At 41.3% G+C, this 72089-nt stretch overlaps 2 protein-coding genes and 1 long non-coding RNA gene across 3 annotated transcripts in view; all 3 read right to left on the reverse strand.

Annotated features, from left to right (window-relative positions):
- Positions 1–206, reverse strand: part of LOC139758524 (glutamate receptor ionotropic, delta-2-like) — a 20478-nt gene extending 20272 nt beyond the window's left edge. The window contains exon 1 of the mRNA XM_071680044.1: positions 171–206. Within this exon, the coding sequence (XP_071536145.1) occupies positions 171–206 (36 nt within the window). The remainder of the gene's footprint in view (positions 1–170) is intronic.
- Positions 207–9667: 9461 nt separating this feature from the next.
- Positions 9668–33071, reverse strand: LOC139758525 (glutamate receptor ionotropic, delta-2-like). Its single transcript, XM_071680045.1, has 8 exons — positions 33024–33071; positions 32639–32809; positions 27485–27657; positions 21631–21758; positions 15808–15929; positions 11055–11286; positions 10550–10695; positions 9668–9703 (listed from the first exon to the last, which is right to left on the reverse strand). Exons 1-8 carry the CDS (start codon positions 33069–33071, stop codon positions 9668–9670), a joined length of 1056 nt encoding a protein of 351 aa, XP_071536146.1.
- A 2324-nt stretch (positions 33072–35395) lies between these two features.
- LOC139758587 (uncharacterized) lies at positions 35396–40421 on the reverse strand. Its single transcript, XR_011714872.1, has 3 exons — positions 40254–40421; positions 39964–40065; positions 35396–36227 (listed from the first exon to the last, which is right to left on the reverse strand). It is a non-coding gene; the product is annotated as an uncharacterized lncRNA (long non-coding RNA).
- Between the last annotated feature and the right edge of the window lie 31668 nt (positions 40422–72089).

The following is a 72089-nucleotide window of genomic DNA, read 5'->3' on the forward strand; positions in this document are numbered from 1 at the left end:
GTTCAGCACACTCTCTTCAGCTCTCTCAGCCAAACTCTTCTTACATTTTCATCCCTTTGTCTCTCTATCCTTTTATTACTCTATCAAACCGCCTCACTCCACATGTTGTTCTCAAACATTTAATTCACAACACATTTACCCTCTGCATATTCTGAACTATAGCCTCGCACCATTGTTGGAACTATCATGTCCTCGAACATAACCATTTCTCACCCTCTTAGATAATGACCCGTCTTTCCACACATTCTTCAATGCCTCCAGAACCTTCTCCCCTCACCTATCTTATGACTTACTTCCACTGTGATGGTTCCACTTGCTTCTATATCCACTACCAGGTATCAAACGCATTTCACTTCCAAAGTTTCTCCATTCAGATACACCTCATTTTACCTGACCTTCTCCCTTGCTTAACCTAATAGTCTTGCTTTTAGTCACATTTACTCTAAACTTCTTTTCGTAGTCTTTCATACTCAGTCAACAACACCTGCAGTTCCTCACTCGAATCTGCTACGGTGATGTGTCATCAGCAAACAACAACTGACTCACTTCCCCTACAGACTGCAAACTCATTTCTCTCAACAAGGCCTCTGCATTTGCCTCCGCCACAGGCCCACTCATAAACAAATTAAACAATCATAGTGACATGACACACCCATGCCTCACATCAACCTTCACGTAAAACTATTCAGTCTCCTCGCTTCCTACTCTTACACATGTCTTACACACTTCATTAAAACTTGACACTGTTTTTCACGGCTACTTTTCCACGCCATATATTCTTAAGACCTTCCACAATCCATTTTTATCAGCCGTATCAAATCATTTCTCTAGATCCATAAATACCACATACAAATCCATCTGTTTCTCTAATCATTTCTCACACATTCTTTAAAGCAAACACCTGACCCACACACCCTCTACAACTCGTAAAACCCCACTGTTCCTCTTCAGTCTGATGCTCTATACGTTTCTTCACAATCTCCATCACCACTCTCCCATACAACTCAATATGTACACTCAACAAACTTATACATCTGTAGTCTGAACACTCACCTGTGTTCCCCTATCCTTTATCAAAAAGGTTCTATATATCCATTCTGCTAATCACCAGGCACCTTACCATGGTCCATACACACAGTGAAATTCCTAACTAACCAATCAACAACACAGTCATCTCCCTTAAAGCATTCAACTGCAATACCATCGACTCCAGCTACCTTGCCACATTACATCTTACGCAAGGCATTTTTCGCCTTTTCTCTCTTCACAAACCCTTCTCCATGACTATAATTTCTCATACCACCCAGACGAAAACACCCCACATCTGCCACCCTATCACCAAACACATTCAGTCGTCTTACAAAACACACATTCAGTCTCCTCCTCACTTCGCCACTATCTGTTACCATATCCCCATTTGTCCCTTTTCACCGATGTTCCCATCTTTTCTCTTGTTTTTCTCAGACTGAGGCGCTAAACAAGGCCATTCCATTAACGATATATATATATATATATATATATATATATATATATATATATATATATATATATATATATATATATATACATATATATATATATATTCATTTATTTATTATACTTTGTCGCTGCCTCGGGCGTTAGCGACGTAGCGCAAGGAAACAGACGAAAGAATGGCCCAACCCACCAACATACGCATGTATATACATATACGTCCACACACACACATATACATAACTATACATCTCAACGTATACAAATATATATACACACACAGACATATACATATACACACATGTACATAATTCATACTGTCTGCCCTTCCTCATTCTCGTCGCCACCTCGCCACACATGAAATGACAACTCCCTCCCTCCGCAAGTGCGAGAGGTAGCACTAGGAAAAGACAGCAAAGGCCACATTCGTTCACACGCAGTCTCTAGCTGTCATATATAATGCACCGAAACCACAACTACCTTTCCACATCCAGGTCCTACAGAACTTTCTATGGTTTACCCCAGACGCTTCACACGCCGTGGTTCAATTCATTGGCAGCAAGTCGACCCCGGTATACCACATCGTTCCAATTCATTTTATTCCTTGCACGCCTTTCACCCTCCTGCATGTTCAGGCCCAGATCACTCAAAATCTTTTTCACTCCTTCTTTCCACTTCCAATTTGGTCTCCCACTTCTCGTTCCCTCCACCTCTGACACATATATCCTCTTTGTCAATTTTTCCTCAATCATTCTCTCCATGTAACCAAACCATTTCAAAACACCCTTTTCTGCTCTCTCAACCACACTCGTTATTACCACACATCTCTCTTACCCTTACATTACTTACTCGATCAAACCACCTCACACCACATATTGTCCTCAAACATCTTATTTCCAGCACATCCACCTTCCTCCGCACAACTCTATCTATAGCCCACGGCTCGCAACCTTTTATCATCGTTGGAACCACTATTCCTTGAAACATACCCATGTTTGCTTTCCAAGATAATGTTCTCGACTTCCACACATTTTTCAACGCTCCCAGAACTTTTGCCCCCTCCCCCACCTTATGATTCACTTCCGCTTCCATGGTTCCATCCGCTGCCAAATCCACTCCCAGATATCTAAAACACTTCACTTTCTCCAGTTTTTCTCCATTCAAACTTACCTCCAAATTGACTTGACCCTCAACCCTACTGTACCTAATAACCTTGCTCTTATTCACATTTACTCTCAGCTTTCTTCCTTCACACACTTTACCAAACTCAGTCACCAGCTTCTGCAGTTTCTCACCCGAATGAGCCACCAGCGTTGTATCATCAGCGAAAAACAACTGATTCACTTCCCAAGATCTCTCATCCACAACAGACTACATACTTGCACCTCTTTCCAAAACTCTTACATTCACCTCCCTAACAACCCCATCCATAAACAAATTAAACAACCATGGAGACATCACACACCCCTGCCCCAAACCTATATTCAATGAGAACCAATGACTTTCCTCTTCCTACACGTACACATGCTTTACATCCTCGATAAAAACTTCACTGCTTCTAACAACTTGCCTCCCACACCATATATTCTTAATACCTTCCACAGAGCATCTCTATCAACGCTATCATATGCCTTCAAAAGATCCATAAATGCTATAAACAAATCCATTTGCTTTTCTAAGTATTTCTCACATACATTCTTCAAAGCAAACACCTGATCCACATATCCTCTACCACTTCTTAAACCAAACTGCTCTTCCCCAATCTGATGCTCTGTACATGCCTTCACCCTCTCAATCAATACCCTCCCATATAATTTCCCAGGACTACTCAACAAACATATACCTTTGTAATTTGAGCACTCACTTTTATCCCCTTTGCCTGTGTACAATGGCACTATGCAAGCATTCCGCTAAGCCTCAGGCACCTCACCATGAGTCATACATACATTAGATAACCTTACCAACCGGTCAACATTATAGTCACCCCCTTTTTTTTTTTTAATAAATTCCACTGCAGTACCATCCAAACCCGCTGCCTTGCCGGCTTTCATCTTCCGCAAAGCTTTAACTACCTCTTCTCTGTTTACCAAATCATTCTCCCTAACCCTCTCACTTTGAACACCGCCTCGACCAAAACACCCTATATCTGCCACTGTATCATCAACCACATTCAACAAACCTTCAAAATACTCACTCCATCTCCTCACATCACCACTATTTGTTATCACCTTTCCATTGGCCCCCTTCACTGATGTTCCCATTTGTTTCCTTGTCTTACGCACTTTATTTACTTCCTTCCAAAACATCTTTTTATTCTCCCTAAAATTTAATGATACTCTCTCACTCCAACTCTCATTTGCTCTCTTTTTCACCTCTTGCACCTTTCTCTTGAACTCCTGCCTCTAACTTTTATACATCTCCCAGTCATTTGCATTATTTTCCTGCAAAAATCGTCCAAATGCCTCTCTCTTCTCTTTCACTAATAATCTTACTTCTTCATCCCAACACTCACTATCATTAAATTTTAGGGAGAAGAAAAAGATGTTCTGGAAGGAGGTAAATAAAGTGTGTAAGACAAGGGAAAAAATGCGAACATCAGTGAAGGGGACTAATGGGGAGGTGATAACAAGTAATGGTGATGTGAGAAGGAGATGGAGTGAGTATTTCGAAGGTTTGTTGAATGTGCTTGACGATAGAGTGGCAGATATAGGGTGTTTTGGCCGAGGTGGTGTGCAAAGTGAGAGGGTTAGGGAGAATGATTTGGTAAACAGAGAAGAGGTAGTAAAAGCTTTGCGAAAAACGAAAGCCGGCAAGGTACCGGGTTTGGATGGTATTGCAGTGGAATTTATTAAAAAAAAGGGGGTGACTGTACTGTTGACTGGTTGGTAAGGTTATTAAATGTATGAATGACTCATGGTGACGTGCCTGAGGACTGGCGAAATGTTTGCATAGTGCCATTGTACAAAGGCAAAGGAGATAAGAGTGGGTGCTCAAATTACAGAGGTATAAGTTTGCTATGTATTCTTGGGAAATTATATGGGAGGGTATTGATTGAGAGGGTGAAGGCATGTACAGAGCAGCAGACTGGGGAAAAGCAGTGTGGTTTCAGAAGTGGTAGAGGATATGTGGATCAGATCTTTGCATCGAAAAATGTATGCGAGAAATACTTAGAAAAGGAAATGGATTTGTATGTAGCATTTATGGATCTGGTGAAGGTCATATGATAGAGATGATAGAGATGCTCTGTGGAAGGTATTAAGAGTATATGGTGTGGGAGGTAAGTTGTTAGAAGGAGTGAAAAGTTTTTATCGAGGATGTAAGGCATGTGTTCGTGTAGGAAGGGAGGAAAGTGATTTTTTTCAGTGAATGTTGGTTTGCGGCAGGGGTGTGTGATGTCTCCATGGTTGTTTGATTTGTTTATGAATGGGTGGTTGTTAGGGAGGTGAATGCAAGAGTCTTGGAAAGAGGGGCAAGTATGAAGTCTGTTGTGGATGAGAGATCTTGGGAAGTTAATCAGTTGTCGTTAGCTGATGATATAACGCTGGTGGCTCATTCGGGTGAAAAACTGCAGAAGCTTGAGACTGAGTTTGGTAAAGTGTATGAAAGAAGAAAGCTGAGAGTAAATGTGAATAAGAGCAAGGTTATTAGGTACAGTAGGGTTGAGGGTCAAGTCAATTGGGAGGTAAGTTTGAATGGAGAAAAACGAGGAAGTGAAGTGTTTTAGATATCTGGGAGTGGATTTGGCAGCGGATGGAACCATGGAAGCGTAAGTGAATCATAGGGTATGCATATTTCATACTCTTCGCCATTTCCCGCTTTAGCGAGATAGCGTTAAGAACAGAAGACTGAACCTTTGAGGGAGTATCCTCACTTAGCACCTTTCTCTGTTCCTTCTTTTAGAAAATTAAGAATGAGATGGGAGGATCTCCAGCCCCCCGCTCCCATATATACACATTTCTAAAAGGTTACACTCTACTTAAACAATAATGTTGAAGTAAAACTTAACTTTGATATCAAGATACATGTTGATTTTCCCGAACAAAATATCTAATTTGCAAACTTTACTGTAAAAATACTAATATCTTAGCAAATCTGAATTATATTCAAACATATATCAATTTAGCTCAAGATACACTATCAAATGATATGCAGCAAAACTCTTCTTCAAAAACAAATGTAAAGCATTTGCTTGAATACAAGACATTAATTCTATTTCCTACCAGAATTCCATCAAATGTACACTTCTCCACATGCTCATGGCCAAATCATTTATTCTCTGCACCTGCAGCTTCTGATCAAAGAATCTTAGATTGCACTTTAATCGAGTTCAGCTTAAGTTGTGCTATGATTAAGATCAAGTTTGGTGAGCATTATTCACAAAACTCATGATGAAAATAATTCTACATCATTACAGCATATGTTTGATATTTCATCATTAGAACAGCTTTGGTCACCTAATATCTGTAGACAGTTTACTTCACTTTATTACCATTATTTTCATTTCATACAAGTTATAATCTACTTGGCTCATCTAATTGCTATAGTCTGCTTAAGATACATAAGAAATAAGTTTCAAACTCTGTTATCTTACTTGTTTATCCAATCATTATAATCACAATGATTCATGCAAATACTACAGTCTGCTTATTTCACCTTGTAACTGTAATTAGCTTAAATAACTGGAACATGTGTATGGGGTGGGTTGGGCCATTTCTTTCGTCTGTTTCCTTGCGCTACCTCGCAAACGCGGGAGACAGCGACAAAGCAAAATAAATAAATAAATAAATAAATAAATATATATATATATATATATATATATATATATATATATATATATATATATATTTATATATATACATATATATATATGAACGTATGTGGATGTAACCAAGTTGATAAAAAAGGAGAGATAGGTAGCATGTTCGAGGAAGATCAGGGGTGAAGGGGAGGAGTGGTTTGGAAAAGTCTTTGGAGTAAAGTCAGGGATTGGTAAGAGGAAAAAAGCTTAGGAAGGAGTAGCAAAACTCCTAAAGAAGGAATTTTGGGAGTGTGTGATAGAGTGTAGGGAAGTGAATTCTAGATTGATGGAGAGGAATGGATAATCATTGCTGCTTATTTGCCTGGTCATTAGTGGAAAGATCTTAACAGGAAAGTGTTTTGGGAGCAGCTGAGTGAGTGTGTCAGCAGTTTTGGTGCACGAGACCGGGTACTAGTGATGGGTCATTTTAATGCGAAGGTGAGCATTGTTTCAGCTGGGCGTATAATTGGTGTACATGGGGTATTCAGTGTTGTGAATGGAAATGGTGAAGAACTTGTTGATCTTTATGCTGAAAAGAAATTTGATTAAAGGAGAGATATACACTAGTATAAGTATGTGAATCAGCGCTGGTGGCTGATACTTGTGAGAAACTGTAGAAGCTGGTGACTGAGTTTGGTAAAGTGTGTGAAAGAAGAAAGCTGAGAGTAAGATAAATGTGAATAAAAACAAGGTTATTAGGTACAGTAGGGTTGAGGTACAAGTCAATTGAGAGCTAAGTTTGAATGTAGAAAAACTGGAGGAAGTAAAGTGTTTTAGATATCTGGGAGTGAATTTGGCAGCGGATGGAACCATGGAAGCGGAAGTGAATCATAGGATGAGGGAGGGGGCGAAAGTTCTGGGAGCCTTGAAGAATGTGTGGAAGTCGAGAACATTATCTCGGAAAGCAAAAATGGGCATCTTTGAAGGAATAGTGGTTCCAACAATGTTATATGGTTGAGAGGCGTGGGCTACAGATAGAGTTGTGCAGAGGAGGGTGGATGTGCTGGAAGTGAGATGTTTGAGGACAATATATGGTGTGAGGTGGTTTGATCGAGTAAGTAATAATCGGGTAAGAGAGATGTGTGGTGATAAAAAGAGTGTGGTTGAGAGAGCAGAAGATGGTGTTTTGAAATGGTTTGGTCACCTGGAGAGAATGAGTGAGGAATGATTAACCAAAAGGATATATGTGTCATAGGTTGAGGGAACGAGAAGTGGGAGATCAAATTGGAGGTGGAAAGATGGAGTGAAAAAGATTTTGAGGAATCGGGGCCTGAACATGCAGAAGGGTGAAAGGTGTGCAAGGAATATAGTGAATTGGAACGATGTGGTATACCGGGGTCGACGTGTTGTGAATGGATTGAACCAGCGCATGTGAAGCGTCTGGGGTAAACCATGGAAAGTTCTGTAGAGCCTGGACGTGGAAAGGGAGCTGTGGTTTCGGTGCATTATTACATGTCAGCTAGAGACTGAGTGTGGCCTTTGTTGTCTTTTCTTAGCGCTACCTCGCGCACATGAGGGGGAGGGGGTTTGTTATTTCATGTGTGGCGGGGTGGCGATGGTAATGAATAAAGGCAGACAGTGTGAATTTTGTACATGTGTATGCATGTATATGTCTGTGTGTGTATATATATGTATACGTTGAGATGTATAGGTATGTATATTTGCGTGTGTGGACGTGTATGTATATACATGTGTATGTGGGTGGGTTGGGCCATTCTTTCGTCTGTTTCCTTGCGACACCGACAAAGTGAGGCTGTTTCCTGTGGGACGGGATGGCGACGGAAATGGATGAAGGTAAGCGAGTATGAATATGTACATGTGTATATATGTATATGGTAAGCGTATGTATACGTGTATATGTTGAAGTATGAATATGTACATGTGTATATATGTATATGGTAAGCGTATGTATACGTGTATATGTTGAAGTATGAATATGTACATGTGTATATATGTATATGGTATGTGCATGTATATGTGTATATGTTGAAGTATGAATATGTACATGTGTATATATGTATATGGTATATGTATGTTTATTTGTATATCATGATTTCCATATGTATAAGTATCATATATGAGTGGATGGGCCTCGCTGATGCGGGAAACGGCGATCAAGTTTAGTAAATAATTCAATATGTAAACAAATGAAGAGACGTAGCTGTTTACCAACTGACGTCCTAGTTACGTCTCTTCGTTGTATATCAACTGACTGTTATATTTCTCTCTTGTGTCTCTCCTGATGATGTGATTATTACACGAAAGTGCACTTGGGAACTTATCGTGATATGCAACGAAGAGACGTAGCTAGGACGCCATTCGGTAAACATGCGATTGTCCAAGACAGACAACGAGCGTTCATAAACTCATCATTTTACAAATTTTATCAGCAATAAAGTTGTCTAATTTGTATAGACCATCACTTATATCAAGATCATAATTCTTTGTGTATTCAATGATAGAAGATTCGATGATATTTCTCGTGATAATAGAGTTAGAGTTAATAACTGAGATGGCATTACTCCAGTCAATACAATGATCATAGTTTTTAACGTGATTAAACAAAGCATTTGATTCTTGTCCTGTTCTTATACTATATTTATGTTGCTTAAGTCTAACAGAAAGATCCTTACCAGTCTGCCCAACATAAAACTTATCACAATTTCTACATGGCACTTTATAGATGCAACCAGGAGAATTTTCTGGTGAATTTCTGATTAAGATATTGTTGCTGAAGGCAACACTAACATTATAGGATTTAAGCAACGTGGGAAGTAAAATAGAATTATCATTAAAAGGGAGAATTATAATGGGAGGTTTGGACTCTATAAAATGATTTCTTTGCTAACTCAAGGGATTTATCAATGAAAGATCTAAGGTACTTTAACTTAGATCTAATAGAATGTATCTTCTCAAACTCAACAACATACTCTGGACTGCAAATACTTAATGCTCTAAGGAATATAGATTGAAACAATGATGATTTAACTCTGTCATGTTGAGATGAGTAATAAAGGATACATGAGCATACATTGGTAGGTTTTCTGTATATGCTAAACTTAAACTTGTTTCCTTGCCTATGGATAATGCAATCTAAAAATGGTAACATACCATTATTTTGATTTTCTACAGTAAATTTGATGGAAGGTACTAAATTGTTAAGGGGAGAAATATTTGTAAATTTTCATTTGTTGGCCAAACACAGTAATTCAACTGATGATGAAATTAATTTCTGTAAGGAATTAGTGTATGCCACTTTGTCACACTTTCCTATCTGGGGCGATCATTCATTTTACAAGTAAGTGAGATTATGTATTTTCGTAAGTACGGGCATACGGAATTTGCCCAGATCATTGGCTCTCAGCCTATTTGAAGTCGTTGTCCATCACAGATGATTCAGAGACCTATGGTTCCAGCCATCATTTCCCCAAGCTGGTATTATACCATATTTGCACTGACTTAATAAGCAAATTGTCTTTAATGATATCTTTACAGATTCCGTTATACAAAATTGCAGTAAGCTTGCTTTTAGAAGTTGCTTTTAGAAAATGATTTATCAGGGTACTGAAAATCTTAATGACTTATCCTATAGGTTTGATGACAAATTGCAAAAAGCAGCAGTTATCGTTTAGGCGTTCAAAGGCTACCGTATAGCCCATCTAGAGTACAGTGTACAAATCATGATGAATAAGGATACGTTATCTTGTATTACCCTGCTTTATGCATTGGAATGAAGCTTCGATGTCATTTTGTCCTATCGTTGATAACATCCAATCAATCCATCGTATCAAGACGATTATAGAACTAAACACCCATGGCAGGTTGATTCAGGGTAACATGAATGCTAAAATTGCTTAAGAGAGTCAGGCAACATTGTGTAAATGAGCATTTAGTTCGTAGCTTCGTGACTGACCTGACTCAAGGATATTTGAAAAAGAAGTTACCGAGAGAGACCAGACGAGGTCATTGGTTTAGGATGTGTTACTAACTCACTCTGGCTACGCTACTATCACCCATCAATCTTTACTAGATTCAGCTCATTACCACACATGCTTGTTCATAACTCTCACACACACACATGTAAAATGCATTCTTGTATTTTGACTACGATGTGAATTACTTTGACAGAATCTGCTCTTAGATCTTCGTATGAATAAATGGCTCATTTTCATATGGCAATCATATGAGGATAACCACTTTTAGGATAGCTTAGCCTTAAAATTGCTGTACATAACGGTCTATATATCTATATATCTATATCTATATATCAAAAATCACCTTGAAAGCCTCCACATAGTTGCTGTCCTTGTAGGTGCCGATTGTGAAGCCATCCCTGTAGGCCTGAGCAAGTTCATGTATTGAGTCTATAGGTTTCTCGTAGGCGGTGATGGCAAACGCTGCCGTCAGTGTTCCCGAGTACAATGCTGAAAACAAAGTCCGAAGATTGAAAAGGAATGCCTTCAAAGAGTTAAAACATAGAAAAACCGCACAGACAGAAAATGTGAGGTAAGGGTAAGAAATATTCTCAAACATTTGTTTATTGAATAAAGAGCATGTAAATGAAAACATTACATTAAAATTCCTATCTTGTATAACGCGAAATTAGGAAACAGAGAGAGAGAGAGAGAGAGAGAGAGAGAGAGAGAGAGAGAGAGAGAGAGAGAGAGAGAGAGAGAGAGAGAGAGAGAGAGAGAGAGAGCATATCTCAAATGTCATATAGAAAACTGAATTGTGTTACTGATATAAACCTTGTACTTCTCTAGTTTTCTCTTCCTACACTTACCATAGAGATAGAATGAAAAGAGGTACCACGAGATCAAGATGCACCGAAGGGACAAGCGTTCGGTGGCGATGAGGTTGCCCTGAACCATCAAGTTCCTGTACATGTTAAAGCTGAAGCTTTGTAGAGAATAATGGGGACTGTCTTCCTCGTCCAGGTACACCACCAGCAGGCGGGTCACCATGTAAAGAAGTGGACCCACCAGCAGTGTCGCCAGACAGATACACAGCCACACCTGCCAGGTAAAGAATACACCATTATTCCTACAGAGCAGTGTCATAGGAAAGCAGGGAGAACAGTGTACATACTAACATCTTTACTGGGAAGATAATGGGTCACGCTTGGTAAGGAAAGTTGGGGTAAGTTCAGCACTCATAACAATGACTACTAGCGCATGCGTCAGCAAGAACCCTCGTCAAATCACCCTTCATGGGTATACGATACGAAGGGTCAGCAGGTAAAGTATTACACTGTGCAGTAGTGTCATTAGGGAAATGATGTCACAACATTTGAAATAAGTATCAATTATGAAATTAATGAGAGGATCACTGACCACCTACCATTATCCCTAGGATGATAATACTAAGGCACACCTCTTGCAACACTTGTATCAATAATATGGGTTTTCAGCTGGACCCCAATACTGGTTTCAGTGACTTTAAATCTCATATGGTAATGCTTCATTGACTAAGTGCAACACTCTTCGACTACACATGTTGTTATCAGGTTAAAAAAAAAGACGAGAAGGAAAAAAGTTGAACATCTATCTATCTCTCTATTACGTTATCTATTCTATCATACTTAATCCCTGTTTCCCGCGCCAGCAAGGTAGCGCAAGGAAACAGACAAAGAATGGCCCAACCACTCACACACACACACACACACACACACACACACACACACACACACACATACACACACACACACACACACACAAACACACACACATATATATATATATATATATATATATATATATATATATATATATATATATATATATATATATATATATATATATATATTGTTCTCACCTTTTTCCATTCTGTACTCAGTCTCTCCTGGTACTTCCTCACACAGGTCTCCTTCTCAAGCTCACTTACTCTCACCACCCTCTTCACCCCAACATTCACTCTTCTTTTCTGAAAACCCATACAAATCTTCACCTTAGCCTCCACAAGATAATGATCAGACATCCCTCCAGTTGCACCTCTCAGCACATTAACATCCAAAAGTCTCTCTTTCGCACGCCTGTCAATTAACACGTAATCCAATAACGCTCTCTGGCCATCTCTCCCACTTACATAAGTATACTTATGTATATCTCGCTTTTTAAACCAGGTATTCCCAATCATCAGTCCTTTTTCAGCACATAAATCTACAAGCTCTTCACCATTTCCATTTACAACACTGAACACCCCATGTATACCAATTATTCCCTCAACTGCCACATTACTCACCTTTGCATTCAAATCACCCATCACTATAACCCGGTCTCGTGCATCAAAACCACTAACACACTCATTCAGCTGCTCCCAAAACACTTGCCTCTCTTGATCTTTCTTCTCATGCCCAGGTGCATATGCACCAATAATCACCCACCTCTCTCCATCAACTTTCAGTTTTACCCATATTAATCGAGAATTTACTTTCTTACACTCTATCACATACTCCCACAACTCCTGTTTCAGGAGTATTGCTACTCCTTCCCTTGCTCTTGTCCTCTCACTAACCCCTGACTTTACTCCCCAGACATTCCCAAACCACTCTTCCCCTTTACCCTTGAGCTTCGTTTCACTCAGAGCCAAAACATCCAGGTTCCTTTCCTCAAACATACTACCTATCTCTCCTTTTTTCACATCTTGGTTACATCCACACACATTTAGGCACCCCACTCTGAGCCTTCGAGGAGGATGAGCACTCCCAGCGTGACTCCTTCTTCTGTTTCCCATTTTAGAAAGTTAATACAAGGAGGGGAGGATTTCTGGCCCCCCGCTCCCGTCCCCTCTAGTCGCTTTCTACGACACGCGAGGAATACGTGGGAAGTATTCTTTCACCCCTATCCCCAGGGATAATATACATATATATATACATATACACATACACACACATACACATACATACGCACATATACACACACACACACATACATATATATACATATGAAAAATGTAAGAAACAATTTAGAAAACTGAAACTTCTAGCTTGAAATGAATGAAAAAAAATGAATGTCACATAATGGTTCAACCTCTGGCTATGGAAAAAAGGAAATGTATAATCTATTTACACAAACGTCAATAGCAGTTCTCATCAATTTAACCACTGTATCAATAAGCTTCAATGTCTAAGCTACATTTTTCTCCAATTTCACTATTTTCCTTCACATTTTCAATTGTGTCTGAAGGTTCTACTTCAAGAGTGATTGTTTTTCCAGTAAGGGTCTTCACATCTTGGTTACATCCACACACATTTAGGCACCCCACTCTGAGCCTTCGAGGAGGATGCTTTACTTGTGGTGCTGACTTCCCGTAAACGGTGGCAGCTCCTCTGAAGTGGGAGGATGCTGACAAAATCATCATCATCACTCATGATGCAAGTCTACCTCAGATTAACGACAAAATCTCACAAGACTGTGTGCTGCGTCAGTGCTGAAATAAGTTTTGGGACTGGGTTTCCCTTAGAGATGTTGCTGTCTCCTTCTGCCTCAAGTGGACGCGAACGAACTGAGAATTGGGGATCTTCAACTGGACGGCTGTACACTCGAGGGCACGTTCCATAAAGCTGCCAAAGGCTTGTACACCATTGAAGAGCTTAACACAAATGAAATAAGACCTCACACAGCACGAAGAAAATGCCTAAGTCGTCAGGTGTATGGCCGTCAGGGGAATGGGGGAGGAATGGGGTGTATTTAGGGAATCAGTGATGGATTGCGCAAAAGATGCTTGTGGCATGAGAAGAGTGGGAGGTGGGTTGATTAGAAAGGGTAGTGAGTTGTGGGATGAAGAAGTAAGAGTATTAGTGAAAGAGAAGAGAGAGGCATTTGGACGATTTTTGCAGGGAAAAAATGCAATTGAGTGGGAGATGTATAAAAGAAAGAGACAGGAGGTCAAGAGAAAGGTGCAAGAGGTGAAAAAAAGGGCAAATGAGAGTTGGGGTGAGAGAGTATCATTAAATTTTAGGGAGAATAAAAAGATGTTCTGGAAGGAGGTAAATAAAGTGCGTAAGACAAGGGAGCAAATGGGAACTTCAGTGAAGGGCGCAAATGGGGAGGTGATAACAAGTAGCGGTGATGTGAGAAGGAGATGGAGTGAGTATTTTGAAGGTTTGTTGAATGTGTTTGATGATAGAGTGGCAGATATAAGGTGTTTTGGTCGAGGTGGTGTGCAAAGTGAGAGGGTTAGGGAAAATGATAACGTTCTCGACTTCCACACATTCTTCAAGGCTCCCAGAACTTTCACCCCCACCCCCACCCTACGATTCTCTTCTGCTTCCATGGTTCCATCCACTGCCAAATCCACTCCCAGATATCTAAAGCACTTCACTTCCTGCAGTCTTCCTCCATCCAAACTTACCTCCCACTTGACTTGTCCCTCAAGCCTACTGTACCTAATAACCTTGCTCTTATTCACATTTACTCTCAGCTTTCATCTTTCACACACTTTACCAAACTCAGTCACCAGCTTCTGCAGTTTCTCACACGAATCAGCCACCAGCGCTGTATCATCAACGAACAACAATTGACTCACTTCCCAAGCTCTCTCATCCACAACAGACTGCATACTTACCCCTCTTTCCAATTCACCTCCCTAACAACCCCATTCATAAATAAATTAAACAACCATGGAGACATCACGCACCCCTGCCGCAAACCAACATTCACTGAGAACCAATCACTTTCCGCTCTTCCTACACGTACACATACATCCTCGATAAAAACTTTTCACTGCTTCTAACAACTTACCTCCCACACCATATATTCATAATACCTTCCATAGAGCATCTCTATCAACTCTATCATATGCCTTCTCCAGATCCATAAATGCTACATACAAATCCATTTGCTTTTCTAAGTATTTCTCACATACATTCTTCAAAGCAAACACCTGATCCACACATCCTCTAGTACCACTTCTGAAACTACACTGCTCTTCCCCAATCTGATGCTCTGTACATGCCTTCACCCTCTCAATCAATACCCTCCCATATAATTTCCTAGGAATCCTCAACAAACTTTTACCTCTATAATTTAAGCACTCACTTTTATCCGCTTTGCCTTTGTACAATTGCACTATGCAAGCATTCCGTCAATCCTCAGGCACCTCACCATGAGTCATACATACACTGAATAATCTTACCAACCAGTCAGCAATACAGTCATCCCCTTTTTTAATAGATTCCCTTGCAACACCATCCAAACTCGCTGCCTTGCCTCCCTGCCTTGTCTGTGTGTGTGTATGTGTGTGTGTGTGTATGTGTGTGTGTGTGTCTGTATGTGTGTGTGTATGTGCATGTGTGTGTGTATGTGTGTTTATGTGTGTGTGTGTGTGTGTGTGTGTGTGTGTGTGTGTGTGTGTGTGTGTGTGTGTGTGTGTGTGTGTGTGTGTATGTGTTTGTGTGTTTGTGTGTGTGTTTGTGTACTCTCGATCAAACGTTTTAGAACTTTTTTTCATATGTTGACAATCGTTGAAATTCTTCATGAAATTGCTATTTGAACGACGACAACTAATACACAAGCAAATGTTTCAGAGCTACACACCCCGAGTGTGAAGGGAGACAAGATAGCGAAGGCTCGGTTCCTCTCTTTGGGTGCTGGTGACATCAGCGTTCCAGTTTCCAGGTAATATGGCATTGTAAAGTCCACTATAACCTCACGGATGGCTGTCATGAGTAGAAGCAGACCCAGTGTTAGTAAGCGTATTAAAGAATTTGTTATTTATGCATATTGATCGTCCACCCTACTCCAGGCAAGCTTTTATTATATCAATGAAACTGAGCGAATGTTTAATTACTTTTGCTTCTGTGTCACAAATATTATCCTTAATGAGGTGATACATACGTTTCTATGCATGTCCCTATTGTGATGCTGTGCATGTCCCTATTGTGATACTGTGCATGTCCCTATTGTGATACTGTGCATGTCCCTATTGTGATACTGTGCATGTCCCTATTGTGATACTGTGCATGTCCCTATTGTGATACTGTGCATGTCCCTATTGTGATACTGTGCATGTCCCTATTGTGATACTGTGCATGTCCCTATTGTGGTACTGTGCATGTCCCTATTGTGATACTGTGCATGTCCCTATTGTGATACTGTGCATGTCCCTATTGTGATACTGTGCATGTCCCTATTGTGATACTGTGCATGTCCCTATTGTGATACTGTGCATGTCCCTATTGTGATACTGTGCATGTCCCTATTGTGATACTGTGCATGTCCCTATTGTGATACTGTGCATGTCCCTATTGTGGTACTGTGCATGTCCCTATTGTGATACAATGACATTAGAATACTTTCCGGTACAGAGAATGGGAGAAGTAAAGATAATGGGTAGAGAAAGAAAACATTAGAACTATCTTTACGTGTACAATATAATGCATTTATCTAACATTCAAGAAAAACGGGAGTAAAAACAACACGATAAAGAATCAACCCATGTAGAAAGAAGGAATTATGTAAAAAGGTATATTAGAAAAAAATAAAAGAATTGCCTTAACATTAAGCTTTTTTGTCATGATTATCATTATCATTATTATCATTATCATTATCATTATCATTATTTGTAGTAGTAGTAGCAGTATGAGTAGTAGTAGTAGTAGTAGTAGCAGTAGTATTCTTGTTATATCTTGTTATCATTATTATCATTATCATTATTATCATCATCATTATCATTATTATCATTATTATCATTATCATTATTATCATTATTATCATTATCATTATTATTATCATTATCATCATCATTATCATTATTAATATTGATATTTTTTTTTTTTTTTTTTTATACTTTGTCGCTGTCTCCCGCGTTTGCGAGGTAGCGCAAGGAAACAGACGAAAGAAATGGCCCAACCCCCCCCCCCCCATACACATGTACATACACACGTCCACACACGCAAATATACATACCTACACAGCTTTCCATGGTTTACCCCAGACGCTTCACATGCCCCGACTCAATCCACTGACAGCACGTCAACCCCTGTATACCACATCGCTCCAATTCACTCTATTCCTTGCCCTCCTTTCACCCTCCTGCATGTTCAGGCCCCGATCACACAAAATCTTTTTCACTCCATCTTTCCACCTCCAATTTGGTCTCCCTCTTCTCCTCGTTCCCTCCACCTCCGACACATATATCCTCTTGGTCAATCTTTCCTCACTCATTCTCTCCATGTGCCCAAACCATTTCAAAACACCCTCTTCTGCTCTCTCAACCACGCTCTTTTTATTTCCACACATCTCTCTTACTCTTACGTTACTTACTCGATCAAACCACCTCACACCACACATTTTCCTCAAACATCTCATTTCCAGCACGTCCATCCTCCTGCGCACAACTCTATCCATAGCCCACGCCTCGCAACCATACAACATTGTTGGAACCACTATTCCTTCAAACATACCCATTTTTGCTTTCCGAGATAATGTTCTCGACTTCCACACATTTTTCAAGGCTCCCAAAATTTTCGCCCCCTCCCCCACCCTATGATCCACTTCCGCTTCCATGGTTCCATCCGCTGACAGATCCACTCCCAGATATCTAAAACACTTCACTTCCTCCAGTTTTTCTCCATTCAAACTCACCTCCCAATTGACTTGACCCTCAACCCTACTGTACCTAATAACCTTGCTCTTATTCACATTTACTCTTAACTTTCTTCTTCCACACACTTTACCAAACTCAGTCACCAGCTTCTGCAGTTTCTCACATGAATCAGCCACCAGCGCTGTATCATCAGCGAACAACAACTGACTCACTTCCCAAGCTCTCTCATCCCCAACAGACTTCATACTTGCCCCTCTTTCCAGGACTCTTGCATTTACCTCCCTAACAACCCCATCCATAAACAAATTAAACAACCATGGAGACATCACACACCCCTGCCGCAAACCTACATTCACTGAGAACCAATCACTTTCCTCTCTTCCTACACGACACATGCCTTACATCCTCGATAAAAACTTTTCACTGCTTCTAACAACTTGCCTCCCACACCATATATTCTTAATACCTTCCACAGAGCATCTCTATCAACTCTATCATATGCCTTCTCCAGATCCATAAATGCTACATACAAATCCATTTGCTTTTCTAAGTATTTCTCACATACATTCTTCAAAGCAAACACCTGATCCACACATCCTCTACCACTTCTGAAACCGCACTGCTCTTCCCCAATCATTGTTATTATTATCATCATTATTATAATTATCATTATTATTATTATCATTATCATCATCATTGTTATTGTCATTATCATCATCATTACAATCACTATCATGATGAGCATCAGATATCCTAGAACTTATAAAACTTGAATCAGAGCTGCGCTACACTCACTTGCAAGAGATTGGATGTGTAACTTCAAACAGATAATTTCTGATAAAACATACCCATTTTTGCTTTCCGAGATAATGTTCTCGACTTCCACACATTCTTCAACACTCCCAGAACTTTCGCCCCCCTTCCCCACCCTATGATTCTCTTCCTCTTCCATGGTTCCATCCACTGCCAAATCCACTCTCAGATATCTAAAACACTTCACTTCCTCCAGTTTATCTCATTTCAAACTTACCTCCCAATTGATTTGTCCCTCAACCCTACTGTACCTAATAACCTTGCTCTTATTCACATTTACTCTCAGCTTTCTTCTTTCACACACTTTGCCAGACTCAGTCACCTGCTTTTGCAGTTTCTCACACGAATCAGCCACCAGCACTGTATCATCAGCGAACAACAACTGACTCACTTCCCAAGCTCTCTCATCCACAATAGACTGCATACTCGCCCCTCTTTTCAAAACTTTTGCATTCACCTCCCTAACAACCCCATCCATAAACAAATTAAACAACCATGGACACATAACACACCCCTGCCGCAAGCCAACATTCACTGAGAACCAATCACTTTCCTCTCTTCCTACACGTACACATGCCTTACATCCTCGATAAAAACTTTTCACTGCTTCTAACAACTTACCTCCCACACCATATATTCTTAATACCTTCTACAGAGCATCTCTATCAACTCTATCATATGCCTTCTCCAGATCCATAAATGCTACATACAAATCCATTTGCTTTTCTAAGTATTTCTCAGATACATTCTTCAAAGCAAACACCTGATCCACACATCATCTACCACTTCTGAAACCACACTGCTCTTCCCCAGTCTGATGCTCCATACATGCCTTCACCCTCTCAATCAATACCCTCCAATATAATTTCCCAGGAATACTCAACAAACTTATACCTCTGTAATTTGGGCACTCACTCTTATCCCCTTTGCCTTTGTACAATGGCACTATGCAAGCATTCCGCCAATCCTCAGGCACCTCACCATGAGTCATACATACATTAAATAACCTTAACAACCAGTCAACAATACAGTCCCCCCCCTTTTTTTTCAATAAATTCCACTGAAATACCACCCAAACCCGCTGCCTTGCCGGCTTTCATCTTCCGCAAAGTTTTTACTACCTCTTCTCTGTTTACCAAATTATTCTCCCTAACCTTCTCACTTTGCACACCACCTCGACCAAAACACTCTATATCTGCCATTCTATCATCAAACACATTCAACAAACCTTCAAAATACTCACTCCATCTCACATCACCACTACTACCTCCCCATTAGCCCCCTCCACTGAAGTTCCCATATATATATATATTTTTTTTTTCTTTTTTTTTTTTTGCTTTGTCGCTGTCTCCCGCGTTTGCGAGGTAGCGCAAGGAAACAGACGAAAGACATGGCCCAACCCACCCCCATACACATGCATGTACATACGTCCACACACACGCAAATATACATACCTACACAGCTTTCCATGGTTTACCCCAGACGCTTCACATGCCCTGATTCAATCCACTGACAGCACGTCAACCCCGGTATACCACATCGATCCAATTAACTCTATTCCTTGCCCTCCTTTCACCCTCCTGCATGTTCAGGCCCCGATCACACAAAATCTTTTTCACTCCATCTTTCCACCTCCAATTTGGTCTCCCACTTCGCCTCGTTCCCTCCACCTCCGACACATATATCCTCTTGGTCAATCTTTCCTCACTCATTCTCTCCATGTGCCCAAACCATTTCAAAACACCCTCTTCTGCTCTCTCAACCACGCTCTTTTTATTTCCACACATCTCTCTTACCCTTACATTACTTACTCGATCAAACCACCTCACACCACACATTGACCTCAAACATCTCATTTCCAGCACATCCATCCTCCTGCGCACAACTCTATCCATAGCCCACGCCTCGCAACCATACAACATTGTTGGAACCACTATTCCTTCAAACATATCCATTTTTGCTTTCAGAGATAATGTTCTCGACTTCCACACATTCTTCAAGGCTCCCAGGATTTTCGCCCCCTCCCCCACCCTATGATCCACTTCCGCTCCCATGGTTCCATCCGCTGCCAGATCCACTCCCAGATATCTAAAACACTTTACTTCCTCCAGTTTTTCTCCATTCAAACTTACCTCCCAATTGACTTGACCCTCAACCCTACTGTACCTAATAACCTTGCTCTTATTCACATTTACTCTTAACTTTCTTCTTTCACACACTTTACCAAACTCAGTCACCAGCTTCTGCAGTTTCTCACATGAATCAGCCACCAGCGCTGTATCATCAGCAAACAACAACTGACTCACTTCCCAAGCTCTCTCATCCCCAACAGACTTCATACTTGACCCTCTTTCCAAAACTCTTACGTTCACCTCCCTAACAACCCCATCCATAAACAAATTAAACAACCATGGAGACATCACACACCCCTGCCGCAAACCTACATTCACATATATATATATATATATATATATATATATATATATATATATATATATATATATATATATATATACATATATATATTATCTCTTATCTATTATTTCTGCATTATTTATAAATTTCAATCACGTTTTTTGTGAAAATGGATACGTTTGTCATACAGAGAGAACAAACTGAAAAAAATTTATGATTATATTAGCGTGGAATCCCATACTCATTGTAACGCGACCTTCATTTGTTGGGAATATGTGCTGGTGTAGTGAAAACTTACAATATATGCACTGAATTCACCCATGTAAGAAGAGGCACAGTTAAAGATGATTGATTCTGAGGGCAAATATACGACTACATTTGAATATCTTTTGTTGAATATGGTTTAACGTAGTATACCATCAAGCAATATAGAAAATATGATTTTTTCCCCCCTCCTGGCATATGAATCTAAATAACATCAATATGTTATGACTATAAATCATATAAACCATTTTTCGAGAGCTGAAAAATGTCACTGAGGGAAATATCTAGACTTATAACTTTTGACTGGTAGGATGACATACCTGTCATGGTGAGCGAGCAGAGTGCGGCATGAGCTTCATGTCTGGCCACCTGTCCCACCATGCCAGTGATGGTGTTGTCTGGCTGGGGTCCCCCCCACTTGCCCTTCGGAGGCGTCACTAGCTGGTATCTGCCGAGACGCACTTGTCACACCTCATGCAAACATTACACAAACTGCTTCTTTAAACACCTGACTTGTTAGATTCTTGCGATACATTCTGATCTGTGACAAACACGCTGTACGAATATAGATCTTTATATACACGTAGCTAAAGGACTGATTAAATACATTGATGCAGTGTCGTGGTCTTTTACACTGGGTTGGTATAATACGTTTAGTTATACCAGCTGGTACACAGTAGAGTGATGGTTAGATGTGAGATTTGTATAGGTCGGAGAATAGGAAGTCATTCTTCGTGGAAACTCCTGCTTGTCTTCATTTCTTTACGTTTGTTGAGAAGTCATGGGCAACTGAGTGCCCTAATTAAGTCCATCTCATTAACGACAGATATATGCACATATCCCTAAGGTAGGGGAGAAAAAATTCTATCTCCCTATTTCCATCGTGTCGTAGAACGCGACTACAGTGGGAGGGAGCAGGGGCTGGGAGCCTTTCCCTTTTTGTATTTCAATTCCTAAAACAGGGAACAGAAGGTGTCAAGCTCATATTCCCGATTGGGGGGGGGGGGGGGTCTGAATGTGCGTGGATGTAACCAATATGAGAAGTAAGAAGAAACAAATTGTGTGTCTGAAGAAGGAAACCTGGTTGTTCTTGCTCCGAGTGAGACGATGCTCAAGAATAATGGGAAAAAATGGTTTGGAAACGTTTTAGGAGTAAAGTTTGTGAGAGGAAAAGAGCAAAGGATGGTGCAGCAATACTATTGAAGCAGGAATTATGGGAGTGTGTGATAGAGTGTAAGGAAGTAAATTCCAGATTGATGTGAGTGAAAATGAAAGTGAATGATGAAAGATGGGTGATTATAGGTGCTTATGCACCTAGCAAAGAGAAGAAAGATCATGAAGGGCGGATGTTTTGGGTATTAATGATGGGTGATTTAAGTAATGTAGTAGTTGAGGATATAATTGGGTCGCATGGTGTATTCAATGTTATGAATGGAAATGGCGAAGAGTCAGTGGAGTTGTGTGCCAAAAAAAAAGACTGGTGACTAGAAATACCTGGTTTAAAAAGAGAGATATACATAAGTATACGTAAGAAAGATAGTCAACAGTCAGTATTATATTACTTATTAATTGATTGGTGTGTACAAGGGAGACTTTGGAAGCAAATCTGCTGAGAGGAGGAACGTCTGATCAGTATCTTGCGGAGGCGAGGGTGAAGATGTGCAGAGGTTTTTGAAAAAAAAAAAAAAAAAAGGGGGGGGGGGAAAACAGCGTCGGGATGAAGATAGTGGTGAGAATAAGTGAGCTTGAAAAGTAGATCTGGGTGAAGAAATACCAGAAGAGAATAAGTTTAGAATGGCAAAAGGTGAGAACAAATCAAGAGAGGAGTATGGTTGAAGAATGGGATGTATTTAGGGAAGCAGTGATGGAATATCGAAGAGATGCATGTGGCATACGAAAGGTGGAAGGTGGGCAGACCAGAAAGCATAGTGAGTGAAGGGAAGAAGACAAGTTGCTGGTGGAAGAGAAAAGAGAGGCGTTTGGACTGTATAGGGAAGGAGCGCAAATGTTTAGGAGTTGTATAAGAGAAAGCGGCAGGAGGCCAAGAGAAGGTGCAGGGGTTGAAGAAGAGGACCAAAGAGACTTGGTGTGACAGAGCATCATTAAACTTTACGGAAAATATATGTTTTGGAAGGAGATAAATCATATGCGAAAGACAAGAGAAGAAATGGGTACATCGGTGAATGGAGCAAAAGGGAAAGTTATAACAAGGAGTGATGAAGTGAAGAGGAGATGGAGTGAGTATTTTCAAGTGGCATATTTAGGGTATATTGGTTGGGGTGGTATGTGAAGTGAGAGAGTCATGGAGAGTGGTTTGGTGAAGATTAAATGAGCGAGTATCAAACTATAGAGGTATAAGTTTGTTGGGTATACCTGTTAAGTTGTATGAGAGGGTAATACACAGAGCATCAGACTGGGGAGGAACAGTGTGGTTTCAGAAGTCGTAGAGGATGTGTGGATCAGGTGTTTGCTTTGTAGAATGTGTGTGAGAAATACTTAGACAAATAGATGGATTTGTGTGTGACATTTATGGATCTGGAGAAGGCCTTTGATAGGGTTGATAGAGATGCTTTGTGGACTTGATATTTGTTGTGAGAGGTAAGCTGCTAGAAGCAGTGTGTTTCTTTTTTTATTAAGGGCGTAAGGCATGTGTACGAGTATGTAGAGAGGAGAGTGATTGGTTCTCAGTGAAGGTCAGTTTGTGACAGGGATGTATGATGTTACCATGGTTGTTTAATTTGTTTATCGATGAGGTGGTTAGGGAGGTGAATGCAAGTGTTTTGGAGAGAGGAGCGGGTATGCAGTCTGTTGGGCATGAGAGGTCCTGGGAAGTAGGTCAGTTGTCGTTTGCTGGTGATACAGCACTGGTAGCAGATTTGAGCGAGAAACTGCAAAAGTTGTTGAATGAGTTTGGAAGAGTGTGTGGAAGGAGAAAGTTGAGAATAAATGTGAATAAAAGCAAAGTTATTAGTTCAGTAGCGTTGAGGGACAAGTTAGTTTGAATAGAGAAAAATTGGAGGAATTGAAGTCTTTTAGGTATCTGGGAGTGAATCAATCAACAACACAGTAACCCCCCTTTTTTAATGAATTCCACTGCAATGCCATCCAAATCTTCTGCAAAGCTTTCACTACCTCTTCTCTGTTTACCAAACCATTCTCCCTGACCCTCTCTCTCCGCACACCACTTCCACCAAAACATCCTATATCGGGCACTCTTATCATCAAACACATTCAACAAACCTTCAAAATACGCACTCCATCTCCTTCTCTCTTCACCACTACTTGTTATTACCTCCCCATTAGCCCCCTTCATTCCCATCGCCACCCCGCCACACACGAAATTACTACCCCCTCCTCCCGCATGTGCGCGAGGTAGTTCTAGGAAAAGACAACAAAGGCCAGGTTCGATTACACTCAGTCTCTAACTGTCATGTATAATGTACCGAAACCACAGCTCCCTTTCCACATCCAGGTCCCACAAAACTTTCTTTGGTTTACCCCAGACGCTTCACATGCCCTGGTTCAATCCATTGGCAGCACGTCGACCCCGGTATACCACATTGTTCCAATTCACTCTATTCCTTGCACGCCTTTCACCCTCCTGCATGTTCAGGCCCCGATCACTAAAAATCTTTTTCACTCCATCTTTCCAACTCCAATTTGGTCTCCCACCTAAGTCATAATTCTCCCACCTTTGAATCCAAACTTGCTTAAAAAAATCTATCTGTACAACTTTTTTCCAAGTTTAGTATATGTTTTGTCAGCTGTACCCTCAGTGTATGTAAAGCACCGCCGACTATCTGACCTGCCATGACGCATTCATCTTTTCATCTCCACGACATGAAATTCTCTATGCAGAGGATTCCTATGTACGATACCAGGACTGGTTAGGATTACTCATTTCCTTCTCAACAGGATGGAACAAATAACTAGGCACTCAACACGAGTTCCTGACTGTCACAACCGCACTACCAACACATTCCACCTACTCTTTACCTCTGAACCCTCCCATTGTACATACACTCTTTTGCTCCCTTTGGGTACTCCAGCCTCAGTCTGTCATATCCAGCTGGGAACATCCATGTCGTATCCTCTCTTGGAAACCCCAACACAAGCATTTTGGGAGAGTTCACTTGTCATCCCTGCGCAGATTTTTTTAAAGGCTTCTTTCAGAATTGGTATTGCTTCACTGGTTGGGATGCCTTCAGCCGTGGTTTTCGTATAGAAAGTCTGTCTTGATTGAGATCGAGTGCTACGTCATATCTTTCACCAGGTTCTTTTCCTCAAATCATGGCTTGATTGTCCTTGCTCTCCCTTTGGATTATAACATATCAGGTCGTTCAATTTGTCCACTAAATCTCGTTCTGCTTTCATTTCTCAGAATCACTGCAAAGGTAGTATTTCTAAAGTAATGCATACTTTCTTAAAAAGAAAGAGAGCCCGTTTGATTTGTTTTTTCATTATATATATAGATCAGCTCTTAACCAAAATGATTCCAGTAACTTTTGTAATTCATGTTTTTCTCCAGTTTAGAACTAACTCTCGAAGTATCTTCTTTAGCTCTGCTCTCTATGATTTCACGTCTAGTCGTCCCCCCTACGTCATCCACTGCATTATGTTGTTGCAGCTATCACCACATTGCTCCCACTTTTGCTATACCTAACGTCTTTTAAATTCTTAAGTCTTGCTTTCTCAAGAACGTAAAATCCCATTGTCTCCTTTCTCATCACAACGACATCTTTCGTCGTACAAGTTCTACTAGTAACATTCCCTTTTATGTAATTCACATCTGATCCTCCTCTTTGAGGAATCTTGACAGACATTTCGTCGTGGTTCCCGACGTCTCAAATGCATTTAGTGAGGAGGATCTCCAACAAGGATGGTGTGTAATGCTCTTCTTTGTCTTGTCTTCATCCAGTAACATTTCGATCTGAAATTCATGTCTCGAGCATCGGAGTAGCTCTGATCAACCCATTTATTTTTTTTTCCTACCTTTTTTTTTTTTTTTATCTTTGATAGCTATGTCCAGAACGTACCTCCCGTGCCATGTCGGCCATAATGTAAAAGAAAACGTGATATATTTGGTAGCAAAGAAGCTCTTTTTTCCGTTTTTATTTTCTCTTTTTTTTTTTTGTCTGAGTCGGTCATAGATTTTCTTAATTGCTATATTTTGAGCTGTATGTTTGAAGTGTGTCTCATAATTTGACTGGTTTTTGATTCTCCACGTTTCACTCACCTTGATGGTGTTTGCTCTAAATATAACAAGGTCCACATGGTTGCCGGTGGAGCTTCTTCCCACACATCAAACAGACGTGAGCAAAGTTGTTTGCTAAATCAGAAGTTGCGTCATCATTATCTAGGCTGGTGTCATGCCATCAATGCTGCAGGAACATGGTTTCGGCTACGTTACACTCCTGCACAACAGACAGGCGTATATCTGCCGATCCTGCGACATAATTGAGGTGGTATTTTCTATGAGAGTCTCTGGGTAGTTAATGCTATAGATAATGGACCAAGTTGATGGGAAAATAGGGGAATTTCACTTGTGTACTTCTGAAAAGTAGGGGTAATTATTATTGATGTTATCTGGTTGTCATGATTGATATCATGTAACACATATCGCACTGATATGCAATTGCAAGAACGCTACGTTATGCACTAAATGATGGCTTAATGTGGCTAGTGTACCACCTTGTAAATTCAAACTGTTTTTCAGTATGAAAAGAGACAAAAACATCCATACATTAGAAAACTTTTAGCTAAAAAAAAAAAGAACTAGGCTATCACATAATTCTGATTATCTGTGATCTCTCCAATCACTTAGTATGGGTAATAATTTGCCTGAGCCAAATGGTTACGACTAAGGTCATCCAAGTTCATGGACTAGACGTCTCTGTCATAATTTACCCTAGCGACAACCTAGTTTGATGTGGTTACATTAATACATTATAATGCTAAATATTGTTGAATTTGTTACAAACTTCTCCCTTTGTTCGTCAGGTGTTACGCCTGTAACAGAGACCCGAATGTGACTGAATCGTTTGTTTAACAACTGTCACCGTGTTGTAGAATATTTTGGAGTAGTGTATCGTGGAAATAAGTTATCTAGATGAGCACGATCTCGATCAAGACGGCCCTGTCTATATACTCTTTCTTATCCCTGACTATACTAACGTGAAGTTGAGTTTTCCACTGAGCGTGACGAGGAGACTGAAGTCAATGCCGGATATGGGCAAGACAGTGCCATTCTCTAACGCTTTCATTTGGAAGAATGGCCAGTGGTTCAGGGTGGTGACCACCAGCTGACGCCCCTGGAAGTCAGAGTAGAAATGCTGAAGATCCGGGATAAGTCACCCTTCTGCTGGTGACTGTGGACAGGCCATCCGCTGCTCGCAAACCACGACCCAACTTGGTCGAACCTGCAATAATGTTCTCATACAGTTGAGTGATATTAGATAAGAACTAATCAATCTTTATATTTTCTTTTTGAAATTAAACTGTCATATATTACCCATCACAAAATTGAACCTGGAATCATAATCCTGACTTCTTCCATATCAAAACCATGACCCTCCTTGAAAATGGAGAACGGTGTCTGAAATATGGTTGGGTACTGGTTACTGATTTCTATCATTTCAAACAAGAGAAGTCACACATCAAATATGGAAGATATACATTTTCCATTCAGCAAAAGATCCTTCTTAGGCATATCTGTCTTAAGGCTAGAAAGATTTTATATAGCTATTGTTAAACTATACTGCATAATGAATCTCTGATGCATATAACCTTGAAACTGTAAGAGCTAGTGAAAACAACTTTGTTAATTTGACTATCTGAGGCATTCATCCCCAGAGTAAGCTTAAACAACGGAATGTATCTAATGTTCTAATTGAAAGAGTTGGCAATATCTACTCAAGCCGAATATCTCTGTCGTTACCACTGCCACTGTAACTTATTCAGGTTTAGATATCTTTTGTTGACTGCCAGTCAGCCAGCCAGTCCCAACAGATAACCTGACTATAAGCTACACTCATTCCACCATTTAATCAAAGCTGAATCATTAAACTCACTTAGATTAATATTTTCCAAAGAGGTCAGCATACAATTTCGCTTTTTGTGCTGAAGAACTGACGGCAACATGAAACCGTCTTTTATAGAAATGTTTAGGAAATATAACATCCAAAAAGTCTTGCTTCTTTGACCTTTGAAATTCATGTATGTGTTTACCTTAGCAAACACCAGTAACACCTGGCGTGGTTACTTCTATTAGTCATCATTTCCACTTGATATGCTAATAGAACTAAACACTGGTGTGATCTCTCGTGTTCACCTTAATAAACCAACAGTATTACTCGATAGGTTCACCTTGGCTGGCCATGTGTTACATTTTGTGATCGCCTTCATCAATGTTACCACATGATACATCTCCAACTGCAGACTTTTGCTGACTCTTACAATGAACTGATATTGTCATATGATATCATTGTTCTTGTTCAGGTAATCTATCAACATAGACCCTCTACGATGAAGTGGTTGGCTTTCGTGATTTTCATTGGACTCTGGTTTCTAACCCGTTTAAAGAATCCAGTCTCTCCACTCCATTCTCGTTTGTCGATATATGGATTCCAACTTATGCTGAAGTTACGAGCCATAGCTGTAACAGGTCTTTCATGGGCTGACGACCCAGCACTTCATGTCTTAACTTCCTTCAAATCAGCTTCACCTTCGCTTGATCATCCTGTTTCTTGTCTCATCACAACCTCCTTTATAAGCTCAGACTCAGACAAAATATTTCAAGTACTGTGCACGGAACCCGGTTACGTTTGAGGCTTCCGAAACCTAAATTGCAGCCTCTCTCTCTCTCTCTCTCTCTCTCTCTCTCTCTCTCTCTCTCTCTCTCTCTCTCTCTCTCTCTCTCTCTCTCTCTCTCTCTCTCTCTCTCTCTCTCTCTCTCTCTCAAACCCCTCATAACTTTCCAATTTTTTTTTCATGATTCAGCAGGTTCTCCACTTAACACATCGAATATATGTGTTATCACTGTAACACCTAATCAATTTTAGAAACCTCGTGTTTAGAGGTCGAGTTCTTTTATCCACTGAACTGTAGTTACAATTAGACAAAGGATTGATTCGTACTTGTATGAATAAACTTCATTCACAACAGAGATATTCTGGCTCTACATTATCATTAAACAGACCTAGACTAAGACAGTTTCATTTATTAACTCTTCCGTGCTTTCCTCACAACTTGATCCTCTTTCAAGGTAAACAAAACTTTGAAGGCTACCCAGACATGCGCAGGTAAATTTTATGTGGAGGCGAAGGTGAAGATTTGTAGAGGTTTTCAGAAAAGAAGAATGTTGGGGTGAAGAGAGTGGTGAGAGTAAGTGAGCTTGGGAAGGAGACTTTTGTGAGGAAGTATCAGGAGAAACTGAGTTCAGAATGGAAAAAGGTGAGAACAAAGGACAGTAAGGGGAGTGGGGAAGGAATGGGATGTATTTAAGGGAAGCAGTGATGGCTTGCGCAAAAGATGCTTGTGGCTTGAAAAGCGTGGGAGGTGGGCAGATTAGAAAGGGTAGTGAGTTGAGGGAATGAAGAAGTAAGATTATTAGTGAAAGAGAAGAGAGAGGCATTTCGACGATTTTTGCAAGGAAATAATGCAAATGACTGGGAGATGTGTAAAAGAAAGAGGCAGGAGGTCAAGAGAAAGGTGCAAGAGGTGAAAAAGAGGGCAAATGAGAGTTGGGGTGAGAGAGTATCATTAAATTTTAGGGAGAAAAAAAAAAGATGTTTTGGAAGGAGGTAAATAAAGTGCGTAAGACAAGGGAACAAATGGGAACATCAGTGAAGGGGGCTAATGGAGAGTTGATAGCAAGTACTGGTGATGTGAGAAGGAGTGAGTATTTTGAAGGTTTGTTGAATGTGTTTGAAGACATAGTGGTAGATATACGGCGTTTTGGTCGAGGTGGTGTGCAAAGTGAGAGGGTTAGGGAAAATGATTTGGTAAACAGAGAAGAGGTAGTAAAAGCTTTGCGGAAGATGAAAGCCGGCAAGGCAGCGGGTTTGGATGGTATTGCAGTGGAATTTATTAAAAGAGGGGGTGACTGTATTGTTGACTGGTTGGTAAGGTTATCTAATGTATGTATGGCTCATGGTGAGGTGTCTGAGGATTGGCGGAATGCTTGCATAGTGCCATTGTACAAAGGCAAAGGGGATAAAAGTGAGTGCTCAAATTACAGAGGTATAAGTTTGTTGAGTATTCCTGGTAAATTATATGGGAGGGTATTGATTGAGAGGGTGAAGGCATGTACGGAGCATCAGATTGGAGAAGAGCAGTGTGGTTTCAGAAGTGGGAGAGGTTGTGTGGATCAGGTGTTTGCTTTGAAGAATGTATGTGAGAAATACTTAGAAAAGCAAATGGATATGTATGTAGCATTTATGGATCTGGAGAAGGCATATGATAGAGTTGCTAGAGATGCTGACTGGTATGTATGACTCATGGTGAGGTGTCTGAGGATTGGCGGAATGCTTGCATAGTGCCATTGTACAAAGGCAAAGGGGATAAAAGTGAGTGCTCAAATTACAGAGGTATAAGTCTGTTGAGTATTCCTGGTAAATTATATGGGAGGGTATTGATTGAGAGGGTGAAGGCATGTACGGAGCATCAGATTGGAGAAGAGCAGTGTGGTTTCAGAAGTGGTACAGGTTGTGTGGATCAGGTGTTTGCTTTGAAGAATGTATGTGAGAAATACTTAGAAAAGCAAATGGATATGTATGTAGCATTTATGGATCTGGAGATGGCATATGATAGAGTTGCTAGAGATGCTCTGTGGAAGGTATTAAGAATATATGGTGTGGGAGGCAAGTTGTTAGAAGCAGTGAAAAGTTTTATCGAGGATGGAAGGCATGCGTACGTGTAGGAAGAGAGGAAAGTGGTTGGTTCTCAGTGAATGTAGGTTTGCGGCAGGGGTGTGTGATGTCTCCATGGTTGTTTAATTTGTTTATGGATGGGGTTGTTAGAGAGATGAATGCAAGAGTTTTGGAAAGAGGGGCAAGTATGCAGTCTGTTGGGGATAAGAGTCAGTTTTGTTCACTGATGATACAGCGGTGGTGGCTGATTCGGGTGAGAAACTGCAGAAGCTGGTGACTGAGTTTGGTAAAGTGTGTGAAAGAAGAAAGCTGAGATTAAATGTGAATAAGAGCAAGGTTATCAGTTACAGTAGGGTTGAGGGACAAATCAACGGAGAGGTAAGTCTGAATGGAGAAAAACTGAAGTGAAGTGTTTTAGATATCTCGAAGTGAATTTGGCAGCAGATGGAACCATGGAAGCGGAGGTGAGCCACAGGGAGGGGGAGGGGGCGAAAGTTATTGGAACTTTGAAAAATGTGTGGAAGGCGAGAACTTTATCTCGAAAAGCAAAAATTGGTATATTTGAAGGAATAGTTGTTCCGTTGGGGATGAGAGAGCTTGGGAAGTAAGTCAGTTGTTGTTCGCTGATGATACAGCGCTGGTGGCTGATTCATGAGAGAAACTGCAGAAGCTGGTGACTGAGTTTGGTAAAGTGTGTGAAAGAAGAAAGTTAAGAGTAAATGTGAATAAGAGCAAGGTTATTAGGTACAGTAGTGTTGAGGGTCAAGTCAATTGGGAGGTAAGTTTGAATGGAGAAAAACTAGAGGAAGTAAAGTGTTTTAGATATCTGGGAGTGGATCTGGCAGCGGATGGAACCATGGAAGCGGAAGTGAATCATAGGGTGGGGGAGGGGGGCGAAAATCCTGGGAGCCTTGACTATGATAAGAGATGATGAAGAAAATAGGTTTCCTTAAGTGACACACAAGGGTGAATTTTTTTTTGACACCCCTAATTCACTGGATGCGAATAATTTTCTACATGTCTGAATATTGTGCTTTATTCCCAGGCTGTCCTTGCAGAATAACTATGCTACTGAATCATTTCATGTAACGATTTACCCGTTTAGTCAATATACATCTTATTAGAGACTTTACATAGAACAAAATAGAAACCTGATTTTACATTAGATGATTATCTGTTCCTTATTAAGGAATTCCATACGATGTTTTCAGGCTGGAACACAACATTAATTTTACGTTGTTTCAAAATATTGATAAGAGGTGAACATTCCTTATGTTATGGTAGAACCAAAATATTGCTTTGTGTTGAATTTGTCCTCCTCATCACAATAGTAGGTATTCCTTTCTTTTTATATGCATTTGTCTATAACCTTCTCATGATAACTAAGTTTTCCTGCTGTATCATAAATACAATAAATTTCTTCATTTAAGAATTCAGCATCGCAATTTTGTAAGGCTACCTCGATGTTTTGGATGGTTGAAGCGAAATTTTTTTCTTCGCCGTTGTCGATGACCCGGTCACTAGAAACCAGGTTCATCATTTGCATGATGCTGTAGAAATTCCTGCTTCGCTTGACAACGCTGATCTTAAAGGTTTGCCTTAATAGCTGGGGTCTCGCTGCCAACTGTACCTGACGAAAATTTATAGTTTCAAGAAGTCTTTTATAGAGACTCTATTTGTAAAAGGAGATGGTGCGGCGGGTTCCAGGAATCTTATATCCTCACGCAGCATTGACTTCCTTGGTCCGCTATATCTGAGTGTATCTTTTAGGATCCAAATTCCAACCTAACAGAGTCTCACTGTTGTCTTTTAGGAATCCAAACTCCAACCCAACAGAGTCTCACTGTTGTCTTGGTAATGCCCAACTGTCTTGCTGTGCCAGCACCCGACATACTGTGCTATCTCATATCGACCGTTCGATCCATGAGACAGAATTTTTCCTCCTGGGGTTTCCTAATGGTTTTCCAGCTACGGAGATGTGTCTGACGTGACTATGGTTACCAGTGACTTCAGCATCCGTCGCCAGACCTGACAACGACGATGGTGGACGTGACGTCACTTCCAATAATGTTGTTTACACTCTCTCTCTCTCTCTCTCTCTCTCTCTCTCTCTCTCTCTCTCTCTCTCTCTCTCTCTCTCTCTCTCTCTCTCTCTCTCTCTCTCTCTCTCTCTCTCTCTCTCTCCTTTTGATTTATCAGTATATTGATTTGTATATGTTTCCGTCAATGTATTTTTATGTTTCCGTCAATGTATTTTTTTGATATTTATTCGATACTATTTTACTATATTGCTTAACCTCTTATATCAGATGGTGTCTGACGAGTCGTAGCTCAATGGTTTCAAATCATAAAGAGAGTATTGGATACTGATCCAATCTGCTGTTGCTTTGAAGTAACCCTTTACGTACTCTCTCTAACCAGCAGTATTAGGTCAATCATAATCTTCCATTTTAGTGTTGCATTGCATTTTGTGTTACTAAGATATGTGTATCACGCATGACTCCATGATGATATAGGACTCATATGGGTTTCGAAGCTGACCAAGAGAGGGAGATGCATGAGACGCGGCCTGATTCCCTCCCTACCCGTGTAGGCATGAAGAGAGATGATGTATGATAATCATTACTCAAACCACCTTTATGACAGAGTTTATGTTTTTCAAAGGGTTGATCCTCACTGGTTGTCTGTATTGAATGAATTAGTTTATATATATTGCATATAAAGACATTATTTTCAATTTCCTGATTACATCAAATCACACGAAGCCATTTTAACCACCAAACACTTCCTTCGTTACAGGACGAAAAGACAAGGTGCAGAAGCTGAGTGAAGTGAGTGTTCCTATAACATCTTCCACAAGAAGGATTCGAACCATCACCACTTGCGTGACAAATAGGAGCGCAAACCTATCAGCCACAAGTTTCCATTGTAAGAAAGAGGCTATCTGAATACAAGTACTCCAATATACTTCATGGTATATTCATAGGCAAAGAAAGATATCTGTCCCATTATGCACACCTTGACCAGTAAGAACGTTATACAGCTTATTCCTGTCAAACATAGGAATACATAGATATGAAACACCGCCTGAACAGCGCATACTTACATGATATATGAATTGTCTTCCGAACGAATTTTCGCCACTTATGTGATAGACAGGGAAACTTGCCATTCCGTCACAAGTGCCTCATAATATAGATCATAATAAACTTTGTCCTATACATGTAAGCACCAGGATCTCCACTGCTGTCTCCCGTCAGAACCACAGTGACCAGTTACACAATCTGGTGGATCACATCTAACAAACACGGAAGTAAGTGATTATGGTCTAATGCCTGAACGATTTACACACAGAGTAAACAATGTCCTCCATAGGAAGGATTCGAACCCTTCACCACTTGAGTGACAAAGAAAAGGGCTATCCAGACAGCCATCTGTGTCCTATGATAAAGAAAAACTGTTACTCGATTACAAGTGATCGAATATCCTCCGTCCCATTTATGTAGACTACTGGATTTCTTTGACCGTGTAATATAAGTTCACAATAATTAGTAATAACGTTTACCATCATCCTAGTCAAACACGTAGGTATACATAAATAATAGAAAGGAATACATAATGATTCTAACAGCAACAGATCAATGGGATCTTTCGAGGCTGTTTGTGATAGTGGAAGATATCAGAAACTCATATATTAGTGTACTAAAAGTCAGAAGGCGTAGAAGATAATCCGAAGAAAATAACCTGGAACTTGTAATTGTGACAAAAGAGGCATGAAATAATGAAAGTCGGTGACTTGAAGCAAAGTATTCATTAAGTCTATTCCTAAATGAATAGTACTGCTTTCAACCATTCTAATTGGCAAATCGTTCCATATGATAACAATTCTATGGAAAAAAAAGCACTTTGTCTCATTCGAGGTAAAACGTGTGCCTTCGAGTTTGTATCCATTACTACAAGGAAATTATACAAATCAAGTGTTAGATAACTTGATAGAATAAGATTATCAAAGCCTTTGATGCTTTTCAAACACTTGTATTAGTTCACCTCTTCACATTCTGTTTACTAAACTCAATTCATTCGTTTAATCTGCATTCATAGGAGTTGCTTCTCAGTCTGTGAATTATCTTGGTAGCTCGGTGGTGTACTCTATCCACTTTGTTGATGTCTTCTTTCAGGTAAGGTGAGGAAATCAAACACAATATTTAAGATGTGGATGAACCAGTATATTGTAGAGAATACGGATGATTTCGCTTGACTTATAGTCCAGCCTTACTTATGAATCCAAGAATTGTGTTCGGTCTTTTCAAACCTTTTCTGCACTGCTTGACATTGTTTTACGTTACCAGAGATCATTACGCCCAAGTTTTTTTTCCCTGGTTTACCTATTGCTGATCAGCAGAATTCATACTGTAGCTTGAACATGAAATGGTGCTTACACGAGGAGCACTTCGATAGTTAACATGATAGTCAAATATACTAACAAATATAATCATTGTTTCCTGACGTGGTCATCACAGATAAAAGTCTGGAGCCATCACTAAACGTAAGCATCAGTATTCTTTGATATCTTCATCTGAAATGCCTGTCTGTTATCTATCAGTGTCATTTCATGTGTTATGAACCTGTAGCCATTAGTATCCCCTGAGGTTTCTATTAGGCTAACTGCTTCTTCTGACTCGTTTATGCATTTACTGTGGCACAATAGCTTGAGACACTCACCATATATGTTCATCTTTGTCTCTTGACGTATTTATCAGAACTAAATGATATGGGTCACCCATCTAGTGTATCTACCAGGGTTATTTATACAATGAATCATCAATATCACTTGATATATTAATCTGAGTTAATGGTCTCCACTATTCACCCATAATCATCATCAGTGCCACTTAGAGTGTTTGTCAGATATACCTAACTTAAATTTAGTGTCACTTGGCATGTACATCTGAGCATTGGCTGGCCACTCACCTAATCTGACCATCAGGGTGGACCCTGGAAGAGAACAGCTGGGCTTTCTTGGGTGTGACCCGATGGACCAGTGCCACCTGGGGAGAAAATTCAAGCTATTACCTTAAAACACCTATGGACGTCGTCCTTATGCACGCAATCAATCATTTACATGAAAACAAATATTACAAAATACTAGGAACAGACAGGAACGGCCTCTGTTGCTTATATCCACTCTAACTGGCATGAGTGATGAACCGAAACCAAAGTGCTATCCACAGCCAAGCTCAACAGACCCCTCCATGGTTTCCACGAACTATTTCATATGCATTAGTTCAGCCCATTGACAGTAAGTCGTCTTTATACCGTATTGCTTTAATTTGCTTCATCTCATGCACGCCTAACACCCTCCTGCATGTTTAGGATCCGATTAATCAAAGCATTTTACACTCCAACCTTCTACCTTGTCCTTGGTCTCCCCATTCTTCTTGTTCCCTCCACTCCTAACACGGAAACCCTCTTGTTCAGTCTCCTTTCATAAACCCTCAGCATATATCAATATTTCAGCACAACCTCTTCGTGTCCTTAAATCAAACTCCTCTTACCACCACACCTCGAACATCTTTTTCAAAACACATCCATCCTCTTCCGCATTTTTCATTTAGGGATCGGTCCTCGCATCCTTACAGAATCTTCAGAACTACTGTACCATCAAGCGTACCCATCTTTGCCCTCATAGACAGATGCCTCTCTCTTTCCACACACACACACACACTTTAGAGCATCAGGGACATTTGGTCCTTCCCACCCTTTGGTTCATTTCAGCCCCTATAATTCCATCCGTTGTCATGTCCACTCCTACGTACCGAAAGCATTCCATTCAAACTCATATTGAAACCAACTCGTCTCTTTTCCATGTGAAATCTCATAACCTTAACATAGTCACATTAAAACTCAACGTCTTCCGTTCACACACACACTCTCTCTAACTCGGTTACCAGCTTCTGCAGCCTCTCACTCTAGTCTGTTACAGATGTCCGCAAAATGTAGCTGGCACGCTTCCTAGCTCCCGCTCTCTCGTCTCCATATTAATTGCAATCCCGTCTATCTTTCTCTCTGAAAGCCTCATTGTCACTTCCCTCACTATCTCATTTATAAAGATATTAAGCAGCATATCCTTTGTGCACACCCACCTTCACCTGGAAACACTCACTCTCCTCTCTTGTTACTCGCACAAACGTCTTGTTCACTTCATACGAAAAGTGACTCCTGATTCTATTACCTTTCTTCCCACACCATTTAATGTTAGCACCATTCACAAAGCATTTCTATCAACTCTATCTTACGTGTTCTTCAGGTCCATAAAGCCATATCTTTTTTTGTGTGTGTGTTTCAGTAGTTCTCAAAAATTCTTTAAACTAAACACGCATTTCACAATGTCTCAAGCACCACTGAAACCATGTAGATATATATTACATATATGTTAGCTAAAACGACACAGACAACATAGACCCAAGTCAAGCTCATCTTATCAATACTGAATATGTATACCCTTGCCTGAATCAAGTACCAATTTTCCGACCAACAACCTTGGGGAGGATGAACAAATGAGTTGACTGTGGGCCAACCTCCGCAACCAAGATTTGAAGCAGTGCCGTAATCATCTGCAAACAATAACTGACTCACTTCCAGAGCCTCTCATGCCCAACAGACTGCATATTCGCTCATCTATCCGAGACTTCTGTTTTGGAAGGAGGTAAATAAAGTGCATAAGACAAGGGAACAAATGGGAACATCAGTGAAGGGGGCTAATGCAGAGGTGATAACAAGTAGTGGTGATGTAGAAAGGAGATGGAGTGAGTATTTTGAAGGTTTGTTGAATGTGTTTGATGATAGAGTGACAGATATAGGGTGTTTTGGTCGAGGTGGTGTGCAAAGTGAAAAGGTTAGGGAAAATGATTTGGTAAACAGAGAAGAGGTAGTAAAAGCTTTGCGGAAGATGAAAGCCGGCAAGGCAGCAGGGTTTGGATGGTATTGCAGTGGAATTTATTAAAAGAGGGGGTGACTGTATTGTTGACTGGTTGGTAAGATTATTTAATGTATCTATGACTCATGGTGAGGTGCCTGAGGATTGGCGGAATGCTTGCATAGTGCCATTGTATAAAGGCAAAGGGGATAAAGGTGAGTGCTCATATTACAGAAGTATAAGTTTGTTGAGTATTCCCGGGAAATTATATGGGAGGGTATTGATTGAGAGGGTGAAGGCATGTACAGAGTATCAGATTGGGGAAGAGCAGTGTGGCTTCAGAAGTGGTAGAGGATGTGTGGATCAGGTGTTTGCTTTGAAGAATGTATGTGAGAAATACTTGAAAAAGCAAATGGATTTGTATGTAGCATTTATGGATCTGGAGAAGGCATATGACAGAGTTGATAGAGATGCTCTGTGGAAGGTATTAAGAATATATGGTGTGGGAGACAGTTGTTGTTCGCTGATGATACAGCGCTGGTGGCTGATTCGGGAGAGAAACTGCAGAAGCTGGTGACTGAGTTTGGTAAAGTGTGTAAAAGAAGAAAGCTGCGAGTAAATGTGAATAAGAGCAAGGTTATTAGGTACAGTAGGGTTGAGGGACAAGTCAATTGGGGGGGTAAGTTTGAATGAAGAAAAACAGGAGGAAGTAAAGTGTTTCAGATATCTGGGAGTGGATTTGTCAGCGGATGGAACCATGGTAGCGGAAGTGAATCATAGGGTGGGAGGGGGCGAAAGTTCTAGGAGCGTTGAAAAATGTGTGAAAGTCGAGAACGTTATCTTAGAAAGCAAAATTGGCTATGGTTGAAGGAATAGTGGTTCCAACAATGATATTTGGTTGCGAGGCGTGGGCTATAGAGTTGTGCGGAGGAGGGTGGATGTCTTGGAAATGAGATGTTTGAGGACAATATGTGGTGTGAGGTGGTTTGATCGAGTAAGTAATGAAAGGGTAAGAGAGATGTGTGGTAATAAAAAGAGTGTGGTTGAGAGAGCAGAAGAGGGCGTTTTGAAATGGTTTGGTCACCTGGAGAGAATGAGTGGGGAAAGATTGACCAAGAGGATATATGTGTCAGAGGTGGAGGGAACCAGGAGAAGTTTGAGACCTAATTGGAGGTGGAAAGATGTAGGGGAGAAGATTTTGAGTGATCGGGCCCTGAAGATGCAGGAGAGGTGAAAGGCGCTCATGAAAAAGAGTGAATTGGAACGACGTGGTATACCGGGGTCGACGTGCTGTCAATGGATTGAACAAGGGCATGTGAAGTGTCTGGGGTAAATCATGGAAAGTTTTGTGGGGCCCGGATGTGGAAAGGGAGCTGTGGTTTCGGTGTATTATACATGACAGCTAGAGACTTAGTGTGAACGAATGTGGCCTTTGTTGTCTTTTCCTAGTGCTACCTCGCGCACATGCGGGGGGGAGGGGGTTATCATTTCATGTGTGGCGGGGTGGCGACGGGAATGAATTAGGGTAGACAGTGTGAATTGTGTGTGTGTGTGTGTGTGTGTGTGTGTGTGTGTGTGTGTGCGTGTGTGTAAGGGGCAAAAACCAATAGAGAACTCTTACTACCAGTTAGTATTTAGAGGTGTTGATTGATTACGATTACCATTGAGGCCCACAAGCCAATGTTTTAGTAACAACCTATTAATAAGGACCTTAATGACACAATTAGGCCAATGTACAGACAAGCTTATAGTGACCTTGCTGGTGCCTCTTGTCGCTTAGCATTACCAGACCACCATCCCCTGGCAGCATCGGCCAGTAGTCCAACAAACCTTAACCCTTTTGCCGCCTCTTGTAATGCTGTCCTTACCTGAGTACCTTCCCGGAGCAGCGCCAAAAGGTTCTTCGTCATATCTTCGTTCACGATGACGAACCATTGTATCCTTGGCGACTCCAAGGCCTTGCTCCTAACCTAAGACAATCAGTGTTATGATAGGCATTTATTGTTTGAAAGAAAATGTTCTCGATAATCTATTTTTGATTTTCATTTTCCAATATCTTCTATGAAAAATACTGGATGAACGAAAGTCTTAGATTACTTGAAATGTATATACGTATTCTAGGTTCTCAGGTATATATATAGAGTTTGCTTGAACATACTTGTTGAAATATATTGGTGACGTGTGTTGCTGAGCAGAGGATGAAGACATTGTTTTTGGCCTTGATGTGGGAGTTGATCCTAAGCGCCTCCGTCAGTAGCAGAATACTAGGATCATACGGCAGGAGGATCGTGTCTGCCATGGCCTCCTGGAACGCCCGCACCACAACCTCGATACCTATAACACACACTGTGGGTCAGTTTTATATCAGGTTCTGCCAAAATTTTTTCCCTTTGACGCTATTTTAAGAAAAATTTCATGAAAATGGATTGATTTTTTGTTTTTTTTTTACGTGAGCGTGATCATAAACTGGTGATTAGTAGCATCTTTTTCCCTGATCTGTTTGTCTGTGGGTCTATCTGTCTCTTCGCCCATTTGTCAGTGGGTCTATCTGTCTCTTCACCCATTTGTCAGTGGGTCTATCTGTCTCTTCGCCCATTTGTCAGTGGGTCTATCTGTCTCTTCACCCATTTGTCAGTGGGTCTAACTGTCTCTTCACCCATTTGTCAGTGGGTCTATCTGTCTCTTCGCCCATTTCTCAGTGGGTCTATCTGTCTCTTCACCCATTTGTCAGTGGGTCTATCTGTCTCTTCGCCCATTTGTCAGTGGGTCTATCTGTCTCTTCGCCCATTTGTCAGTGGGTCTATCTGTCTCTTCGCCCATTTGTCAGTGGGTCTATCTGTCTCTTCACCCATTTGTCAGTGGGTCTATCTGTCTCTTCGCCCATTTGTCAGTGGGTCTATCTGTCTCTTCACCCATTTGTCAGTGGGTCTATCTGTCTCTTCGCCCATTTGTCAGTGGGTCTATCTGTCTCTTCGCCCATTTGTCAGTGGGTCTATCTGTCTCTTCACCCATTTGTCAGTGGGTCTATCTGTCTCTTCGCCCATTTGTCAGTGGGTCTATCTGTCTCTTCACCCATTTGTCAGTGGGTCTAACTGTCTCTTCACCCATTTGTCAGTGGGTCTATCTGTCTCTTCGCCCATTTCTCAGTGGGTCTATCTGTCTCTTCACCCATTTGTCAGTGGGTCTATCTGTCTCTTCACCCATTTGTCAGTGGGTCTAACTGTCTCTTCGCCCATTTCTCAGTGGGTCTATCTGTCTCTTCACCCATTTGTCAGTGGGTCTATCTGTCACTTCGCCCATTTGTCAGTGGGTCTATCTGTCTCTTCGCCCATTTGTCTAACTCTCCTCCCTGCCCCTTCCCTCCAGTGTAGAATCCGTTCCTTACGCCAGTAGTAACATAATCCCAGCGTTAACCATACTGAGCCTACCTGGCATCAAGTCATCATACTGAGCCTACCTGGCATCAAGTCATCATACTGAGCCTACCTGGCATCAAGTCATCATACTGAGCCTACCTGGCATCAAGTCATCATACTGAGCCTACCTGGCATCAAGTCATCATACTGAGCCTACCTGGCATCAAGTCATCATACTGAGCCTACCTGGCATCAAGTCATCATACTGAGCCTACCTGGCATCAAGTCATCATACTGAGCCTACCTGGCATCAAGTCATCATACTGAGCCTACCTGGCATCAAGTCATCATACTGAGCCTACCTGGCATCAAGTCATCATACTGAGCCTACCTGGCATCAAGTCATCATACTGAGCCTACCTGGCATCAAGTCATCATACTGAGCCTACCTGGCATCAAGTCATCATACTGAGCCTACCTGGCATCAAGTCATCATACTGAGCCTACCTGGCATCAAGTCATCATACTGAGCCTACCTGGCATCAAGTCATCATACTGAGCCTACCTGGCATCAAGTCATCATACTGAGCCTACCTGGCATCAAGTCATCATACTGAGCCTACCTGGCATCAAGTCATCATACTGAGCCTACCTGGCATCAAGTCATCATACTGAGCCTACCTGGCATCAAGTCATCATACTGAGCCTACCTGGCATCAAGTCATCATACACCACATAGAAGTGTCTGCCGGAGGTGAGGTTGACCAGGTACGACACTAAGTCCGCTAACTTCTGCCGGAGGTGAGGTTGACCAGGTACGACACTAAGTCCGCTAACGTCAGGTCTTGATCCGCCTTCCTGATGAAGAAGTAGACGAAAATTACTGAAAGAGATTATGAAATTTATCAGTAGATAAAAGTATCTGTTTCATATACATCCCAACATTATATATACTTACGAGCTCTGATTGCTGTGTGAGGTATGTTGGCCTGTTGTATGAATTAGCTAAATATTGTCTTTAGGTCGAAGTTTCCTTTTAGGCAAACGTATGTGAGACAGCTCCGAGACAGAGAGATTCCCCAAAAGGATTTCTACAATTGATGTCTGTCCTCGGAGTAGTTCTACGTTTGTGTGAATGATCACTCAATCAACATTGTTTGCACTGGATATTCTATTTCTGATCAGAATATGGTTCTGGGTTTGATCTTACTCATGTCTGATCTAAGGTAACAATAGGATAATTAGATGATTGTACACACACACACACACACACACACACACACACACACACACACACAAGGGGGTTCCAGAGACCTCTAACTTTGAAGACGAACGTCATAGACAGACTACAAAGTCTAGATTTTGGGACCACGATCTTGTACAATAGATGGAAAGCTAAGAGAAATCCAAATGTCCTTGACTGTGGAGGAAACAGCCGAGTACGATGGATTTGCAGACCATGAGACAAAGTTGAGTGGCCAGACCAGTGGAATGTTAACTGACTGGAGTGAAGGCGGGGGTGCAGTGTGGCTGGCGGAGGGAACAGTAAATATCAAGTCAGACATGGTGACAGAACACAGAAACACTGGGTTGCAGCCGGAGCATAAGAAGGGAAGCTGATAGTAGTAGGAGATTCTATGGCATGAGAACTGAATCGGGAATTCAGTGTTAAGAATATGGAGAAGAGAGACGCTGTATACTTAGATGAGTTCAGAATACAAGATGTCACGGAGGGAACTGAGAAAACTACAGGTGGTTGTAACGAGGAAACTGTGAACGCCACGCACGAATACATGGGTATAACGTAATAAACTGTTGAGTGGTGAAGATTGGGCGAATTTCTATGAAGATTATATTCTAAAACTAGTACTGAAGCTATTTCTAAGTCATACCTTCAACAGGTGTAGATAAGGAAACGCTTTCTCTTGGTTCCAGCGATGTGTTTTTCTATGCGAGGCATGAGCTATAGATGAGAAAATACAGAGGAGGGTGGATGTGTTAGATATGAGGAGTGGTGTGAGGTGGTTTGATCGAGTAAGTAATAAAAGGGTAACAGAGATGTGTGGTAAGAGTACAAGTGTGGTTGAGAGAGCTGAAAAAGGCGTGTTGGAATGGTTTGAACATGTGGAGAAATTAGTGAGGAGAGTTTGAAAAAGATGATACATATATCGGAAGTGGAAAGGAAAAGAAGGGGCGAAACAAACTGGTGGAGAAAAAAGTGGTTTGGGCCTGAATAGGCAGAGGATGAGAGAAGTGCACAGAACAGAGTGCACTGGAGGGCTTTGATTTACCATAGACGACATGCTGTTATTCGACTGGATCAGTGCATGTGGAGCGGCCGAGGGGGAAAAGTGTGGGATGGTTTTTGAGGCCTGGTTGTGGATAGAAGGCAGTGGTTTCGGTGCATTTTACATGATAGCTAAAGATCGGATATGAGCGAATACGGTCTTTCTTTCTTTGTGGCGCTACGTCGCTAGCGCAGGAAACGGCAGACAAGTGTGAAGAAAGGAATATAGAAAGAATTATGATCTTTCATGTCTTTTACTATTTTTCGCAATGTTCGGGAGGCTGGAGATTAAATCTACAATATTCATCTATATCAATTTTGTAAGTTCTTAACACTGAATATTAGTAATGTTTTTCGTTTTCCTGATATGATGATCGTAACGCTTCGCTTTATTTTTATGTTATCTCCGTGGTTTGTTGATAGATTAGGATTAACGTAGATAAATTGTTTGAAACAAACGTTTCTCATCTTCTGTACAGCTGGGTTATTCCTCTTGTATTCTAAGATCAACCACTACATTTATGGTGATGACGGTAGGATCAGCCACTACATTTATGATGATGACGGTAAGATCAACCACTACATTTATGGTGATGACGGTAGGATCAACCACTACATTTATGATGATGACGGTAGGATCAACCACTACATTTATGATGATGACGGTAGGATCAACCACTACATTTATGATGATGACGGTAGGATCAACCACTACATTTATGATGATGACGGTAAGATCAACCACTACATTTATGGTGATGACGGTAGGATCAACCACTACATTTATGATGATGACGGTAAGATCAACCACTACATTTATGGTGATGACGGTAGGATCAACCACTACATTTATGATGATGACGGTAGGATCAACCACTACATTTATAGTGATGACGGTAGGATCAGCCACTACATTTATGATGATGACGGTAGGATCAACCACTACATTTATAGTGATGACGGTAGGATCAACCACTACATTTATAGTGATGACGGTAGGATCAACCACTACATTTATGATGATGACGGTAGGATCAACCACTACATTTATAGTGATGACGGTAGGATCAGCCACTACATTTATGATGATGACGGTAGGATCAACCACTACATTTATGATGATGACGGTAGGATCAACCACTACATTTATAGTGATGACGGTAGGATCAGCCACTACATTTATGATGATGACGGTAAGATCAACCACTACATTTATGATGATGACGGTAAGATCAACCACTACATTTATGGTGATGACGGTAGGATCAACCACTACATTTATGATGATGACGGTAGGATCAACCACTACATTTATAGTGATGACGGTAGGATCAGCCACTACATTTATGATGATGACGGTAGGATCAACCACTACATTTATAGTGATGACGGTAGGATCAACCACTACATTTATGATGATGACGGTAGGATCAACCACTACATTTATGATGATGACGGTAGGATCAACCACTACATTTATGATGATGACGGTAGGATCAGCCACTACATTTATAGTGATGACGGTAGGATCAACCACTACATTTATAGTGATGACGGTAGGATCAACCACTACATTTATAGTGATGACGGTAGGATCAACCACTACATTTATGGTGATGACGGTAGGATCAACCACTACATTTATAGTGATGACGGTAGGATCAGCCACTACATTTATGATGATGACGGTAGGATCAACCACTACATTTATGATGATGACGGTAGGATCAACCACTACATTTATGATGATGACGGTAGGATCAACCACTACATTTATGATGATGACGGTAAGATCAACCACTACATTTATAGTGATGACGGTAGGTGCTTCGTCTTTTCTACACAGGATACCTCCCCCATTCTGGTGGAGAGGCTTGCGAGCAGAGGTGAGGAAACAGACAGAGAGGTGCTCTGGGCAGCTTGGGTAGCAGTAGATAATTGCTTTCAATATTCTCTGTACACTCGAGATATCTGGGTTTACATGAAGGTCAAATCTTTTCTATGCACTATTAAAGTATTCTTTTACATCATTCTTAATAAATTTCTTGCTTAATATTAGACCATGTCGTCTGATTGGTATATCCTAACATTTGTTGGAGAACTGGTCATTGTCCACTTCGTCGATCTGTGTTAAAAGCTTTAAGTTGTGATCAGGTCACTCTTCATTCTTGTCTCTTCCAAGATGGTCAAATTTAAAACCCTTAGCCTTTCTCTATTACTCAGCTTTCTCAATTCTGGTACCATCTCTGTTGCCCTCCTCTGGATCTTCTCTATCAGCTCTGTTGCCCTCCTCTGGATCTTCTCTATCAGCTCTGTTGCCCTCCTCTGGATCTTCTCTATCAGCTCTGTTGCCCTCCTCTGGATCTTCTCTATCAGCTCTGTTGCCCTCCTCTGGATCTTCTCTATCAGCTCTGTTGCCCTCCTCTGGTTCTTCTCTATCAGCTCTGTTGCCCTCCTCTGGATCTTCTCTATCAGCTCTGTTGCCCTCCTCTGGATCTTCTCTATCAGCTCTGTTGCCCTCCTCTGGATCTTCTCTATCAGCTCTGTTGCCCTCCTCTGGATCTTCTCTATCAGCTCTGTTGCCCTCCCCTGGATCTTCTCTATCAGCTCTGTTGCCCTCCTCTGGATCTTCTCTATTAGCTCTGTGTTGTTTTGGTGCGGTAATCATACTTTAGTAACATAACTATGTTTTGGACTTGTGTAGGATATGGACAGCTTGCTAAATACTTCCTTTTCCATATACTTGAAGGCTATTCTGAACTTTATCAGAAGAAAGTTTGTTTGCTCACATGTTCTAATGTGGACTCTGGCGACATGTTAGGTGATGTCGACTCCTAATTCTTTCTCACACACACACACACACACACACACATACACACACACACACACACACACACACACACACACACACACACACACAGACACACACACACACACACACACACACACACACACACACACACACATACACACACACACAGAATCCTAAGTTAATTCTTACTAAATGATATTTACGTTGAGGCTTTCTTTCACCTTCTTCATCCTCATTACTACATATATATTTTTTGGTTGAATACAACAAACTATGTGGCAGACCAGCTTTGAAGTCTCTTTAAGTCCTCATGTAGGTTGATGTAGTCATCCTCTCCTTAGAGAATTTAGAGAAACACTCAAAACTATCTAAGACACGCTGAAAAAGTACAATAACGACACAGAGAAGGATAATACGGCAGACAAAAGGGGAAAAGCACGGATGTTTCTGGTGGATTTCAGAAGATACTTCCAGCCCTGATGGTGGGTACAAATGAAATGGAAATTGAGGCCACTAATTTGCTGATAACTACGGGGAAAAAGGGAACACGATAGTGCTCTTTCGTGTTTCACATTTTCAGGGGAGACTAGGAATAAGGTGTCTCTCCCAAAGATGTGATCATTACACGAAAGTGCACCTGGAACTTATCGTGTTTCATTTCTCCTCTTGGTTATTAGCAAATCATAGATCATTCGCATCACCGAGACCTTACTACAAAGCCTTTGATCTTGCTGTGGGAAGTGCATGATAATTACGATTATCTTCTTGACATGATGAGGTCTGAAAGTTGGACCTCTCTGGGTGGCTAATAGTTTCAGTCAACTACACAGTAACTGCGCGCAATACTCACATAGCGAGAGCAAGTGTACAGTTGTCACAGTAGCTACCTCTGCCAGCGCCAGTGTTGACTGGTGACCTCCTCGTCCTGACACTGCAACCATATAATGTTAACGTTCACAAAACATAGAGGAAAGACAACACCATCTCTCAGGCCTTTGATATTAAACCAGTGCCGTAGTATAGATTGTACACACATCATGAATGTCCTAATGAGCATTTCTTGAACTCCTGATGTACATCTCTTCAGAAACATTAATCACCTTGGTTTGAAGTGTACTTAAATAAACTGTGAAGAGCATGAGAAAATATAAAAGAAATACACTTGGATAACATAGAGTTACATAACTATAAATATCCATTGGTAGAAACATGTTCTCTCTATATAACGTGCCATCGTATTGGTAAATTACCCATCTTCGCTCAGGGCAAGTATGCGGGTGTTGTGTCACTAGTGAGTGAAGAATGAACTTTGCATCTCACAAACCAATGTCCCATTTGTATGCCACAGTTGAGTGTCCCTACTCTATATACTTACGTTCAGGTCATACAAAGCGCATTACATATGAAGCTGGTTACAGGAGACATGTCAGAGGTTATGTCTTTTGGGAGTGAACTTCATTAGAGATTGTGTTAACCCTCGATACTGAGCCGTCCAGTGAATAGGGACCATAATCAAGATTGAGGGTTTTCAGTATCCTTAACAGACTGTTTGTATAAGATATTGTTTATGTAAAAATATCATATTATGATCACATATGAAGATGAAGGTGGGCATGCACTTGGGCTGTACACATTCGTAATCTTGTGCTATTTGGTTTATTTGGTGCTAAATATTACGAGGTCGGTTGTCCTTCTCTGTCAGTCACTCTGTCTTCTCTTCTCATCTATCAACTGCTCAGTACATCTAATGACTTGTGTCTCATCAAACCAAAGTAAGATTTGTATAAGTAAAAATGAGATGTGACTTGGAGTTATACAGACAGTGATTACCAGTGTTTTAACCTTCATCATGACTTGTCTGTTCTATCTTCAATACCCTTCTCTCACAGGGGCACTACTGAATAGAATGGTGTACATATAGGAACTGATCACTGAGTCCTTTTAAGGTTCTTTATGGTAGAGGAGGCGTCCGAAGCATAGGATCTGGTGTGGTAAGAGAAAAAAAAATGAACAGATTATCTAAAAAGATGAGTACTTGTAGATATGATATGAACTAAAATGGCTCAATGATGTCAGTTGTGGACCTGAAACGTGTTACTGGTGAGGTATACTTCTACTCGTCTCACTTGCACTGACTAGCAAATTGTTCCATGTGTAAATAATCCTGTTGAAGAGAATATAGTTTACCTCACAAAGCAAAATGTTGGCCCATTATTTTCTATTCATTACTTGGTGATATTAAGCAAATCCTTGTATAACTTTTCAGTCTAATGATGCCTTTGATAGTTTTGAATATCTGCATCAAATCACCTCTTAAAATCCTCATTCTAAGTTAAAATTGTCTCGCTGGCTCCTTATTCTATGCACACCTCCGGCCATTATTCGTATACAAATCATAGTATTCATTCATGGTTCCGAAAACATATGTAAGGGACAATGTTATTGGTTCATTGCTGCTAAATGCTCTTTAATTATTCACAGACAACAGCATAGTTACCAATTGGTCAACATTTAGGTAATCATTTTGAAACCTCTATAAAAAGCGTGCGTAATACTGACGTGTCGAATATATTGAAGCACAGGTGTAATGTTTGAAAAATTGATATCAGACACACAAAACTATAAGAATAGAGGACGGAACAATGTGTCAGTTCGCGAGGGAATACAACCATCTATGTAAATCTCTGGCATAAGAAATGATCTATCAACTATACAGTTATAGCCAGACGCTATACGATGTAAAGCTTATATGTATCCCTATATTGTGTTTTATTTCCCTGTTTGTAAAGAAAAAAGGGCAACGCTGGATGCATGACTGATTATTTGTTTAACTTTGTAGAACAGGAGGAGGCAAACAATGTGGGGTGGGGCCTGGTGAGGCAGACAATGTGGGGTGGGGGCTGGTGAGGCAGACAATGTGGGGTGGGGCCTGGTGAGGGGGACAATGTGGGGTGGGGCCTGGTGAGGCAGACAATGTGGGGTGGGGCCTGGTGAGGCAGACAATGTGGGGTGGGGCCTGGTGAGGCAGACAATGTGGGGTGGGGCCTGGTGAGGCAGACAATGTGGGGTGGGGCCTGGTGAGGAAGACAATGTGGGGTGGGGCCTGGTGAGGAAGACAATGTGGGGTGGGGCCTGGTGAGGCAGACAATCTGGGGTGGGGGCCTGGTGAGGCAGACAATGTGGGGTGGGGCCTGGTGAGGCAGACAATGTGGGGTGGGGCCTGGTGAGGCAGACAATGTGGGGTGGGGCCTGGTGAGGAAGACAATGTGGGGTGGGGCCTGGTGAGGAAGACAATGTGGGGTGGGGCCTGGTGAGGCAGACAATGTGGGGTGGGGCCTGGTGAGGCAGACAATGTGGGGTGGGGCCTGGTGAGGCAGACAATGTGGGGTGGGGCCTGGTGAGGAAGACAGAGGCGCGACGAACTGAGGAGGTGTGGGTACAGCTGTGTACTGCTGTGGCACAGTTGATATAGTGATAGCTGATCCCCGTGACATAGCAGTTCTTTAAGTCTGTAAATGCCACAAACAAGGAGACAACATTACTTTGAAATGAATGTATATGAAACATAATGATTACAGACAGTTTGGAAGACACGAGAGGGAAAAAGGAAGGGGGAGGGAATGGGGAAAATGTTGTCAGGTCTTACGCCGGTCATAACCCCAAACAGACAGCAACCAGCCTTGCGATACATGGTCAGAAGGATGAAATGAAACAGCAATAAATACATAAAATATACACTACAACCATGAAACCAGTGACAAACGATTCCACCAATATATGTATAACTCAATGCATAATCGACATCAACAAGTGGCAACTCTTCCCTAATTAATAGCTGGCTAGTTGAATGTCGGGATGACCAGAAGACAATAAATGTATGACGTTTGTCACTAAGTGTTCAGATATGCTGGTATCACAGCATGCAAGTCACACATTGTTCTTGAGTAGATATTACAAGAGCCTGCAGTTTTGCGTACATTTTTGTTTTGATTCCTGCTGGTCGCACAGCTTACAGCATGAAGGTTGATGTCAGTGTGTGGCCAGATGTTCTCTGCAGGCACTAGGACTAGTTTTGGAACACTAGCTATGTCTTCATCGGTAAAGAAAGTACATAAAGAAATATGTGCCATAGTTTCATTATCTTAAACTAAGTCACCGTCTCCATAGTTAATAGACCGTTGACTGGGTAATGACTTTCTTGCTTCTAACTTAGATATAGAATTCTATATGGTTTTTATTTTTCACGGTAATATGGGCTTCATTTTGACATATGCTCTTACGTAAAGGACTGTAAATTTTTCTATGCAGATTTACGTAGCTTCCTCGTTGTACAATAAGCAGTTACTCGTTCCATTACTGTGGTACATTTTCCGTTAATTCTGGAAAATGACTGACTACTACGCACTGGCACACTTGTTTCTTTCCAATATTCCGAATATTCTATTGAAGTCTTTCTTAGTTATGTCCATGTCGTCTTCACTAACAGCGTCATTTCAGCTTTTCTTGCTACGAACACTATGAAGATCAATGGATATCTCAAGTTTAGGAACTGTTTTGCACGATTTTCACGAAGACAAATACTTCATTTAGTCCTTCCCTTCATTTTCTCTAAGATGACTACGTCCCCTCCAGTCTACTCCCATGCCTCCGTGTCACTATGCCAGGACCACGTCTCTTTAGTCTGTGCCTACACTCCCATGACACCAGGGCAGGACAACGTCCTCCCACCTGTGTCCACACCTCCTTACTGGTCACCAGCCCAAGACCACGTTTCTCCAGTCTGTGTTCACACTTCCCCATCACTAGACCAAGACCATGTCCGTCCTGTGTCCAAACCTCCCTGCCACCAGGACAAAGCCGGGTCTCATCAGCCTGTGTCAACACCTTCTCTTCATCAGGGCCAAGCAACATTACCCCAACCTGTGCCCATGCCTCCTCCCTAAGCAACATTACCCCAACCTGTGCCCATGCCTCCTCCCTAAGCAACATTACCCCAACCTGTGCCCATGCCTCCTCCCTAAGCAACATTACCCCAACCTGTGTCCATGCCTCCTCCCTAAGCAACATTACCCCCAACCTGTGCCCATGCCTCCTCCGTAAGCAACATTACCCCAACCTGTGCCCATGCCTCCTCCCTAAGCAACATTACCCCAACCTGTGCCCATGCCTCCTCCCTAAGCAACATTACCCCAACCTGTGTCCATGCCTCCTCCCTAAGCAACATTACCCCCAACCTGTGCCCATGCCTCCTCCGTAAGCAACATTACCCCAACCTGTGCCCATGCCTCCTCCCTAAGCAACATTACCCCAACCTGTGCCCATGCCTCCTCCCTAAGCAACATTACCCCAACCTGTGTCCATGCCTCCTCCCTAAGCAACATTACCCCCAACCTGTGCCCATGCCTCCTCCGTAAGCAACATTACCCCAACCTGTGCCCATGCCTCCTCCGTAAGCAACATTACCCCAACCTGTGCCCATGCCTCCTCCCTAAGCAACATTACCCCCAACCTGTGCCCATGCCTCCTCCGTAAGCAACATTACCCCAACCTGTGTCCATGCCTCCTCCGTAAGCAACATTACCCCAACCTGTGCCCATGCCTCCTCCCTAAGCAACATTACCCCAACCTGTGCCCATGCCTCCTCCCTAAGCAACATTACCCCAACCTGTGTCCATGCCTCCTCCCTAAGCAACATTACCCCCAACCTGTGCCCATGCCTCCTCCCTAAGCAACATTACCCCAACCTGTGCCCATGCCTCCTCCCTAAGCAACATTACCCCAACCTGTGTCCATGTCTCCTCCCTAAGCAACATTACCCCCAACCTGTGCCCATGTCTCCTCCACCCTAAGGCCAAACAAGGACAGCTTTCTCTCTTCCATTGCCCACACTTCCTTGCCCAAAAGACCAGGACCGCATACCACCATTCTGGGTCAACACTTTCTTGCCAAAGACTCTCAGTCATTGTCTATAACTTCCTACCACCAGGCCAGGGCCACATTGCTCCGGCCTTCATCTGCACTTCTCCCCCACCAGGCCAAGACCACGTCACCGCAACCTGTGCTCCTACTTCCCCTGCCACCAGGGAAGGTCCTCGTCCTCCCGGTATGGCCATACACCTACCCATCACGATAGGACACCGTAATCCCCCCCAAGACTTATGCCCATGTTACCCTGCCACAAGGCCAGGGCCACGTCCCTCCCTCCAGCTTGGGCCCAAAACCCACCACCAACAGGTGAGGACCACGTCTTCCCAGCTTGTGCTCAAACATCCCTGCCACCACGTTAAGACTATGTCCCTCCAGAGTAAGCTTACAGATTACGAAACGAATCTACCCAGAACAAAAAACTTAAAGATTCCAAAATTATTAAAGAATTCGAATGTCCAGCTAGAGGATGCAAACTTCAGAATATTGTTACTCTTACTGATATGAAATGCTTATCATTCAGCAGATACATCATGACCATCATCATCATCCACTGGCAAGAAGAGCAACGCAAGAACCAAGTGTAGAGTCACCGTAATTCTACTCTCAAGGATGTGTCCAGATGTGTGTGTGTGTGTGTGTGTGTGTGTGTGTGTGTGTATGTGTGTGTGTGTGTGTGTGTATGTGTGTGTGTGTGTGTGTGTGTGTGTGTGTGTGTGTGTGTGTGTGTGTTAACTGGATAACTATCTGGGCGATTGTTTGTGTCCTTCATCGACCCAAGGATCAGTCTTAGGACCGATTCCTTCCCTCATATATATCCCTGATGGTGATAATGAGGTGTCTTGTTGTGAGATATCAAATATGTAAATGATACTAAGCTAGGAAACAGATCGACACATGAACTTGAAGGTCTACAGTTTCAAACTGAAACAATAAAGTGATGGACTGGAATCACAGATGGCAAATGAATGAATGTCAGTAAGTGCAAAGTTCTACATATCGTAAGTAAAAACAAAAATGTATGCTACAGAATGATTTTTGTGGAACCGCAAAAAGGAGATAAAGAAAATGACATGGACGTAATGATCTATGACTATCTAAAGCCAAGCAAGCGGTGCATGGAAGCAGCAGAAATAGGGAACAAGGTTCTTGGACTCACAGATAATGCTCTTGAATTTATGTCTAGGGAAATAGTGCTTACTCTTTGGAATGCTGAATATCATGTTCATTTTAAACTACTCAGTTGGAAGAAAGACAGACAGAATAGAGAGAATAAGGTGTCGAGCTACTAAGATGGTTCCTGTATTGAAGAGAAATCTAGTGAGAGCCGACTAAGCGTCTTTCATCTATTTAGCTTAGAAAGGAAAAGATTAAGAGGTGATCTAATACAGGTATTTGAAATTATCAAAGGCTTGGATGATGATCAAGCTACTGGAGACTTGATTCGCTTGAAAACACTCGTATTAATGAATACACATTCGAATAAGGCGAAGTATTCTGTCTTCGATATTTACAAATACTTATAAATATGAGTAACTGAAAGCAATACTTTAATTACATTGAAGAATAGATTGGATGATTACATCGCTTCAGTTCTACGAAAAGCATACTCTCCTCCTTAGTCACAATGAGTTTTCAGGTTTTTCTCCATGAATTATCTGTATGCTTTGTCTTCACGCCACTCCAGTTCTCTGTGAGTTTCTGGTATCTTCCAATTTCACACACGGCCTTGAAGGGATTCACTGGTCTGTTATTCTTTGCTGATTTTGTCTACAAATATTGAAAATATCAAGTGCTCAGCGGCAGTTTGTCCACCAATATGAAAAAAAAAAAGAATATGATACATGTGTTTCTTATTTTCATCATTGCCTCTCTTACTTTTCATGGTGTTCCCACGGACCGTGATGGTTACTGATGATGGTAAGGAGTCGTTTAGCGGTTCCGAGCGAATAGAAGTAACCACGGCTCTTGAACGAGTCTAACACCGTCCTCAGTACGCCTTGTGCTGTGTTGATTTGCGCCATCTGGTGAGTAAATGGAGACAGATACAGTCTGCGATATCTTGTCAGGGAGAGAGAGAGAGAGAGAGAGAGAGAGAGAGAGAGAGAGAGAGAGAGAGAGAGAGAGAGAGAGAGAGAGAGAGAGAGAGACCCAAGGCACAAGCAGGCTCCCTTGTAAGAAGAAGATGAAAAGGATAGCAAAGCAAAGGCTCTCTCCCAACCCTCCACTCCCTCCGGCACATGCCGGCAAGAAAACAGGTAGAGAAAATACCTTGCAGGATTAGTAAGCCTGAAGGATATCTTTACAGGAAAGTTACAAGTTAGAATGAACATGAATGTCAAGCATTCCATTACGACCGACATGCATGTAGGTTAAGATTACAACTGGATCTATATGAAATCGCTAAATGATCTACTAAATGTCAAAATGCCATTTAACTTCAATAAATGTTAGATTTTACAAATAAGAAACCTAAACCAAAACAAACATTATGAGCTGATGAGCCGCGAGATAAAGGACACCTTCAGTGTGAGAGATCAGCTTTTTGTTATTCACTGTCAGTATGATACCACAACATGGCTCAGTATGATACCACAACATGGCTCAGTATGATACCACAACATGGCCGGTGAGAGATCCGGGGTTGATAAGCTACCATGATATACCACTCGTTATGATATTTGACTAAATTAATGATTCAATGTCGGAGAGTAACATAAGATGATCAAGCCTAGTTTGAAAGTTATTAGCAACATTTTCTTGGAGCTTATTTAATGCATCAATAATTCGACTGTAAAACAACAATCGTACAGTTCAGATTAACTTGGTAACCTCTAAGTTTTACTTCATTTTCTCTCGTTGGTAATGCTGGCGCTACTGTAAACAAATGTTCAATGTGTACGTTGTTAAATCCCCGAGGCGCCTCTTACCTAGGGAGAGTAAGTTTGATTCTGGCAGAGTCTCTCTTCATATGGTTTGTTATGCAAGGGAAGAATCAATTCAGTTGCTCTTTGTTGCACTGCTACCAATTCAAGAATGTCCTTACTTTGGTGGAGGGCCCAAAACTAAACTACATATTCAAGTTATGGGCTAACAAGCCTTAGGTATAGTGACAATATCACGTCCTTGCTTTTGTACGTGAAGTTTATGTATACAGATATCAACATCCTAGTTACTTTCTTGGCGGCTTCATTGCGATGCTGGGAGAATTTGAAGTTACTGGGGATAGTAACCCCTTGATCTCTCACACTGAAGGCGTCCTTTATCTAGTGGCTCATCAGCTCATAATGTTTGTTTTGGTTGAGGTTTCTTATTTGTAAAAGCTAACATTTATTGAAGTTAAATGGCATTTTGACATCAAGTAGACCATTTAGCGATTTTAATTTCAATTTCCAAAAGGGGAAACAGAAGAAGGAGTCAAGCGAGGAGTGCTCATCCTCCTCGATGGCTCAGATTGGGGTGTCTGAATATGTGTAGATGTAACCTACATGAGAAGAAAGGAGAGATCGGTATTATGTTTGAGGAAAGAAACCTTGATGTTCTGGCTCTGAGTGAAACGAAGCTCAAGGGAAAAGGGGAAGAGAGGTTTGGAAAGGTCATGGGAGTAGAGTCAGGGGTTGGTGAGATGACAAAAGCTAACAAAACAGTAGCAAGCACTACTCCTGAAGCAGGAGTTGTGGGAGCATATGATAGAGTGCAAGTAAGTACAATCTAGATTGATGTGGGTAAAACTAAGAGTGGATTGAGAGAGATGGGTGATTATTAGCACTTATGCACTTGGTCATAAGAAGAAAGATTAAGAGAGGCAAGTGTTTTTGGAGCAGCCAAGTGTGAAAGTAGTTTTCGTGGACGAGGCTGGGTACTAGTGATGAGTGATTTAAATGCGAAGGTAAGTAATGTGACAGTTGAAGGTATGATTGGTGTACATGGGGTATTCAGTGTTGTGAAAAGAAATGATGAGCTTGTGGATTTGTGTGCTGAAAAAAGACTGGTGACTGGGAATACCTGGTTGGAAAAGAGAGATATACATAAGTATAGGTATGTGAGTAGGAAAGATGGTAAAAGGGCATTATTGGATCATGCGTTAATTCATAGGCGTGTAAAAGAGAGACTTTCGGATGTTAATGGGCTGAAAGGGGCAGCTAGAGGGATGTCTGATCACTATCTTGTAAGGGCGAAGGTGAAGATTTGTAGAGGTTTCCAAAAAAGAGTAGCAAAAGTTGGGGTGAAGAGAGTGTTGAGAGTAAGTGAGCTTGGAAAGGACACTTGTGTGAGGAAGTACCATTGGATATTGAGTGTAGAATGGCAAAAAGTGAGGGCAAATGACATGAGGGGAGTGGGTGAGGATGTACTTAGGGAGGCAGTGACGGCATATGCAAAAGATGCATACGACATGAGAAAGGTGGACAGATTAGACAGGTTAGTGAATGGTGGTGTGAAGAAGTGTTGTTAGTGAAAGAGAAAACAGACGCGTTTGGAAAATACTTGCAAGGAAGGAATGCAAATGACTGGAATATGCATAAAGGAAAGCGGGCGGAAGTCAAGAGGAAGGTTCAAGTGTACAAAAAGAGGGCAAATGAGAGATTGGGTCAGAGAGTATCATCAAATTTTACGCAGAATAAAAAGATGTTTTGAAAGATGATTAATATTCGCAAGACAAAATAACAAATGGGAAAATCGGTGAAAAGGGCAAGGGGGGAAGTAATGACAGGTAGTGATGAAGTGAGATGGATATGGAGTGAGTATTTAGAAGGTTTGTTGAATGTTTTGATGATAGAGTGGCAGATATAGGGTGTTTTGATCGGAGTGGTGTGCGAAGTGAGAGGGTCAGGGAGAATGATTTGGTTAACAGAGAAGAGATAGTGAAAGCTTTGCGAAAGATGAAATCCGGCAAGGTGGCGGGCTACGATGTTATTGCAGTAGGATTCATTAAGAAAGGGAGTAACTCTGTTGTTCATTAGTTGGTAAGGATATTCAATGTATGTATGGATCTTGGTGAAGTGCTTGAGGATTGGCGAAATGCGTGCATAGTGCCATTAGTACAAACGCAAAGTGGATAAAGCTGTTCAAATTACAGAGGCATAATGCTGTTGAGCATTCCTGTGAAATTATATGGGAGGGTATTGATTGAGAGAAAAAGGCATGTACTGAACATCAGATTGGAAACGAGCAATGTGGTTTCAGAAATGAAGAATATGCGTGAGGAAAATTTAGAAAAACAGATGGATTTGTATTTATGGATCTGAAGAAGGCATATGATAGGCTTGATAGAGACGCATTGTGGAAGGTCTTAAGAGTATATGGTGTCGGAGGTAATCTGTTAGAAGCAGTGAAAAAATCTTACCAAGAATGTAAGGCATGTGTACAAGTAGGAAAAGAGGAGAGTGAGTGGTTCCCAGTGAAGCCGATCTACGGCAGAGGTGTGTGATGTCCCAATGGTTGTTTAATCAGTATATGGATGGGGTGGTTAGGGTGGTAAATGCAAGGGTTTTGGAGAGAGGGGAGAGTATGTTGGAGATGAGAGGGCCTGGGATGTGAATTAGTTGTTTTTCGCCGATGATAACCTCTGTGGCTGACTCTGGTGAGAAACTACAGAAGTTGTTGATTCAGTTTGGAACAGTGTGAGAAAGGAGAAATTTGAAAGATGTGAATAAGAGCAAGGTAATTAGGTTCAGTAGAGCTGAGGGACACGTCCACTGGGATGTAAGTTTAAATGGAGAAAAACTGGTGGAATGTGAGTGTTTAATCATCTGGGACGGACCTTAGCAGCGATTAAAACCATGGATGTGGAAGTGAGTCACAGGGTAGGGTAGGGGGCGAAGGTTTTGGGAGAGATGAAGAATGTGTGGAAGGAGAGAACGTTATCTCGGAGAGAAAAATGGGTATGCTTAAAGGAATAGTAGTACCTACAATATTGCATGGTTGCAATGCCTGAGCTATAGATTGGGCTCTACAGAGGAGGGTAGATGTGTTTGAAATAAAATGTTTGAGGACAGAACTTTCCATGGTTTACCCCAGACGCTTTACATACCCTGGTTCAATCCATTGACAGCACGTCGACCCCGGTATACCACATCGTTCCAATTCACTCTATTCCTTGCACGCCTTTCACCCTCCTGCATGTTCAGGCCCGCGATCACTCAAAATCTTTTCACTCCATCTTTCCACCTCCAATTTGGTCTCCCACTTCTCCTCGTTCCCTCCACCTCTGACACATATATCCTCTTGGTCAATCTTTCCTCACTCATTCTCTTCATGTGCCCAAACCATTTCAAAACACCCTCTTCTGCTCTCTCAACCACACTCTTTTTTATTACCACACATCTCTCTTACCCTTACATTACTTACTCGATCAAACCACCTCACACCACATTTTGTCCTCAAACATCTCATTTCCAGCAAATCCACCCTCCTTCGCACAACTCTTTCTATAGCTCACGCCTCACAACCATATAACATTGTTGGAACCACTATTCCCTCAAGCATACCCATTTTTGCTTTCCAAGATAACGTTCTCGACTTCCACACAATCTTCAACGCTCCTAGAACTTTCGCCCCCTCCCCCACCCTATGATTCATTTCCGCTTCCATGGTTCCATCCGCTGTCAAATATGCAGTCCGGTTTTGGTCCCCAGATACAAAGACGCGCGACAAAATTGATCCTGTCCCTTAGAAATTTGGCATACGATGAGAGGTTAAAACGATTGGATCTCTTCTCTCTATGCATAACGTACACCTTAATCCAAGAGTTCAAAATTCTGAACAAGTTCGATGAAGTAAATCACGAACATATTATTTTTTCGAAATTCAAGCAAATACGGTTACCAGGACGAATGGAATAAAACTCAAAGCTAAAAGATGTAGTACAGACGTGGGAAAAACCTTCTTTTCCTATGGGTGTATTGAGCACTGGAATAATTTACCGTCAGACGTAGTGAATGCTAACACTATGAGTACCATCAAAAGTCGTTCAGACAAACATCTTATGAATTCAGGTAAGCTCTGAGAAAAACTCAAGAAAAAAACGTTAACGGGGACACTAGAAGGCTAATGTGCAGCAGCGAGGAGTCGGTGATAGCTTGAAAAAAAAACTGCTGTGTGGAATTACATTTTCTGGTCGGTACTTTTATCTATTTTCTTTTTCTTTTTACTAGACAATCCAGTCGTGGGCCAATCAGTCCTCCTGTTGTCTGTCTTTCTCATGTAAACTATTTACATGTAAACTTTGTGACTACTCGAAACACGAAATGAAAATGGAATTTAAACCTGCAAGGAATCAATTAAAACTTTCCATCTTATAAAACATCTGAATAAATTGCTTGTGATTTATTGAGTATGGCTGATGAAGGAACCTCTGTGTAATGATGACTTGTCGCCAGGTTAAACTAAACATAGAATCATGTTGAGTCATACTTTTCCTCTTAGTAAATCATTGTAGACAGTTGTGTAGTGATACATGTATCAAAGCTTACATAAGATTAAAGATAAAAGAGGAGGACCAAAAAGCGACTGTGGAATATACCTAAAAGGTGCGTTAAGAAGCGATGAACCTAGCAGCATCTAGCTGTATGTGTCATTAGCTTGCTACAGACCATGCAGTTACAGCAAACGAACAGCTGGTCTGCCAGAGTTCCAGTTTACACAAGGAAACGTCTTCGACACATGAAACTGAAGCTGATACACTGTAGTTAAGAACACCAGTTTATGAAACTCGAGGAGTGCAGCTATTTCATCTAACTTAGGAAGTCATTGGACAACACTACAATAAACAGGGGCAGATCTAGCAGTGAAGCTGACTGACTATGAACCATGAAATATATCGCTAACCTGTGGTGGATTATGTCGCTAACCTGTAGTGGTTATGTCGCTAACCTGTGGTGGATTATGTCGCTAACCTGTGGTGGATTATGTCGCTAACCTGTGGTGGATTATGTCGCTAACCTGTAGTGGTTATGTCGCTAACCTGTGGTGGATTATGTCGCTAACCTGTGGTGGATTATGTCGCTAACCTGTAGTGGTTATGTCGCTAACCTGTGGTGGATTATGTCGCTAACCTGTAGTGGTTATGTCGCTAACCTGTGGTGGATTATGCAGTCGTAGCTGACCCCGCAGCGCGAATTGTTGATTGTAACCAGAATCATCAGCCAACACCAGGTCATGTTTCCTGAACTGTTGTCTGTCCTCACTTCCCATCATCTGCCTCGGTGATGACACATCCGTGAACAGGACTGAGACATTACCACTGTTTTCCGTTTTTAAGAACCTCAAACGTTTGTCCTTCCGATCCAACCTTCTTGCTCTAGTGTCTTGAGTCTCAGATGTTACTTGTGAACCTGATGGATCACTTTCAGAAGCAAGAAGATTAGTGTCAACTTTCCTAACAAACTGGGTTTGCTCCGTCTGCTTGTCTTCTTCCCTTTTAAATCGCGGTATCGTCACTCTCACTCTTGTGTGAGGGGAAATATCATGATTGTACATCTCGCCACTTAAGGGTTGTTTTCTCGTAATACCTGACTCGGCTTCCTTAGACGTAACAAACATGAGGGCTAAAATCCACGCCATCCACTGAGGTCTCATTATCTCGTTTTATCTGAAGCAAGAGAGAATATCGGTCTTACTATGTTGGTAAAATGTACCTCAAGCCATAAACCTTTGTTCTTAGCTTTGTGATATTATCTGGTATAGACACCTCTGTTAACAATGTGTGATTCAATCAAAATTACATTGAAAATGAATTCATTAACATCATACCTTACACAAGTCTAGGTCTTTCACCATCATTGCTTTAAGTATAATGAAACCATCTCGCCTCTAATTGCTTCCTCTGACCACACTCAGGTAGACGTGTTGCACAACACATCTTCCTCACTCCTCTAAAACGTTAATGTTATAGACTCGGGGCAGATACTGGACTAACCTAATATACATTTTTAAATCTTCATCAAGGAAATAGCTACCTCTCCTCAGGGAAAACTTTTGCCTCAGTTGAGCACATGAGTAAATTGTCGCGGAAATTGAAGCATATATCGACGCTCTTTCTAACACTCTATCCTCCAATCCATTCATCATTCCTCTGCTGAAGCCACATGGGCAAGGGCACATAGCATATCGGGTCTTCATAACCTCTCCTTCCTCTGACTTTCCCTCAGTTTTCATATCCTTTCAAAAATCACCGAAAATTGATCATAAAAAGGCTAAACTTTTCTGATCTCATTCTGGTCTTTCACCAAGCGCATCTCATACAGCTACGTCGTTTCACTTATACTTCACTTTCTCGCGTTGATGACATCCTAGCTTTCTCTCCCGATAACAAGACAACTCATTCTAGTCCGCATTATTCCCGTGAACTTCACCTCGGACGACTCATTCCCTCACCTCCTAATGCACCTCCCAGCAACATTATAACTATTATACTCTTTTCCCGCAGTCCACTGAGCATTTTCTACTCTGGACAGAAGCAGTGAGCATGGAAAGTGTGGCAATTCTTAATTCTTAAAAGATTTTCCCGCAAAACTTGCGCTTCATCCATTTCTCTATTGCGCAAACCAATTTATTTATATTCATGTATTATACTTTGTCGCTGTCTCTCGTGTTAGCGAGGTAGCGCAAGGAAACAGACGAAAGAATGGCCCAACCCACCCACATATACATGTATATACATACCCTTCCATACACGCATATATACATATCTATACATCTCAACGCATACATATATATACACACACAGACATATACATATATGCACATGTACATAATTCATAATATCTGCCTTTATACATTCCCATCGCCACCCCGCCCCACATGAAATAACAACCCCCTCCCCCCCACACGTGCGCAAGGTAGCGCTAGGAAAAGACAACAAAGTCCACATTCGTTCACACTCAGTCTCTACCTGTCACGTAAAATGCACTGAAACCACAGCTCCCTTTTCACATTCAGGCCCCACACAACTTTCCATGGTTTACCCCAGACGCTTCACATGCCCTGGTTCAATCCATTGACAGCACGTCGACCCCGATATACCACATCGTTCCAATTCACTCTATTCCTTGCACGCCTTTCACCCTCCTGCATGTTCAGGCCCCGATCACTCAAAGTCTTTTTCATTCCATCTTTCCACCGTCAATTTGGTCTTCCACGTCTCCTCGTTCCCTACACCTCTGACACATATATCCTCTTGGTCAATCTTTCCTCACTCATTCTCTCCATGTGACCAAACCATTTCAAAACACACTCTTCTGCTCTTTCAACCACACTCTTTTTATTACCACACATCTCTCTTACCCTATTATCACTTACTCGCTCAAGCCACCTCACACCACATATCCTCAAACATCTCATTTCCAGCATATCCACTCTCCTCCGCACAACCCCATCCATAGCATACTCCTCGCATCGATATAACATAGCTGGAACCACTATTCCTTCAAACATACCCATTTTTGCTTTCCAAGATAAAGTTCTCGACTTCCACACATTCTTCAACGCTCCCAGAACATTCGCCTCCTCCCCAACCCTATGATTCGCTTCCGCTTTATGGTTCCATCCGCTGCCAAATCCACTCCCGGATATCTAAAACACTTCACTTCCTCCAGTTTTTCTCCAGTCAAACTTACCTCCCAGTTGACTTGTCCCTCAACCCTACTGTACCTAATAACCTTGCTCTTATTCACATTTACTCTCAGCTTTCTTCTTTCACCCACTTTACCAAACTCATTCACCAGCTTCTGCAGTTTCTCACACGAATCAGCCACCAGCGCTGTATTATCAGCGAACAACAACTGACTCACTTCCCAAGCTCTCTCATCCACAACAGACTGCATACTTGCCCCTCTTTCCAAAACTCTTGCATTCACCTCTCTAACAACCCCATGAATAAACAAATTAAACAACCATGGAGACATCATACACCCCTGCCGCAAACCAATATTCACTGAGAACCAAGCACTTTCCTCTCTCGCTACACGTACAAATGCCTTACATCCTCGATAAAAAATTTTCACTGCTTCTAACAGCTTGCCTCCCACACCATATATTCTTAATACATTCCACAGAGCATCTCTATCAACTCTAAGCCTTCTCCAGATCCATAAATGCTACATAAAAATCCATTTGCTTTTCTAAGAATTTCTCACATACATTCTTCAAAGCAAACACCTGATCCACACATCTTCTCCACTTCTGAAACCACACTGCTCTTCCCCAGCCTCATGCTCTGTATATTCCTTCACCGCTCAATCAATACCCTCCCATATAATTTCCCAGGAATACTCAACAGACTTATACCTCTGTAATTTGAGCACTCACTCTTATCCCCTTTGCCTTTGTACAATGGCACTATGCAAGCATTCCGCCAATCTTCAGGCACTTCACCATGAGTCATACATACATTAGATAACCTTACCAACCAGTCAACAATACAGTCACCCCCCCACCCCCCTATTTTTTGATAAATTCCACTGCAATACTATCCAAACCCGCTGCCTTGCCTGCTTTCATCTTCCGCAAAGCTTTTACTACCTCTACTCTGTTTACCAAATCAATCTCCCTAACCCTCTCATTTTGCACACCACTTCGACCAAAACACCCTATATCTGCCACTCTATCATCAAACACATTCAACAAACCTTCAAAATACTCACTCCGTCTCCTTTTCACATCACCACTACTTGTTATCACCTCCCCATTATCCCCCTTCACTGAAGTTCCCATTTCTTCCCTTGTCCTACACACTTTATTTAACTCCCTCCAAAACATCTTTCTATTCTCCCTAAAATTTAATGATACTCTCTCACCCCGACTCTCATTTACCCTCTTTTTCACCTCTCACACGTTTCTCTTGACCTCCTTCCTATTTCTTTTATACATCTCCCACTCATTTGCATTATTTCCCTGCAAAAATCGTCCAAATGCCTCTCTCTTCTCTTTCTCTGATAATCTTACATCTTCATCCCACCACTCACTACCCTTTCTAATCTGCCCACCTCCCACGCTTCTCATGCCACTAGCATCTTTTGCGCAAGCCATCACTGCTTCCCTAAATACATCCCATCCTCCCCTACTCCCCTTACCTCCTTTGTTCTCATCTTTTTCCATTTTGAACTCAGTCTCTCCTGGTGCTTCCTCACACAAGTCTCCTTCCCAAGCTCACTTACTCTCAACACTCTCTTCACCCCTATATCTCTACATTTCACCCCTCTTTTCTGAAAACCTCTACAAATCTTAACCTTCGTCTCCACAAGATAATGATCAGTCATTCCTCCAGTTGCACCTCTCAGCACATTAACATCCAAAAGTCTCTCTTTCGCGCGCCTATCAATTAACATGTAAAGCAATAACGCTCTCTGGTCATCCCTCCTATATATATATATATATATATATATATATATATATATATATATATATATATATATATATATATATATATATATATATATATATATATATATATATATATATATATATATATATATATACATATATATATACATATATATATATATGTATATATATATATATATATATATATATATATATATATATATATGTATATATATATATATATATATATATATATATATATATATATATATATATGGTGCAAAAGGTGAGTAATGGGCAGTTGAGGGAATAAGTGGCATACATGGAGTGTTCAGTGTTGTAAATGGAAATGGTGAAGAGTTTGTAGATTTATGTGCTGAAAAAGGACTGGTAATTGGGAATACCTGGTTTAAAAAGCGAGATATACATAAGTATACGTATGTAAGTAGGAGAGATGGCCAGAGAGCGTTATTGGATTACGTGTTAATTGATAGACGCACGAAAAAGAGACTTTTGGATGTTAATGTGCTGAGAGGTGCAACTGGAGGGATGTCTGATCATTATCTTGTGGAGGCGAAGGTGAAGATTTGTGGGGGTTTTCAGAAAAGAAGAGAGAGTGCTGGGGTGAAGAGAGTGGTGAGAGTAAGTGAGCTTGGGAAGGAGACTTGTGTGAGGAAGTACCAGGAGAGACTGAGTACAGAATGGAAAAAGGTGAGAACAAAGGAGGTAAGGGGAGTGGGGGAGGAATGGGATGTATTTAGGGAAGCAGTGATGGCTTGCGCAAAAGATGCTTGTGGCATGAGAAGCGTGGAAGGTGGGTTTATTAGAAAAGGTAGTGAGTGGTGGGATGAAGAAGTAAGATTATTAGTGAAAGAGAAGAGAGAGGCATTTGGACGATTTTTGCAGGGAAAAAATGCAAATGAGTGGGAGAGGTATAAAGGAAAGAGGCAGGAGGTCAAGAGAAAGGTGCAAGAGGTGAAAAAGAGGGCAAATGAGAGTCGGGGTGAGAGAGTATCATTAGATTTTAGGGAGAGTAAAAAGATGTTTTGGAAGGAGGTAAATAAAGTGCGTAAGACAAGGGAGCAAATGGGAACTTCAGTGAAGGGGGCTAATGGGGAGGTGATAACAAGTAGTAGTGATGTGAGAAGGAGATGGAGTGAGTATTTTGAAGGTTTGTTGAATGTGTTTGATGATAGAGTGGCAGATATAGGGTGTTTTGGTCGAGGTGGTGTGCAAAGTGAGAGGGTTAGGGAAAATGATTTGGTAAATAGAGAAGAGGTAGTAAAAGCTTTACAGAAGATGAAAGCCGGCAATGCAGCAGGTTTGGATGGTATTGCAGTGGAATTTATTAAAAAAGGGGGTGACTGCATTGTTGACTGGTTGGTTAAGGTTATTTAATGTATGTATGATTCATGATGAGGTGCCTGAAAATTGGCGGAATGCTTCCATAGTGCCATTGTACAAAGGCAAAGGGGATAAGAGTGAGTGCTTAAATTACAGAGGTATAAGTTTGTTGAGTATTCCTGGTAGATTATATGGGAGGGTATTGATTGAGATGGTGAAGGCATGTACAGAGCATCAGATTGGGGATGAGCAGTGTGGTTTCAGAAGTGGTAGAGGATGTGTGGATCTGGTGTTTGCTTTGAAGAATGTATGTGAGAAATACTTAGAAAAACAAATGGATTTCTATGTAGCATTTATGGATCTGGAGAAGGCATATGATAGAGTTGATAGAGATGCTCTGTGGAAGGTTTTAAGAATATATGGTGTGGGAGGCAAGTTGTTAGAAGCAGTGAAAAGTTTTTATCGAGGATGTAAGGCATGTGTACGTGTAGGAAGAGAGGAAAGTGATTGGTTCTCAGTGAATGTAGGTTTGCGGCAGGGGTGTGTGATGTCTCCATGGTTGTTTAATTTGTTTATGGATGGGGCTGTTAGGGAGGTGAATGCAAGAGTTTTGGAAAGAGGGGCAAGTATGCAGTCTGTTGTGGATGAGAGAGCTTGGGAAGTGAGTCAGTTATTGTTCGCTGATGATACAGCGCTGGTGGCTGATTCATGTAAGAAACTGCAGAAGCTGGTGACTGAGTTTGGTAAAGTGTGTGAAAGAAGAAAGTTAAGAGTAAATGTGAATAAGAGCAAGGTTATTAGGTACAGTAGGGTTGAGGGTCAAGTCAATTGGGAGGTAAGTTTGAATGGAGAAAAACTGGAGGAAGTAAAGTGTTTTAGATATCTGGGAGTGGATCTGGCAGCGGATGGAACCATGGAGGCGGAAGTGAATCATAGGGTGGGGGAGGGGGCGAAAGTTCTGGGAGCCTTGAAGAATGTTTGAAAGTCGAGAACATTATCTCGGAAAGCAAAAATGGGTATGTTTGAAGGAATAGTGGTTCCAACAATGTTGTATGGTTGCGAGGCGTGGGCTATGGATAGAGATGTGCGCAGGAGGATGGATGTGCTGGAAATGAGATGTTTGAGGACAATATGTGTGTGAGGTGGTTTGATCGAGTAAGTAATGTAAGGGTAAGAGAGATGTGTGGAAATAAAAAGAGTATGGTTGAGAGAGCAGAAGAGGGTGTTTTGAAATGGTTTGGTCACATGGAGAGAATGAGTGAGGAAAGATTGACCAAGAGGATATATGTGTCAGAGGTGGAAGGAACGAGAAGTGGGAGACCAAATTGGAGGTGGAAAGATGGAGTGAAAAAGATTTTGAGTGATCGGGGCCTGAACATGCATGAGGGTGAAAGGCATGCAAGGAATAGAATGAATTGGATCGATGTGGTATACCGGGGTCGACGTGCTCTCAATGGATTGAACCAGGGCATGTGAAGCGTCTGGGGTAAACCATGGAAAGTTGTGTGGAGCCTGGATGTGGAAAGGGAGCTGTGGTTTCGGTGCATTATAACATGACAGCTAGAGACTGAGTGTGAACGAATGGGGTCTTTGGTGTCTTTTCCTAGCGCTACCTCGCACACATGAGGGGGGAGGGGGTTGTTATTCCATGTGTGGCGAGGTGGCGACGGGAACAAATAAAGGCAGACAGTATGAATTATGTACATGTGTATATATGTATATGTCTGTGTGTGTATATATATATGTGTACATTGAGATGTATAGGTATGTATATTTGCGTGTGTGGACGTGTATGTATATACATGTGTATGTGGGCGGGTTGGGCCATTCTTTCGTCTGTTTCCTTGCGCTACCTCGCTAACGCGGGAGACAGCGACAAAGCAAAATAAATAAAGTATATATATATATGCTCCCGCTTTAGCCAGGTAGCGCAAGGAAACAGATGCAAGAATGGCCCAACCCACCCACATACACATGTATATACATACACGTCCACACACGGAAATATACATACCTATACATCTCAACGTATACATATATATACATATATATATATATATATATATATATATATATATATATATATATATATATATATATATATATATATATATATATATATATATATATATATATATATATATTTTTTTTTTCATACTATTCGCCATTTCCCGCGATAGCGAGGTAGCGTTAAGACCAGAGGACTGGGCCTTTGAGGGAATATCCTCACCTGGCCCCCTTCTCTGTTCCTTCTTTTGGAAAATTAAAAAAAAAACGAGAGGGGAGGATTTCCAGCCCCCCGCTCCCTTCCCTTTTAGTCGCCTTCTACGACACGCAGGGAATACGTGGGAAGTATTCTTTCTCCCCTATCCCCAGGGATAATATATATATATATATATATATATATATATATATATATATATATATATATATATATATATATATATATATATATATATATATATATATATATATATATATATATTTATATATATACACATATACATAATTCATACTGTCTGCCTTTATATATATATATATATATATATATATATATATATATATATATATATATATATATATATATATATATATATATATATATATATATATATGTGTGTGTGTAAGGAGGTAAATAAAGTGCGTAAGACAAGGGAGCAAATGGGAACTTTAGTGAAGGGCGCAAATGGGGAGGTGATAACAAGTAGTGGTGATGTGAGAAGGAGATGGAGTGAGTATTTTGAAGGTTTGTTGAATGTGTCTGATGATAGAGTGGCAGATATAGGGTGTTTTGGTCGAGGTGGTGTGCAAAGTGAGAGGGTTAGGGAAAACGATTTGGTAAACAGAGAAGAGGTAGTGAAAGCTTTGCGGAAGATGAAAGCCGGCAAGGCAGCAGGTTTGGATGGCATTGCAGTGGAATTTATTAAAAAAGGGGGTGACTGTATTGTTGACTGGTTGGTAAGGTTATTTAATGTATGTATGACTCATGGTGAGGTGCCTGAGGATTGGAGGAATGCGTGCATAGTGCCATTGTACAAAGGAAAAGGGGATAAGAGTGAGTGCTCAAATTACAGAGGTATAAGTTTGTTGAGTATTCCTGGTAAATTGTATGGGAGGGTATTGATTGAGAGGGTGAAGGCATGTACAGAGCATCAGATTGGGGAAGAGCAGTGTGGTTTCAGAAGTGGTAGAGGATGTGTGGATCAGGTGTTTGCTTTGAAGAATGTATGTGAGAAATACTTAGAAAAGCAAATGGATTTGTATGTAGCATTTATGGATATGGAGAAGGCATATGATAGAGTTGATAGAGATGCTCTGTGGAAGGTATTAAGAATATATGGTGTGGGAGGCAAGTTGTTAGAAGCAGTGAAAAGTTTTTATCGAGGATGTAAGGCATGTGTACGTGTAGGAAGAGAGGAAAGTGATTGGTTCTCAGTGAATGTAGGTTTGCGGCAGGGGTGTGTGATGTCTCCATGGTTGTTTAATTTGTTTATGGATGGGGTTGTTAGGGAGGTAAAGGCAAGAGTTTTGGAAAGAGAGGCAAGTATGAAGTCTGTTGGGGATGAGAGAGCTTGGGAAGTGAGTCAGTTGTTGTTCGCTGATGATACAGCGCTGGTGGCTGATTCATGTGAGAAACTGCAGAAGCTGGTGACGGAGTTTGATAAAGTGTGTGGAAGAAGAAAGTTAAGAGTAAATGTGAATAAGAGCAAGGTTATTAGGTACAGTAGGGTTGAGGGTCAAGTAAATTGGGAGGTGAGTTTGAATGGAGAAAAACTGGAGGAAGTGAAGTGTTTTAGATATCTGGGAGTGGATCTGGCAGCGGATGGAACCATGGAAGCAGAAGTGGACCATAGGGTGGGGGAGGGGGCGAAAATTCTGGGAGCCTTGAAGAATGTGTGGAAGTCGAGAACATTATCTCGGAAAGCAAAAATGGGTATGTTTGAAGGAATAGTGGTTCCAACAATGTTGTATGGTTGCGAGGCGTGGGCTATGGATAGAGTTGTGCGCAGGAGGATGGATGTGCTGGAAATGAGATGTCTGAGGACAATGTGTGGTGTGAGGTGGTTTGATCGAGTAAGTAACGTAAGGGTGAGAGAGATGTGTGGAAATAAAAAGAGTGTGGTTGAGAGAGCAGAAGAGGGTGTTTTGAAATGGTTTGGGCACATGGAGAGAATGAGTGAGGAAAGGTTGACCAAGAGGATATATGTGTCGGAGGTGGAGGGAACGAGGAGAAGAGGGAGACCAAATTGGAGGTGGAAAGATGGAGTGAAAAAGATTTTGTGTGATCGGGGCCTGAACTTGCAGGAGGGTGAAAGGAGGGCAAGGAATAGAGTGAATTGGAGCAATGTGGTATACCGGGGTTGACGTGCTGTCAGTGGATTGAATCAAGACATGTGAAGCGTCTGGGGTAAACCATGGAAAGCTGTGTAGGTATGTATATTTGCGTGTGTGGACGTATGTATATACATGTGTATGGGGGGGGTTGGGCCATTTCTTTCGTCTGTTTCCTTGCGCTACCTCGCAAACGCGGGAGACAGCGACAAAGTATAAAAAAAAGAAAAAAAAAATGTGTGTGTGTGTGTGTGTGTGTGTGTGTGTGTGTGTGTGTGTGTGTGTGTGTGTGTTCGTGTATTAGATGTGTTTTTCTGTTCTTATCGTTCTTTTCTCGAACCAATGTTGCGCTGAATAAAATTGTTAGTAGCACTGTATCTGTATATTACACTCCTATTTGTACAAAATATTTCTTAGCAACTAGTACAGTCGATTTCGTTTTCGTATATTTCTTTTTTTCTTTTTGGAAATAATCAACCAGATCTTTCTTTAAATTCTCTTTTTTGGCATTGTTGGGATTTAATCACAAAGGAATGCATGGTTGATGTGTGTATGATAGCTGTATGATTAGCTTCTTGACCGGAGACATTATTTCTGATAGACTTTCTCATCATCTTAAACCTTCCTCTGAGATGGCAACACTTTAACGCTAAATTGTGCTTCCTCTTTGGGCTATCACCTATTTGGCATAGGTTTTTCAGCCTTTTATTATGTTTACGCACGTCAGGTATGTTTTTTGTTTCTTTTACTCAATGATATATTCCATTATCAATTTGAAAATAGAGCATATCATACTGAACCCCCGAGAACAGAGTCTGAAGTTCTTTTAAAAACAATTGAACAAGAGGTGGGAATGGTAGAGTACCTGCTGCAGTGGTGGTGAGGGAGTCGAGTGATGGATATCGGCCACCAGCTGAGGTGTCACACTGCACCACCTGACACGCTCACACCACTCTATGTGGTGAACAAAGGTTGCCAAACCAAGGATTCTTACTTTACTCAAACCTTGCAGAAGGTTGCCACAATTACCAGCTGCAGTGAACAGATTTTGTTTTATTTTGTGAAGCATTTCTCAGTTTCTGAAATGAGATACTTCCATGAATTGATGGACATTTAAACCTCGACTTACCACCTACCACTTGAGCAAGATTTGGTACGTATATCTCTGAATATTACTTTGAATCTCTGTGTCTCCTCATACTTTTAAGGATTATTTCTACCGCTTTATTATAAACATGCAGGTTTGTTGAATGTGTTTGATGACAGAGTGGGAGATATAGGGTGTTTTGGTCGAGGTGGTGTGCAAAGTGAGAGGGTTAGGGAAAATGATTTGGTAAACAGAGAAAAGGTAGTAAAAGCTTTGCAGAAGATGAAAGCCGGTAAGACAGCGGGATTGGATGGTATTGTAGTGGAATTTATTAAAAAAAGGGGGTGACTGTATTGTTGACTGGTTGGTAAGGTTAGTTGATGTATGTATGACTCATGGTGAGGTGCCTGAGGATTGGCGAAACGCTTCCACAGTGCCATTGTACAAACCCAAAGGGATATAAAAAGTGAGTCCTCAAATTACAGAGGTATAAGTTTGTTGAGTATCCCTGGGAAATTATATGGGAGGGT

The sequence above is a fragment of the Panulirus ornatus genome, chromosome 30, assembly GCF_036320965.1.
Source record: "Panulirus ornatus isolate Po-2019 chromosome 30, ASM3632096v1, whole genome shotgun sequence".
Classification (NCBI taxonomy): Eukaryota; Metazoa; Arthropoda; class Malacostraca; order Decapoda; family Palinuridae; genus Panulirus; species Panulirus ornatus.

What these genes read in the sequence shown, in the direction of transcription:
- LOC139758525 (XM_071680045.1), bottom strand. Translation starts at nt 33,071, where the DNA reads ATGTCGGGTGCTGGCACAGCAAGACAGTTGGGCATTACCAAGACAACA. An exon ending in CAACCATCCAAAACATCGAG is followed by an intron (nt 27,658 to 32,638) that starts GTAGCCTTACAA and finishes GAAGGGTGACTT; the next exon opens with ATCCCGGATCTTCAGCATTT. An exon ending in CTTTTCATTCTATCTCTATG is followed by an intron (nt 10,696 to 11,054) that starts GTAAGTGTAGGA and finishes CTTTGTTTTCAG; the next exon opens with CATTGTACTCGGGAACACTG.